General features: G+C 42.4%; 1 long non-coding RNA gene across 1 annotated transcript; it reads left to right on the forward strand.

Moving 5' to 3' along the window:
* The first annotated feature begins 9483 nt into the window (after positions 1-9483).
* On the forward strand, positions 9484-37609 carry LOC147701356 (uncharacterized). Its single transcript, XR_015297174.1, has 4 exons — positions 9484-9737; positions 29593-29649; positions 33097-33132; positions 37158-37609. It is a non-coding gene; the product is annotated as an uncharacterized LOC147701356 (long non-coding RNA).
* The last annotated feature ends 34480 nt before the right edge of the window (positions 37610-72089 follow it).

Below are 72089 nucleotides of genomic sequence, written 5' to 3' on the forward strand. Positions count from 1 at the left end.
TCACATATGGCCTGCAATTAAGCCTGACTGCTTTGTGCCAAAGGTTTAGCACAGGTTCAGTTGGGGTTATCTTGTGACCTCATCCTGACAGAGATTATGGCTGCTGCTTGATTAGGGTTTCATAACTGTTAGACCAAGAATCCTTGGTGTGGTTTTCCCACTTACATTTTGCCTTCAGACCTCCTGTTTGCTGACTTATATTTTGCAGCAAAGTTTACATCTGCTAACCAGTGAAGTGCCTTAAAACATGGTGGAATTAACTGGTACCCAACTGGCATATTTAATTTACTTGCACGTCCATTGTAAAGTGGCACTACCTGTGGCCAGGACCTGTGAATTAAATGCTAATAGTGTGCTTGCAACACTGATTGTGCCACTCACTTAAGTAGCACTATAAACATGTCTCAGGTCTGTCATGGCAGCCTGTGTGTGTAGTTTTTAACTTTCAGTTCAACACGGCAAAATAAATGTATTACCAGTTCTGAACCTTCCTTTTATTACATACAGGTCACCTGCTAGATTAGGCCCTGAACAGCCCAAAAGGGCAGGATGCAATGTATTTGAAAAGCAGGGCACGTGCGTTTAAGTTTTACATGTCCTGGTAGTGTAAAATTCTTAAATTAGTTTATCACTAACGCAAGGCCTATCTCGCTCATATGATAACATTGGAGATACCTTTAGACATCCAGTAGACTGTAAAGTGCAAATGGGAACATGAAACCAGTTCACGTTTGGTGTCTGGAATTGCAATGAGAAATGATACTCTATGGTGAAGTCAGATTTTACATTTCAATTTAGAAAATAAAATTTTTAGGAAGTTGGCATTTTTGTGGCGTATTCACTTGGAGCATACAGCCTGTCTATGGGCCACATGAGCGGGTGTGGTTGGCAATTGGGCTTTACATGCTCCTCTTATGTGGGTTTTTGGGTTTATAGTTGTAAAGAGTGGAAAGTTAATTAATTTTAATGAACTAATATTCAGAGCCTGATTATGATGTCGGTCAGAGCGACACATTAGCGGAATGGAACCACCAAATTATAAGTCAGCGGTTCCATTTACAGTATTAGGATCCGACTTTTTTGGGGGTGTTGGAAACATCAATTTCTCTATTGCAGCTTGTGCAGTGGCTTCTAACGGGCTGCAGCACAAGCTTTAAAACAAAAATGGATGTTTTGAAACATCCCTGCATCATGCGGTGCCTGCCACATGGAGGAGGGATATTTAGGGGGGCACCATAAATGCCCCCTACAATCCTACAGCAGAGGGTCAGGGGAAGTGGCCCCCTAGTCACTTTCTGCCTGCCTTTTCCTGGTGGAGCTGGGGCTGGCTCCGCCGTCTATTGAGATACAGTCCCAACCGCCATCCCAACGGGCTTCATGAGCCCGTCCGAAGCAGAGATTTCCCTTGTAGCTTTACCTCTGACCGCCGGTATCATAATACTGACGGAAACCTATGATGCCGGGCTTAAAGCTTCTACTAGCTTTCAGATGGCTTTCCTCCCAACATCATAATAAGGGTCTCAGTTTTTAATTAATAATATTTGTGTTATTGATAATTTATTATCTGAATTGTGCAATTAATTTTTTTTAAAGGATTTAGATGTGGGTTGTGGGTTGTGTATGGATATGGTTTGGAGAGTGAATTAATTGTAACAATAAATAATCTTTGAATTAATATTAATTATTACATAGATCATTAATTATGTCAATTGTGTAAATAATTTTATGTTAGATTTTATGAGTGTGTTGTTTTAAAATTCCGTTTTAGGTGCAGGTTGTGCGTTTTGTGGGGTTATAGGGTGGGAAGTAACTAAATTAAATGTGTGTAATAAATATGTTTTGTTGATTAATAATTTCTAAATAGAAACATTTATTTTTTCTGATAGTTATTTTTGTATTGTATTTATAATATTATTTGTAGTTATTTGTGATATGTATTTAACATTGTATCATGTTTCTATATATTTTTCTTTAAATATATATTTTTTAGTTTTTTGTACATATTTATATTTTTTCTTCATTCACTTTGTTTTTGAGATTTTTTTGTTTAAGATATTTTGTTTCTTTTTAATGTTGCACTGACTGGAGTGGAAACAGTAATCTTGAACCCCCCACACAATCCAACACTTTCCCTACTATTGTACTGACTGGAGTGGGAATAGTACATTTTAGCTCTCTTCATTCCAGCACCTTCCCTACTGTTGCATTTATTGGAGTGGGAATAGTACATTTTACCATTCCGCTATCCAACACTTGCCCTACTGTTGTAAGGACTGGAGTTGGAATGGTAAATTTTAGCCCTCTGCAATCCACCACTTCCCCTATTGTTGCACTTATTGGAGGGGAATAGTAAATGTTACTTCCCCGCAATCCAACACTTTCCCTACTGTTGTACTGACTAAAGTGGGAATCGTACATTTTACCCCTCAGCTATCCAAAACTTTCCCCACTGTTGTACTGACTGGGATGGGAATATTACATTTTACCTCTCCAGAATCCAACACTCTCCTTACTATTGTACTGATTGGAGTGGGAATAGTACGTTAGCCCACCACAATCCAACATTTTCCCTACAGTTGCACTGCCTGGAGTGGGAATAGTACATTTTACTCCTCCGCAATCTAATACTTTCCCTACTGTTGTACTAATTGGAGTGGGATTAATACATTTTACCCCTGTGCACTCCAACAATTTCCCTACTGTTGTAATGGCTGGAGGAAAATGTGTACATTTTACCCAGTTTAATAATTTTTGCATTGCATGAAGTGGGAGTACACATTTTTTATATATGTAGAGTAATAGCTTGCGTAGTTTTGTAAAAGATTGTTGTGGGACACCCTCTTTGATAACCCCTTCTAACCCCCTGGTAGATTGGCATGAGCAGCACGGCTTATCTTCAAGGCAATGTGTAAAGTATTTGCAACCACACACAGTGATAACTCCACAAATGGACACCACAATGATGTATGAAAATAGAGGTATCTTTATCAAGAAGAAAAATACGGTGAGACCAAATTATATAAATCCAACATATGCATATTCGTAATCTTTCACTTGGACGGTTATTAGGCCAACAAACACAGGTTCTTGCGGTATTAATGAGCAGTGCAGGATGTTCAAATGCAGTCCTAATGCAATGCTATGCAGTTCGTATTCTCAGACCAATGCAGTTTGTAATAATGTAAGAATAATGCTACACTCAATGGAAGTAATCAGGAAGTTCGTAAAGGAAGAATAATGCAATCCTCAATGTACGTAATCAGGCAGTTTGTAATGCAAGTGTAACGCACTCCTTAATGTAAGTAATGATCAGTTTGTAATGCGAGAATAATTCAATTCTCTATGCACAAAATCAGGCAGTTCATAGTGCAAGTATAATGCACTCCTCAATACAAGTAATAAGGCAGTCCATAATGAAGATATAACGCACTCCTCAATGCAAGTAATAAGGCAGTTCATAATGCGAGAATAATTCAATCCTCAATGCACATAATCAGGCAGTTCGTAATGCGAGAATAACTCAATCCTCAATGCACATAATCAGGCAGTTTGTAATGCAAGTATAACGCACTCCTCAATGCAAGTAATAATGCAGTTGGTAATGCAGGTTTTCTGCCAGGAATGCGATGTGCCCGCTCTATGGTGCAAAAAGAGAGAAAAGGAGGAGGACGAAAGAATATCCTTGAGCTACCGTTCCAAGAAGACCACTGCATCCTGAATCTCTGCCCCCTCCAGTAGTCCAATCAGGCACACATTATTTCATCTAGGGTGACCCTACTCCACTCTATCTTGAAGGTATCTGATTCGGGTGTCAGACACATTCTGCTGCTTCTCCAGGAAATCAGTTGCCAGTTTTAATTCTGTAACATCCTGCTCCACTGCGGTAACTTGGTCTCCTAACTTCCAATGATCCGCATGCAGAAGCGTAAGATCCAACACAACCTTGTCCACTTTGGATTCAATAGACTCCCTGGTTCGTTCTATGGCATGCAAGATGACATCCAAACGGTCATGCGTGGGGTCCTGTTTTGCAAATGGTTGCGTCAAATCCATATCTGTTGAGCCAGCAACTTCAAGGAGGTCCATGACCCAGTACCTTTAGTATGGGCCATTGTTCCAGCCAATTTCTTTAGTGCACAACAGAAGGTGCGACACTCCCAGCAGATCAAAGCAGTATAGTTGGAAAGATTTCCCTATTCACTGTGCAGTACTTAATGAAAGAACCAGCAGGAGAAGCCCCTACAGTCCCTCCACTCACATGGCCAGCTGTTGTGGTTTGGTTGTACCCCTCGAATGCAATACCGTCCATATTCCATCTTCAGCACCCGCATCCCCAACCTCCTGCAACAACGCAACTCTTTCCAAATGGTCCATCCGGCGATCTCTGTCCCAAGCAACAGTGTCATCAATACTATCAGGCCTCAGCCCGACTGCTCCCGAGGTCACAATCAGGTCCTGAAGTGGCTGTGCCGCCCACTTCTTCCCATACCAAGCAGAGCTGCAAACAATGTCTACCACAGCACGCATGAAGGCCGTTGCAAGCATTACTCCTCCAAGTATTTTAAGCAGGCCACACACTGCTCCCACAGCCATGGTCAGACCGCATTGTCACCCTTCTCTTGACCTCACCAATCAGCGCTGCTGGCAGCGACACTTTCCTTCCTTCACGCAGAGGTGCGATATGGGGCCCATCGGCAACCACTGTTTGCACTTCCCAATGCATGTCGCATCAACAGCAAGAGCAGGCCCAGATCGGGCCACTCGCAGAGGTAAGGTCAGTAGCAGTGTCTCCCATCACTTCTCTCACTTGGGCTGCACCACCACTAGTCTTTACTGCTGGGCAGGTGCCCCTATCCACATTGCCTGGTCCTTGTGACAGATCAGGCCCCAACGCCGGGCACTCCCAAGGCCTCAGGATGCAATGCTACTCACCCTGTCTCACATTGGGTGGTCTCCTCGTAGCATCATCCACAGGTTTTCATCTCCACTCTGAGTGGTGCAATGTGCACTTCCTCTGTTGCCGGTGACTGCTCAAGCAGCGGCCACAACTGTCTCACAGGTGGGTCAGCAGGCTCCACCTGGGACGCACATCTCCAGCTGTGGTCTGATATCTGGTTATAAATGAGAATTACCATAAAAAAATTACAACTTCCAAAACTAAAAGGCGGTATAGGTTTACCCAACTTCAGAAATTACCAAGCCGCCTTTCTCTGCTAGCAGGGTGCTTCCTGGTTTGCTGAAGACCCTAAATATACGCCTCTATGGATTGATATTGAGAAATCCATTATAGGCAAGGCCCCGCTTTCTGCAGTACTTACAATGGACCTCTCACACCTTACGCACTCTAAATACATCATGCTCAATACCAAGAGAGCACTTTTGCGATTAGATCAGCTCCACAAGACTGGTCTGCAATTCCACAAATCAACCTCTGCATCCTTATGGCGCAACCCATTGATTAAGATTAACGGCTCGCCCCCCCATATGGGACCACTGGTCTGATAACGGTATTAACGTAGTCTCAGATCTCTATGAGAATAATATGCCATTGCCCTTCTCGACCCTACAAGCTAGACACTCCCTATTACCGATTGACTTCTACGCTTTCCTGAAGATAAAATCGGCTCTGTCCACACGAACTTTCAAGCCAGCAACACCGTGGCTAACGTCTATGCTTCCGCACTTCCAATCCTCCGGAAATTTCGTCTAAAAAATATATAAACTACTTGCACCTTCACCTAACAAATCAATGAGGCGTAATGAGTTCAAATGGGAAGCAGAAGCAAACAACACTGGTATAGACATAGACTGGACCAGGATACATGCATCGGCACTCACACAAAAGGTTTCACCGATACTGTGGCAAACTAAGTACATGATACTCAACAGGACATTCTGGACCCCACAGAGACTACATAAGGCTGGCCTAAGAGATACACCGACATGCTGGAACTGCTCTTTGGATGTTGGTGATCTCCCACACATGTTATTTAATTGCCCCATGCTTCACACATATTGGACCAAGATCTTTGATTATATTAGACACATACTTGACATACATCCCACAAGAGAATTCACTTATATTATCCTGGGAGCCATAGACCCGAGATTAAAGGGAGACCATGACCGCCAGCTTCTAGACCTTTTACTAACACTGGCATGCAAGGTGATCCTATGCAACTGGAAATCAGCGACAGAGGTCTCTTTCAATGCCTGGAGGGAATGGCTGTCCTGCATCAGGGGCACTGACAACGCTACTCTACACACATCACCATGGTAGGTCAGCAACAACAAGTTGTGGTCCTCCTTAGACCAGGCTTCCTCCTCCTTCACCTTCGACCCACCATAAGGTACTGTCCGACACACTTAATGTTTAGTTACTCCATGGGGTAACTTCTGCACAGAATGAGCATAATAACCAGAGACGTAATGTGCAGGGATGACGAGGTACTGCATGACATTTCATGCCTGGCTATAGATGGAAGGCTTCTACGGAATTGTATGCAATAGTAATAATGCAATGCTGATTGTTTATTGTTTTCTAAATTGTTATCACTTCTTTTTTAGAACGGTACAGTGTTTATTGTCTTATTTGGTACAATATTATACTTTATTCTTTATTCTTTATTCATATATCATTTTATATGTTTTGACCCATGACCGATTTCGGCACCACTCCAATATGTTTGTATGAACAACGATGCTTTATTGCTGCTCTAAATTTTGTTATTGCTTAATAAAAAAGATTTGAACACAAAAAAATAAATGTTTAGGCAATTGCCACCCTACAGGTATCTTCGCACAAATCGGTTTCTGGGGGCTTGCACATTGATCCACCGTGGCTCCACACTGTGGATCTTATGTCTGTGCCAAAGAAATTTATCCCAGGGTGGTGTGGAGTGCAAAAAAACGATGGATTTGGGCCCAGATCTTTGGACTGGGGTGAATGTGTGACATTGATCCACATTCTGTCCATCATCTGTTCTGTTTGCAATTACCGCCATAAGTGCGCTGGGGATGCTCAGACGTGGGTCCCAGGCACTCCACACCACTGGAGTCAAGCTAGCCGGGCTGATGAGAGGTGTTACCTCGAAACCGGTCCGGTCCTCGGATGCTTGATTCCGTTCTGGGAAGGACATGGCTTTTGTAGTTCGGACTGGACTGTTCCCATGGGGCACAGGGTCAGAGCTGATTTGCATATCGCCATTGTCTAACCCAGGGTGGTGTGGAGTGCAAAAAAACGATGGATTTGGGCCCAGATCTTTGGACTGGGGTGAATGTGTGACATTGATCCACATTCTGTCCATCACCTGTTTTGTTTGCAAAGAAATTTATCGAATGAAGGGGATGAGTGGCAGAGCGAGCTCAGAACACTTCCACCATGTTGCCCCTGCAAGCCACAAACCTGGTCCATCATACATCCTTACTGAAGAGATGAGTCTGAGAGTCCAATATTCATACTTCATGCCAGCATTGAATTAGGAGAAGGTCCTAGAGATGTTAGCTCCTAGACCTCAGGGTCGTTTGGAATTCCTCCCCCCACCCCCCTGCTCTGGCCCCAGCTTGTCTGGTGGCACAACAGACTGGTGCATACAACCTTTGTGAAGGTGCAGCAGCAGAGCCTTTGTGATGTGTAAGTGTGATAGATGACAGCCCCTCCCACAATCGACTCGGAGATGTCCCATCCTGCCAACACCTATTCCTCCTTTATCTCAGTGTCTGGGAGAAATAGACAAATACCAACTGCCAGCTACACTTAGTCATGTGACCCAGGATACAGGCTGCAGGCAACAAATGTCTGGGACAAGAAAATGCCAACTTTCTAAAGGTTTTGGAGGTTTCGGAATTGTAACTGAAAATCCAACTTTTAAATTGCAACTTATTAGACACCAAACTGATCATTTCTACTTGCTCCAAATTGAAAGATATGAACTTATTCCAAGTAAAGAGTAACCCATTGTTATCCTAAGGGAGAATTTGGCCTTCAGTATTGAAAAACAAATTAAGATTTTTTTCACTACCAAGACATGTCAAAGTTAAAATACTTGCCCAACGGTTTAAATGCACTGCACCCTGCATTATATGTTGCTTAGGACCTACCCTAGGGATATTAAAAGGATGGTCTAACCTAGTAAAGGTTTACATTACCAGATCGAAATGGCAGTTAAACTGCACACACAGACTGCAATGATAGTCTAGAGACATATTTGAATGGGTGGTACAATTAATGCTGAAGCCCCACTAGTAACATTTAATTTTCAGACCCTGAGTAAACGAAGTGCAAATTTACTAGTGACAAATAAGACAAATAAATCTGCCAATTGGGTGTGAGCCAATGTTACAATGTTTTATGGAGTGAGCACACACATTTTGGCGCTTTTTAGCAGTGGTAAAGTGCACAGAGCCCTATGGCCAACAAAAATATGATTAGCAAATTGGAGGAGTGAGGCAAATGTTTTGGGGGAAGACCACCGAAAGGCTGACAGGTAAACAGTATTTCAATCTATTTTATTAAGGGTGAGGTAATTATAGTGAAAAGGAGTGTGCATCCTATTCACAATTGGATTTGTACTTTATCAATAGCATTCCAGTACATAATCCTATGAGACAATTCAATATGTGAAATGTTAAGATAAGTTAATACATTTTTCCTACTTAGCATCTGTTTCAAAAAGGATTTATATTTTTGTGCTACGTTCAAAAAAAGTTTTAATCTAGAAAGCAAAAAAGGAAACCCGTCATGACTGCACATGTCACATCTTCATGTAATTGCAAAACGTTCTGTCCATATTAGTGGCAAGAATGACATACCAGCCCCTATGTGCCGTAATAGATTATACTCCCCACATGCTACTTTTACCAGATGATGAATCTGGTTACCAAAAATGCACTAATTATTTCCCAATAAAAAATCACCCGCTCTGTATGACGTAGAAAAAAAATTATATTCTAACGTATGTGATGCCGTGAGGTATCAAGAAAATGTCGCCCCTACAGTATCTGAGGATGTCCAAGAGTTTTTGAAAATGAGGAGGAATCCATTTTCATGTTTGTGCAGAAATCGAATTTTTTTAGATGAGGGTTGATCAGAAGCTTTCGAGGATACTATTTGCCAGTGTGCTGTTTTCGGGCACAACCTTATTAAAACAATTCACACCACACGTTTGCAAAAAAACAAACACACCATGGTTTCATACAATTACCAGTGTTAACTTGAAATGTTGTAGGACGTCACCCTTGTTGTTGCAGAAACGCGAGAACGCATCACAGTTAAAAGTACATAACATGGTGAGAATACGCAACATAAGAGAACGCCCTTGAACTATTATAATAGCAGGGAAATTTGTCTTTGTGAAATATTAAATTGAACTTCCCTAAATTATGCGAAAGACAAAAATAGTTCCGAATAGGTCATCAGGAATAGCTGCAAGCAGGTATTCATTTCAACGCTCAGTAGGTGTAACACTACCTGTGCTTTTAGGAAAGGTACATTTTAGTGACCCTGCACGTGATTCACACCGTTTATTTCCAGGGAGTATGTGACTTGCAGGAACATTCATGAGTCGGCCGCACCCAAACCTGGAGCGTCTTGTTTATTCACAGACAGAGTTGTGCAAATGTGCCCCAGTGATGCCTCGGTGAATTATGTCAGGATATATAAGCCGCAGTGCTTTGGACGTGCCCACTTGCAGCCAGACTCTGACAGGAAACTTTGACCGCAGCTGAATTGAAAGCAGGTATGTGTCAACATCTATTCTTTGTTTTGTATTTTGGGTTACTTATGAAAGATGCAGGTACTTCGAACTATAATTTGTAGACCTAGCCATTTACTGTGCTGTGCCCAATACATTGTTTAAATTACTATATACAAATATTGATATAGGTTCTGGGTACCCAGGGGCAGCAGACACTGCTCCTGTTACCAATACATTCAGACATCAAGCTAGTCCGGAAGATACAGATATCTTGAAGACTCGTATTTACTCTCTGTACACTTCACTTCAAGTTCTCCTAACAATGCTGGGACAAAAAGGGGGACTTCGAGGGTGCAATGGTGAGACAAGGAGACAATCTTGTATTCATTGGAGATACCGTTTGCATGGTCTCACATCTGCTACTCCCCTACAATTGGTTATTAAATGTCCATGATCTCTTGTTCATAAGACTCTTCTAGGCGCTTAACAACCAATCTGACTAGGCCATTCACAATGTCGACATCTCACAATTCTTTCCATTCTGAGCCTTTTTCCTTTCTACCTAAAAGGGGACAAGTGAAACTCCATGTCCCAAAATGTAAAGTGGTGTTAACTATGGTCTGGGCAGGCGGGACAATTCATACATAAGACAGCCATCGTTTCACCATGACAAGTGATGCAGATGTTCCCTTTCGTATCAGCTTTTCTTAAGATCGTTGAAAGTTAAGGCATTTCATCATATTTTCTTTAGTTATTTTGCCCACCTCTCTTTACTTCTGCATACGGCCTCCTGTGTACTGTACCTTTCTTTAAGAATAACTCTGGACTGCCATGTACAGATGTGCTCATCAGTGACTGCATTGTTAGGTTGAATCTCCCTCTAAAGGAGAAGCGAGTGAGAGACGGGCTCCTGCAATGATTAGAATGTAAATTAAGGGGGACCTTTAATTACCACATTTCATGACGAAGAAAAGATATCTAAAGCACAAAACAGAAGAAATCGTTTTGATTATACTGAAGGAAGTTCTCGAGACTAAAATTGTTACCAGTAATATAAAGCGAGAAAAACCCTTGGAACATGTAGTTATTATGACCATGGACCCATCAAAGTGATAAACGGCCTAACGTTCGTGCAATGGATTGGGTAAAAGCGGTCACAATTTGTTCACCTACATTTTACTAAGTGCTTTGTTGTTTTGCAAACTAACATATGTTGAAACATATTGGTTCACAAAATTCTGATTCGTAAGTTGTCATAATTTGACCTTCTTCATTAATATGCATCAGGTAGGTTGTAACTTGCAACCCACTTCAAATCGCTGCCATTGCATGGATCGTGGACTGCCAGGATCAGCAAATCACTGTCTCTGATTGCTTTCAATTTAAGAAATCATTTTTTTTAAACGTCCGGTCTACCTTTAACTGAAATGTACAGAGAGCAAAAAGGAAGAAAAGGTAGATACACTGATTGACTGTAACACCTTTCAAGGATACTTTCTTGAAAAAGTAGCGACTATCCTGTCAGACATCCAGAAAGACAGCTCTACTATACACACCACGTCATCGCCCCCTCAAAACCCCTCGACCCCTATTATTACTAGATTTCCTAATATTGACTCCACTACCCTCAGACAACTAGCAACATCAACCAAGTCAGGTTCCCCTGCTGACCCCTGCCCTCCCGAAATATTTCGGCTAGCAATTCCTATTTTGGAGGACCAGATCCTAGACCTCCTAAATAACTCATTAGCTACAGGATCATTACCAACTACCTTTAAAGAGGCACGCGTTAGACCCCTGATAAAAAAAACCTGGGGCGGATCCAACTAGCCTGAAGAACTACAGGCCAATCTCCCAGCTGCCGTTTCTGTCAAAAATTCTAGAACAGCATGTGTTAAAATCATTGTCACCCCTCCTGGAATCACATCACCTACTCCAGGAGCGGCAAGCTGGTTTTCGTGCCCACCATAGCACGGAACTAGTAATGCTGTCGGTGCTGGACGAGCTCAGATGCATGGCTGACAGTAAAAAACCAAGCGCCCTGATACTATTAGACCTTTCAGCGGCGTTTGATACTGTCAGCCATGCACTGCTCCTGGACAGACTAGCCATGTCCGGGATAAAAGAACAAGCTCTCCAATGGCTAACGGCCTTTCTGCTAGGGAGGACGCAGAGGATCCAGCTAGCAGATCAGGTATCTGACGTTGGCGCCTTGGTATGTGGAGTCCCGCAAGGGTCCGCACTCTCACCACTTTTATTTAATTTATACCTGCAGCCACTGATAGACTCCTTGGCAAACATGGGCTGTAAAGTTTTTAACTACGCCGATGATACTCAGCTTCTGCTGAGTATCAAAAACACAACATCGGCTCAGTCGGATGCTTGATTCCGTTCTGGGAAGGACATGGCTTTTGTAGTTCGGACTGGACTGTTCCCATGGGGCACAGGGTCAGAGCTGATTTGCATATCGCCATTGTCTAACCCAGGGTGGTGTGGAGTGCAAAAAAACGATGGATTAGGACCCAGATCTTTTGACTGGGTTGAATGTGTGACATTGATCCTCATTCGGTCCATCACCTGTTGTTTTTGCAAACTCGCTATAAGTGTACTGGGGATGCCCAGACGTGGGTCCCAGGCACTCCACACCACTGGAGTCAAGCTAGCCGGGCTGATGAGAGGTGTTACCTCGAAACCGGTCCGGTCCTCGGATGCTTGATTCCGTTCTGGGAAGGACATGGCTTTTGTAGTTCGGACTGGACTGTTCCCCTGGGGCACAGGGTCAGAGCTGATTTGCATATCGCCATTGTCTAACCCAGGGTGGTGTGGAGTGCAAAAAAACGATGGATTAGGACCCAGATCTTTTGACTGGGTTGAATGTGTGACATTGATCCTCATTCGGTCCATCACCTGTTGTTTTTGCAAACTCGAGTATCGAAAACACAACATCGGCTCAGTCCATGGCCCAAAAGATACTACGGTTAACAGTAAATTGGATGACGTCCAATCTATTAAAAATGAATCCAGACAAAACGGAGGTCCTTGTAGTGTCAACCTCTGCCTCCCCCTGGAACGATCTGTTCTGGCCCCAAGAACTTGGACCTACCCCAAAGCCGTGTCCTAGTGTAAAGAGTCTCGGTATGAAAATCGATCAGGAACTCTCGATGACCAACCAAGTATCCGCTGTGGTTGGTTCATGTACCAACCTGATTAGGCAGTTGTGAAAGCTTGTCCCTTTGCTCTCAACGAATATGCTCCGAACCATTGTTTCAGCCATAATAGTTTCCAGAATCGATTACGGGAACGCACTATACCTAGGTCTTCCAAAAAATTCTATCAATCGTCTACAAGTCATCTTGAACGACGCAGCACGGCTAATCTTCGGATTACCCAGACGGACCCATGCCTCTCCTCTACTTTATAGGTTACACTGGCTCCCTATAAAGCAAAGGTTTGAATTCAAGAGCCTGTGCATTTGCCATAAAGCAATCTATGGACAGGCGCCGGCCTATATAAAAGAGAGGCTTGAAGTGTATGAACCCAAGCAAGTTCTGCGATCCTCCAATTCCTTTCTGCTATCCTGCCCACGCTTTACAATGGCAACCAAAGGTGACAGATCCTTTTCAGTCCAAGCCCCCACCATTTGGAATAAGCTACCAGAGGTGCTTTGTAGAGAATCCAATCTTCTCCGCTTTAGGAAATCCCTGAAGACTGTGCTCTTCAGGGACGCGTTTACATCCCCGTAAGATAGGCCGGCATTTCCGCATCCCTTTTACCCTTCTTCTTGTTGCTGTACTTGGTCAGAAGCGCTTTGAGACCTTTTGGTGAGTTGGCGCGATATAAAACCCAGATACAAATACAAATACAAATGTGGGACTTGGAGACATCTTTATTTTCCTGCCTAAGTTGATGCCTGGATTTACTGGCAGCAAGAGCAGTGTCGGGGTATCATCTGCTGCCGCTGGGTACCCTGAACTGATATACATATTTGCTATATTAATTTAAACAATGTTTTTGGGAACAGTTAATGATAAGGTCTACAAATCCTTAAAGGAAAACAGGGTGCACTTAAAAAACTGAAAAAGAACTAAAGCCTTTTACAGGTGAGCAGCAGACCCAGGAACCACTGCCTACTCCCAAAAAATGCTTATTATAACATTGACAAAGAGGAACGTGCATTTAGGGGACCCCTTCCTGTTTGCTAGTGTGATTCCACCTTCTGTGAGGTATCAGTAACCTATAAATGATTTGCAACCACAATTGCTGTTGTAAACCATAGGTAAGTACCTTAATAAATCACAAATTTGAAGGGACGCCCTAAACATGCCCTTTTCAATTTGTGATTTGGTATGTAGTTGGAGTTTTGAACATACCCAAATGCTATTTTGAGGTCACAAAGGTTCCGATTTAGGCCGGTCAGAGTCTTTTTTACCACCCAAATAGGTTTGATCATAAGGCCCAAAATCACAAACACCTACTATTTATTACTTAATATCAAATTCTTCTATGCCAATGTAATCGATCAATACAGAACAAACTGTAAAGTGACTGCATGATCACTAACCTAATGGGTGTAATCACTGAAGGAAAATGACACTTGCAAAAGGAAATGATGAAACAGAAGCCATATGGCTGATTTGAGCAAAAAAGCAGCGTCACAGGTATAGTAAAGGAAATTAGCAACAGAACCAACCATAAAATGCCTTCACATTACATAAAGATTGCACAACTCACTAAATCAATCTATTCATGAAACATCCCTATAAGGACTCTAAAAGACATAGATCACTCTTTCAAATTATCAGATATTTTCCCAACCCTGTGTCATCTAGGAGCAAAGGATCATAGTGATCATCGACCTCAAAAAATTACAATGAGTGTGCAAGGTGCAAATCCAAACCGGCCAATGGAGCATCCTAACTCCATACATACTGTAAATAACAAAAGGATCAAATGCAAAATCTCCTGACCAGAAGGAGTGTTGGCTTGCTGAAGGCTCTTTTAAATGACAGGCCCAAAAGCAACAATCAGCTAGGAAAACTTCACTAAACTATTAGGAGAATCTCACACAGCAAATGAAGGGCCACAATCAATGACAAGAGAGAAGCCTTGACATGAGGATCCCCCCACAACTCAAATCATGCTAGCCAATCACCTCTCCACCTTACAAAGTAGGCAAATTCAATGCCTTAACCCCTTCACTGCGGCGGCTATTCCGCCGCAGTGCTAAGGGGGCGGGACGGAAATGCGGCGGGCGCATGCTGGTGACGGAACCTCTCCGTCACCAGCTTCGGTTGCGCTGTGCTTATGATGGAGCTGTTCCGTCATAGCCCCGCCCGCTCAATAGAATGCTCAGCGCAGGCGCGGAATTCGCGCCGCGCAGAAGCGTCGGGCGGGCCATGACGGAACCGCTCCGTCATCAGCACAGCGCCATGCAGCTGATGACGGAGCGGTTCCGTCATCAGCAGGGGAGGGGTTAAGAAAGCAATAAATAGATCACTGCCTATCTGACCCTGAGAATAATGCCCTAAAGGAGTTCAGACAAATAAAAGTGATCAAGAAAAACCTAATCTGTCAATCAAACAGGAAATCAGTGTAGACGCTCCTTGGCAAATTACTCCATGATATCAAAAGAAACAACAGAACAAGATTCTGGCACACTGGAAACAGATTACAGAATCCCACAGTTCACAGAGTTAGCTCTCACTTGACAAAAAAAGCCTGGGTAAGTTTTCTGTGTCAATATTTTAATACAGAATACTCCAGCAGTACAAACAAAGAGAAGATAACAGGTTATACAAACACAGAAACACAGGAGAAACTCATGGTCATGGTGGGAAAAAATGCTCAGACAACATTAACAAATGCAATTACGGCCACACAGATTGCAAACAGGAAGCCCAAAGAAAGGAGGGAAGGAGCACCAGGTCCAAATTGGATCCCCCCCCCAGTTCTGTTTAAACTAGACCCAGATTACTGGGCAGAAGCATTAAAACCAGAAGAACTAACAGATTGGGCATCACAAAACACATACATCCCCCTTAATCAAACAGGTTTTTATAGCAATCACACGGGGACAACCACACACATATTAACTCTTTCCGAGTTGATAGACGCTATATAAGATGACAACCTACCATTATACTCCTGCTTCAGTGATTAATCCTCAGCCTTTGATCACACGGACATAGAGAAGCTGTGGGACAAACTCACTAAAAGAAATATTCCGTCCAGTCTTTTGAATCAGCTGATTCTTTTAAACATTGATTCTTGGGTCCAAGCGAAGCTTGCAGGCGGCGACCATCTATCAATAAAGATTTCAACCCAAAGGGGCTGAAACAAGGCAGCGTACTAGTCCTGACTTTGTTCATTCTCTTTTTGCCAGATGTATCAAACAAATGGGACAAGTGTAATTCCCATGCTCTAAAGATGGTCGGTCTTTCCCTTTTGAAGCTGTTATACCCTGATGACCTTGTGGCCATCAGCTTCCAAATCTTACTGGACACCACCAAAAGTTATTCTGATGAAAATTGGCTGAAAATAAACATAGACAAATCTAAAAGCATGGAATTGAACCAAAAAAATAATCTTAAAATGTCACTGGCATCTGACAGACAACAGTTAGGAAAAGTCAATAAACATAAATATGTGGGGTTCTTAAAAGATAGCAAAGGTGATTTTACGGCTCAAAAAGAGGCATTAAAAAGAAGAGGAATTACAATGGCAGTAGCAAAGAAATCTCAAGAACAAAATTGTCGGTCCAAAATTTACTCCCCTGATCCAGGTGGTACAGGCAAAAGTCATTCCAACTACCACCTATGGGAGCGAGTGTATGAGGGGTCAGGATGCTATCATGCAGGATGATATCGTAACGTGAGCATTTGGAATGATTTTTAACGGTAGGGTGTTAAAATATCGATTACAAAAATATAGCTGACATAAATATTGTTGTAAAAATATCGTTTACAAAAATATCGACTTAAACAGGTAAGTACATAAATATCGACTCCAAAATATCGTTGTAATTAATATAGATGTAAAAAATATCGAATTTTTAAAATAATTAAAATTACATTAAATAATAAATAAATATAAGTACTATTAACAAAATACATTACATTACTTTTATTTTTTAACTATTTCAAAAAAATGTACTACACTTTTTAATTATAAACTTAATAAATGTGGACATATAAATTGATTTTACACATTACTTTATATAACAACAATAATACATACATATAATTAAAATACCCCTTTACCCAAAAACCCAAAACTGACCCTGAACCCTAAAAATACCCCTTTACCCAAAACTGAAAACTGACCTGAACCCTAAAAATACCCCTTTACCCAAAAACATTTTCACTAAAAAAACTCCTGTACACACACCAAAAATTAATAAAAAAATTAACATAATTAATTACATAATTATTATTATATTAACTAATTGAAATTAATTAACTATTATTTATTACACTATTTATATTCATTTAAAACATTAATTAATCTATTATTTCATTATATTTAAATACCCCTTTACCCAAAAACTGAAAACTGACCCTGAACCCAAAAAATACCCCTTTACCCAAGAACTGAAAACTGACCCTGTACCCTAAAAATACCCCTTTACTCAAAAACTGAAAACTGACCCTGAACCCTAAAAATACCCCTTTACCCAAAAACTGAAACCTGACCCTGAACCCTAAAAATACCCCTTCACCCAAAAACTGAAAACTGACCCTGAACCCTAAAAATACCCCTTTACCCAAAAACTGAAAACTGACCCTGAACCCTAAAAATACCCCTTTACCTAAAAACTGAAAACTGACCCTGAACCCTAAAAATACCCCTTTACCCAAAAACTGAAAACTGACCCTGAACCCTAAAAATACCCATTTACCCAAAAACATTTTCACTAAAAAAATCCTGTACACACACCTAAAATTAATTAAAAAATTAACATAATTAATTACATAATTATTATTCAATTAACTAATTGAAATCAATTAACTATTATTTATTACACTATTTATATTCATTTAAAACATTAATTAATGTATTATTTCATTATATTTAAATTACTTCCCACCCTACTCCCCTATAAACTCACAACCCACTACAGAACTATTAATACTAAATTCAACTGAAAATACATTATTAAATAATAATATACTACTAAAAATACTACTTTGACTACAAATATTCATTAAAAACACCACATTACTTATAATTATTTAAAAAACGATATTATTGTAAACTATGTTTTTGTAAACGATATTTATTACAACTATATTAATGTTAACGATATTACTTACCTGTCTGTCAATATTCTGGTCAGACGATATTTTTGTCATCGATATTTCTTCCTGTAGATATTTTTGCAGCGATATTTAGGTTAGTCGATATTTTTACGACAATATTCCTGCTCTGTACCATTTTTAACTTACCAAAATACACATCACCTGCTCAAATTAGACTGGAATTCTATTTGCAGTTGTAACAATGAGCACGCAGAGCCGCTTATGTCAAAAGTTGGTATAAGATCAAGAGAGCTAAGCATGGCTTACTAAATTCTCATTTATGAATCAATTGCTGTCTAAATATACCAGTGCAGTGAAATCCTATTTGCAAGAGTTAATAGAACAACTAGTCTTATATGGTCTTTTGGAGGAATAAGGAGCATTCAACAGCTTCAAACAGCCTGTCACAGCAAGTGTCAAAAGGGTTTCCTTGGCAAAGGATGAAACTCTGCTGTCTGGGAGAGTGCACAAATAGTTTACTCTGCACAGCTACCCCAAGGGATTTCCACAACCTTACTTAGGTGCAGGGTTCAACACAAGAACTAAAGACAAAAAATCTATGGCACCGGCTTGGCGTCCTTCCATCTCTGCTCCACTTACCACCATAGAAACACCATCAGACAACATTTAGTTGCAGTTTGTGTGGGGCAGCCACAGAGGATATGATTCAGTTGCTATGCATACGTGGAGAACTTATACATGAATACAGATTTCCCTTTAATGCCAAGGGATTAAAAACTTGAAGTCAAGCAGTGAAAGCACGCTTTGTTGGCAGATATGTTCCATTAAACTGCTGCGTTGTATTGTTCCTGAGCATTGCTGAAAAAAACTCAACACCAGTAGCAATAGATTGACAACCAATAAATAATTATGTATATTTCTCTTGGCCAGAATACTGACTCAACAAGAAGGAAAAAACCTTGGAAAGTAGAATTATTTAAGACTATGGGGCATGTTGACAAGGAGCTATTGCTGAAATAACTGCACTTTATCGCAGCCAAAGTCATGATAAATTTACCCCACCATTCACCAGCAGGTCCTAACAGCCCACAGCACCACTTTTCCCACGATAGCAGCCGCAAAAAACATCGCCACAGAGGACCCCCACAACTATCGTTAATGAGATGCAGAGTGGGCATTCTCATGCAAAAAGCCACAACAACACCACACCTCAACATACATAACGACCAGCCAGCTCGGCGATAAGATCACAAAACACATGATAAGGCGCGTTAGCAGCAGGAATTTTACACCTGCTCTGACCTTGTGTAAAGTTGGAGGGCAGCCTGCTCCACAATAGGGAGCCCTGTCCAGGGCATCATCGGAAGAGCAACAGATGACATGGAGCAACTGAACATGCATTACGGACACCCAAGAGGGCTACAACACCCACCCAACACTCCCCCTGGACCACCACAGGGGCAGCACAGACAATTACAGTGCCCCATCATAATTCCCGTCTCTACACCCACGCATAGGACCCCGATGCGCAGGACACATTCCTGTGCTGTTTTGTGATGCACAATCTGTTAGTTCTTCTAAAATGAGCCCAACACAATTGCCTAAGATCCAGTGCGCCTGACATACCCCGGCCCGCTGGACCACGACCCCGTCAGGCCCGACCCTATGCAGCCAGGCCACACTGATCAGCATCCGACACTGGCATGTGTCATGGAGGGCCCACCATGTGTCAGTGTAAGCTCCAAGCCCGAGACTCCCTTCGATCAGTGAAGCTTCGTGCCATATGCGCCTCTTGTGACAGATACTGCCACAAATCCTGTCCAAAGCCATCGGGCGAGCCCTGCTGCCACAAACCCTCTCCAACGCCATCCGGCGAGCCGTGCTGCCACAAATCCTGTCCAACGCCATCCAGCGAACTGTGGATGAGGACCCAGGACAACCCTGCAGACCAGTAAGTTTCACATCCAGCACCTAGTTGTGAATAACGATTGGCAGAGTGCACACCAGTGACCTCATGAAGGGGAATAAGAGGAAGATGCGGCTCAGTCTGGACAAAAGCCGGGTCACAGTCACAGAGGTGACCGGGCACATGGTGCCACTTAACCTGAACTACACAGGCCAGTGGGAACACCAACCTATGCCGGCGACTCTCTGTGAATGGCCCGTGCTATCCGTTGCCTACACTGCTCTTGGCTTAGGCTGTGCTCGAGTAGGCCACAGATTTGGAACAGAACTTTGAGTATGCAAAGGCTGATTATACATCATTGCATGCAAGGGGAGGCCTAAGAGGATGTCGCCTTGCAACTTGACAGAAAGAAAGGATCATTGTTACGGAGGTGTTTGTACACTACCGACAACTGCCCGGGTGTTACTAGCGCAGTGCATCACTAGCCAAAGACATGTGGCTGTGAGCCACTGCTGACCACTCACTGATGCCTAAACTGCGGTCCAGGAGGTCACAGAGTCATGATTCAGCAATGGCGGAGTCCATATTAGTGTATCGGCCTCAACGCAGTCTGCACCCCTACTCAGCCCCGGTGCCACTAAGTCTCTTCCCCGACATTCACAGATACTTTCTGGTCAAACAATGGTGGCATCTGAGCGTATGGACTATGGGGCAGTTTTCACCCCCATGTAGCTGATACGGAATTGTGCTGACAACATGCTGTCGCATTCCATTCCCCCATTTGTTGCTTTCAGATAAATTCAAACCTTTTGGCGTCTAGCCCTGGAGGACACCTTCCACTGTCCCCCGAAACACTCAACAACATAGACCTCCGACATTGATGGTGAGCCGCTCAGGTCGCATGGCCCCTTCTTTGGAAACATAGGCTGGCCCCTGAGGCGTAGGCCTTGGGGTCATCAACGCTATGACTCAGTGGGCTTGTGCTGTATGCAGTCTCGGGGCCCAAATGTGTCCCACCAGGGCTCACATGATTACAGACCAACCCAGACAACACATTACCACAGGAGGCACATGCCACCACTGCAAGGACCACCTCCAAACCCCATCTGCCAGAGTTGCAGCGGTGGTCCTGACAGCCCTCTGGGTTGCTCAGGCCTGTTTTGGATGCCATTAAGAAAATGGGGTAACCCACAAGGTATGGACCTTAGTATATTGCGATATGAATAGACAATGGTCCTATACCTATTGATTGCATAAGTTGACTCAATCAATTATTATTTCTGAATTTGTAACAGTACAGAGCACCAGAATTAAATCTGCTCTAATTTAATCAATAATCTTAGTACAAAGTGATAAACAGCCACTACGACCAGAGGCAAAGATACAATGTATTTAATTAATTGTTTCATCTTTTCAAATTAATTTTTTATATAAACACTGTGTTATTTCAAATAAGTAAAACAAGCGGTTGCCCAATTAGAGCGTGCAAGGAAAGGAGTGATCAGAGTGTTGAGTGAATAAGAAGGAAAATAAATTCACAGTAGTAATCATAGCAAATTCACATAATTTTTTAAGCAATAACGGTGATATAATTCTTGCCGTATTGAGTACCTGGCCAAACATAAAATTCTTTTTAAGCATTATAGTCAAAGTTGTTACACAAGGACATATATGCCCATAATTTTCACTTTATGAGATCAAAATTAATGGTCCAAGGTAAGAGAGGTAGCGTCGACGTTTCGACTCGTCTTAAGGCCAACCAGTTATTTGAACCTGGGGCAAGAATTATATAACTCCAACGGAGAATTTGGAATCCAAGATTCATATGTAACATTATTAGGAGCCTATTCCTCAAATCCTATACAACACTGTGCATTAAATATGACACTTATAAATCACAGTATAATGAAAATCACAGTTTAATAATACATATTTCACTTATTAGTTAAATCCAGAGAGATCAATGCCATCCTAACGAAATGTAACTTTGATACTGGAGAAACTCCAAAAATTGGTCTAGCATACCTTTCTATGAAGACTAACTCAAATATATGTCTGCATACAAAATCTCTTATTTACATTCTCCCCTTCCCCCCCCAAAAAAAACCTGAATACATGCCATTGCTGTTTCTAGTCAAATGCTGTACTCTAACTGTTGGACTTTGGCCTTTTTGGCAGGTTCACCCCTTAATTTTTTGCCTTTAGCCTCTGGCATGGTGGTATTGATTTTAGGCCTCTGCACACACTAGCACTGTGGTCCAGTGTGAAGTGCGTGTGCACTCTGAGTGCATGTGCTGAGAGTGGACTGTCTCCCATAGGAATGCACAGGGGATATGTATGTCCAGGGTAGTTCCTGATATGTGGGGAGTGCAGGGTCGAGTTTGGTATGTGCGAACTCGTGAGAATAAGTGCTGCGCAATGGTGTGCGCAGATGTGTTGTGTCTAGTTGAGAAGTGCCACTTTTAGAAGTTGGCATTTCTGTGAGATGTGAATTGCCTGTCTTGCTTGTGAGTGACAGGGGCTGGCTGGTGTGGTTGTCTCCAGGAGCCAGGATGAGTCTACCCGGTGGTAAATAGGGAGATCTGCATGTAGATTTGAGTGAGGAGTTGCCCCTGGGACCTGAATTGGGCTGTGCCTTCCCTCCACAATGCTGGCTCCACTTCCTGGGGTGTGTCTGATGTCCCTGGCCTGTCCTGTGAATAGAGAAGGGATCTGAGCAAAACAAAGGGCTCCAGAACCAGTTGTATCTGGTTCTCCCCTTGCCTGCATATTTGAGAAGAAAGGATTTAGCTGCATAAAAGGAGGGGCTTTGACCCAATGAAAATGTTCTTGTTTGCGACTTGAATCTACCAGGGGTGTGCTGCTGCTGGGGCTCAGGGGAAGGCTTGCCTCCCTGGGCTTTGCCCTGCCCCTGGGTGCCTGGAGGACTTCTTTTCCCTGGGCCCTGCCTTCCCCCTTTTCATCTTTAAGGACATTTTGTTGCTGGGACTTATTTCTATTCTCTACAGGACCTTTCTGCATCTTTTTGCGCCCTGGGAGCGCTTTATTATGATTTTCCCCTTTGGGAGGGAACCCCCACCTTGGGGATTTCCCACGTGATGCCGGCCTTGCGGTTACCCACCCCGCTTATTTTTATATTTACAGTGGGTGCCCACGACACATGGCCGCTATTTTTATATTTGAAATAGCAGGAGCCCACCCTGCTTTATAGTCCAATTTAGAGGGAGCCTACCCCTCATTGCGCTTTTGTTAAACTTATAACTAAAGTGGGTGCCCACCCAGAGTTTCACCGCCATAGACCTAGCCGCGTTCGAAACCTTCATCTGAGCGAAGAGAGTTGCTGCCGGGCTGCTGCCTAGTGCAACCCAGAATCTGTCTGCCTGGTTGGGGGGGCGGGCCTGCACCCGGCCGGAAGAGGAGACAGCAGCTACGAGATGGGGGACTGGGTGAAGCAAGGCATCTGGTGAGGCAGGGCTCCCGTTAATGGGGAGAGCCCCGCAAGTGCCGCAGCCGGTTCCCGTGGAGGGGGCACGAGGCACATTGCCGGTGCCTGCCCCCACCACATCCACGGAAAGGAGTCCCCTGCAAGCAGCCTGGTAAGTAAGAAAGGGCTGGGGGCTCTGTGGAGATTATCGATGATGCATGATAAAGGCATAGTACCCAGTTAACGCTTTCCAAGCAGCCTCAATGTGCAGCGGGCAGCTCCAACGTTTGGGGGCATATTTAAGTCCAGAGCCTAGATGGCTCTAACATTTGACCATATTTACTTAAAGGGCCCAGTGGGGTCCTTAGGGGTTTGTGCTACCCCAGTTTGCGCATAGTTATTTTAGGAGCATGAGTGCTCCAAGGGACATACTTTATTTTCAGAGCCAGATGGCTCCAACATTAAACACATTTGTCCTGAGGGCCAGTGAGAGCCCTTGCCCCACTTTTACTTTCCAGCTGCCCAGCAAGTAGTGGGTAGCTGCACCGTTTAGGTCTGTTTTTTTAATCCAGGAGTGAGAAACACTCCTTCGCCCCATCTTTGCCTGCATAGCATATACAGTTACTGATATAGTTAGTTGTACTAACTATAACTCGCGCGCCAGCAATCCACTGCTGATGATGTCACATATTACATCATTCATGACATGGTCAGTGACATCACTGATGACATCTCAAATGACATCACTGATGACATCATCCAGTGAATGTGGTTTGCTTCTATATTTAAATAAGTATTATATATATATAATGCAATCTGCCTTGAAGACTGAGTGCATGCATAAGTGTCTGAATGGAGGATTTAGTAGCAATGTGATTGACTGTGTAAGTGACGAATTTAAAGTGTCTCACTAAATATATGGGATAGTGATTACACTTTGTGAATACCTGTATCACTCTATCTCTTGTTGTGTAAACTACTACATAGGTTAGTTATTAGCTATGTGAAAGTCTATATTAGTTATTAATTAGTTAAGTGAGTATCTGTATGGGATAGTGAATGAATGTGTGTGTGGTTGGGTGGGAGGTGTTTGACTATCCAAAGATGTGTAAATAGTAGATTTAGTAGGTATATAAGGTTAAGACTATATGTGGTAACAGTTGTTTGGGTGAGTGAATCTCTGTATGGGTGTGGTGATGAGTAAATATATTTCTCAATGATACATGTCCTCGAAACTAGAAATATAAAAAGCAGTGTATGTGACAGTTGTTTTATATAAATAACTATACATAAGACTCAGTGATTGTATGAGTGACGTATGGATAACTGTATATTTGTAATAGTGATTTTATAACATACTAAGTATGAGTTACTATCTATATCAATAAATAAAGTGGTGTTTGTGTAAGTGTGTGCTGGTGTGTAATGTTGATGTAGGTGTATAAGTATATTTAATAGTGTTCTATTGATCTATATTAGCATGTATGAGTGAAACTATAGGTAAGTGTTTAGATGTGTGTGTAGATGTAGGAATCACTGAGTGGGTTTTTAGAAACTTGTATGGGTGTGTCAGTAGTTTCAAATATGGTACTCCATATTTTATAAAGAGTGTTGAAAGGTTATACTAGTGTATGATAAGATGTATCAGATTGTCACGTGGATGATGTCAACGGTGATGTCATCAGTGATGTCATTTGGGAAGTCATCAGTGATGTTATCAGTGGATTGCGGGCGCGCAAGTTACAGTTAGTTATAGCTAGAACAACTAACTATAACCGGGGAATTTCAATGGTTTTATACAAGTGAAATGTCCAACTAACTATAACACCCCTAAAACCTATGTTTTTTTCAGTGAATTTCTAATGTTTTTTAAATGCTAATTCCTAACTATAACATGTCTGAAACCTATGATTTGTTCAGTGAATTTTAAAGGTTTTTTAATGCTAATTCCTGACTATAACATGTATGAAACCTATGGTTTTTTTCGTGAATTTAAAGGATTGGTAAATGACAATTTTTAAATGTATTAATTCTTATATATGTTTTTTATGCTGATTTACTACATTTTTTTAACTATTTATTTTTAGATATTTTAGTTTTTTAAATTACATTATAGTTATTATACATTTCATTACAAAATATACTTTCTCAGAATGAATTACTTTAGTTTAAATACTTTGCAAATAGGCAATAGACGTTTAAGTACAGTAGTTTCAGTTGTTGTAAAGCGCAAAACAATTTCAGACACAATGAAAAATTGAGCTAAATGTGAATTTCTAGTTAAATGCAATGAGTTACTTTTTGGATTACTTTTCTAACCACAAGACTAGATCCTAAATTCAGTCCTGGGATATCTCCTGTAAACAGTTGAGTAAAAACGTTATGGTTACAGTAGTGATTTTTAAGGAATATTATTGTATTTTAAAAGTTGACACTTAGAAACTTTTTCACATAGAACCACCAATTTTATCCTATGGGAGGAAATTCACTTATCAGGTAAGTAATGTTAAAGTTACTTTTTCTTACTCAGTGGTGTATCCTGGATCCAGCATGGGTGCATCTCCTGTAAACAGTTGAAAGAATGTGTTTAAGTCATACAGGCAATATTTTTAGTTTGTGAAAATAGACAGAAACTTTTCTGGTGAAAATCACACAATGGATTCCTATGGAAAGAAATACAAGTTACTGGTAAGTACGCTTAGAATTACTTTTCAGGGTCAGTGCTGGGCTAAAAATGCAGCACTGAGTTCTCTCCTGATAACAGGTGAGTAAATCGGAAATCGTAGTTCGTCTGATTTTAGAGAAATATTTCTACAGTGGTGAAAGAAGGGGGCGGGGCCTGCAGTGACATGTATGCAAACACGCCCTGTGGCACGTTTTAAGTTGGGGAATTAATTCCTCTTCAATGTTGCGCTCCCCTGGGGACCAACTAGCCCACCAGGTACCTCCAGTATGCGCCAAGGAGCTGCACTGCAGAGAGGTATTCAGAGGCCATGCCCGCTCTAAGTTGGGGAATTAATTCTTCTTCAATCTAGAGGCCCCTGGGTGCCAAGTAGCCCACCAGTTACCTCCACTAAGCACCAAGGAGCTTTGTTGCAGAGTGTTGTAAAAAGTTGCGTGACCTCTGAACACATCTCTGCAACGCAGCTCTCTGGCGCATACTGGAGGGACCTGGTGGGCTAGTTGGCCCCCAGGGGACCTCTGGATTGAAGAGGAATTAATTCCCCAACTTAAATCATGCCACAGGGCGTGTTTGCACACATATCACCGCAGGCCCGCCCCCTACCTTCACTAATGTGCAAATGCATCCCTTGGCGCATTTTAAGTTGGGGGATTAATTCCCCTTAAATCCTGAGGTCCCCTGGTGGCCAATTAGCCCACCAGGTACCTCCAGTAAGCGCCAAAGAGCTGTGTTGCAGAGAGGTGTAAAAAGGGCCGTGGTCTCAGAACACCTATCTGCAACACAGCCCCCTGGTGCATGTTGGAGGTTCCTGGTGGGCTAGCTGACCCCCAGGGACCCCCAGTATTCTAGGGGAGGTAATTCCTCCTCTGCAAACGCATCAGGGTGCGTGTTTGCAGAGTGGTACAATGAGGGGGCGGGCCTAGGGACGCTCATGTCTTTTTAAAAATAGAAAATTGCCGGCCCTAAGCAGGCTTAGGGGGTCAGGGTATGTCTACCCTGCCTTGTGTTCACAAGTTGCACACATATTTCAATGACTTCCTCAGCCTCGCTTCTACCAAGGCACAAAATGGCTGCCAACAGTTCCTGGTTTTGAATGTTTACAACCGCCTGACATCCAATTAAAATTGAGCATGTGATCGGGACGGTGCGCTTATCCTACGAGGCCTATCCTCACTCAATCCACGGATCCCCCGCGCCCATAGATATATAAATGACTTTAACCGTAATTTTCAAAGAAACTACTGAACAGATTAACACCAGATATGTCAAAGGCACAAGTCGGAACTGAGGGCTACCTCTCTGCCAAATTTGGTGTAATTCCGTTCAGCTGTTCGAGCTGTAGCCGTGGCTAAAGGTCCTATGGGAAATTGCATGGGGAAAACAGGTTTTGGGACCCCCCTTTTTTCTCGGCCCCTGTTTCACTAATCACCCCTAACCATTCAGGGAAGGAGCAGAACTGAGCTCGCCACAAGTTTGGAAAATTTCAAGAAGATTTTTCAATTGAAGCAAACGTTTTTGCAAATAGAATGTTGCGGATTTCCTATGGATAATAGGTCCTAACACTTACTATCTACTGGCAACCGCCAGTAGATAATATATCTATATCTATCTATCTCTCTATATATATTTATACATATATATATATATATCCACCACGACTTTCTCTGCTTAGGGAAGCCTCACCTCAGCAGGGCGACCTCGACATTCGGTGACGGAGCACCCCATGAACATTCCAACAAAAACTCCTTTGTTTATACATAAAGAAGAATGATGCACACCAGGACCTTTCAAGGAATCAGCCACTTTATTTATAAAATGGAATGGCAACTCATTTTAGATCTTTCAGTCTTGACACATTTAGCTTGGTTCAAATTATTTTTCAGAGGTGAACCATCATATCCTGTTGCAGCATTGCATTTTGGTTTTTATAAACTCGCCGACTAATAGGTTTCAATGTAGTCCTTCAATACTGCTGTTCCCATAATGCACCTTGGAAGAAATATCACTGTATTACTAATTGCAACTTTGCAATTCGATTTCCCCTCATACTACATTATTACAGGTACACTTTCATTGCATTTTACTGTCAAAGTGCTATTGTTTCCGCTCATCAATATGCAAAGTCGTTAAGCATAGGATTAGCAGAGTGCCATCCACCCTGAGATAGAAAGGGAAAAAGCCATTTGGCATTTCTACAGAAAATGTTTTAAGCATAGGACCAGCACAGTGCCATCCATGCCCCGGCTGTAAAATGACAAAAAACACTTACCACTCCAGGGACAGTATTACAGTTTTTAATTGTTAAAATACCAACCAAGCTAAACTGAAAGGAGTAAAAGCAACCCCTGACACAGTAATTTGCTCTCATTAGAGCTATTCAGAGAGGCATAGCTTTCTCCAGACACAAGGGAGCACCCAGTTTAAAGGGTATTGTTTGAACTTAAACTGGATGCTCCCTTGTGTCTAGACAAAGCTATACCTCTCTGACGAGCTCTAATGAGAGCGAAATAAATGGCTTTTGTCATTTTACAGCAGAGCAGAGACAGCATTATGCTAGTCATACGCTTAAATGTCTTTGCTATAGAAATGGCAAAAGAATGGCAGAGTTCTGTGTATGTTCTTTTGACCAATGTCTTGCTACAGGGTAATTCACATCACAATTCTTCATCACCCTGAAATGCTTCAATATTCTCTTCTTTACTGGAAACATGGTACTGCACACATTTTAGTAGCCACATGGGTATACCAAGACATACACACGCAAGTCATTGCTGTATGGAATAAAATTCTTGATGTTGACTGTCTTACCAGTGGGTAACTAGTATGTTTTCATGCTTTTACTACCCTTGCAAGCGTTGCAATTTCCACATTTGTAGGAACCCTGTTCCTCTCCTTCCTGCCTTGTGTGCCTGTGTAGCTTTGCCCCAAAATGTCTCCAATGGATTTCGAGTTGCAATAAGTTGCAGGGGGATGGAGGGACTCTTTGCCTACTATCACTGGGTCTGACATTCCCAAATGTCAGTGTCTTGTGATCATGGATTTGGTTTTCTTTGACTCACTGCTGTAAGTGGTGATGAGTCTTACTTTATTAGGATCTTCTTTGTGTCTCCTCTTCTTAGTAAGGAGACTGTCCCTGGTCAGACTGCTGGCTTTCTCCCTTACAGTTTTAGGGACCTTGTAAGGGTAGCCCCTGTCCCTGAATCTGTTGGTCCATTTTTTCTGTATAGTATATTATGGATTAGGTAATGGGGTTTCGGAGGGTAGAGGACGGTGAGGGTGTTTTTAGTGTTAGGTCAAAGCAAGCTCAGCCCTGAATTATTGTTTTGCAAGAAATAATTATGTACTTCTCTCTTCAGATCCCATTTCCAAAACACTTCCAAAATATACAAACCAGTACATTTGCCATTCTGAGCCTATAATCAAATGCATCTCCGGTTATATTTGTTTGTACAGCGCTCTGGCTTTTGCTGACATAGCTAAGTCCGTGCTGTGCAAATGCAACACATATTGAAATAAATTACAAAATCAATACTTAACTTTTGAAAACATATGTGTTGCCATTCAGTTCAATGTCATCAAAATATACCTTTTGTATCACTCTTCACTCTTGTATCTTCCTTTTTCAGGGCCTTTGATTACCAAAATGTTTAAAAGCATGAATCTACTTACAATGATGGCAGTAGGTGAGTACCACAAGCAAAGCATTGATAAAACTGAGATATTCCTGTCTATTTCACACCAAGCTAATAGTATTAGATTATGAACGTCTCAAATGCCTGACAAATCAAACTCATCACCCAGGTACATGTTTAGATTAATGTGTTTGCATAAAGTAGGGGTAACCTAGAATCTATGAAAAATAAGTGATAGTAGATCCTTCCTGATAACTCAAATTATATTGATACATTCCTAAAGGAAAGTACTTTTGGATTTGATGTAAATTAGCTGGTTTCTTCTTCACACGTTTAGTATTTTGATTGTCCATCTTCTGCATTTAAGGGATTAGAATCTACTTATGCATTTGGTTAAATGTATGTAGAGTTAAGAGTATAGATGAGTGCAATGCCAATCCGCGCACTAAATGGACCACAACTAACTTAGGTCCACTTACGTCATCATTTTTGGTAGGCCAGAATCAAAGCAGTTCTCATTTAAGTTGTGGGTGAGTTTTTGTGCAAAGGTGTTTGTGCATGCATACTAAATATTCAGCAACAAATGATAGAAGAAATATCTAATGATCGGACAAAATAACTAAATGTGAAATGTAGACTAAAGGTGAAAAAATTAGAGGGAACGTGACAATTGAAACAAAAGAATGAATAAACTGAAGCACCAATGTCAACACTGAAGATTCATTTAAAACATAGATCTCAAATATGAATACATTTTTTTCATTAAGAAAACTCCAAATCCAAGTTCACTTCACAAGTAACAGCAACTGGAGGAATGTTTCCAAAGACTTATATCTTTAAACGTGATACAATGTCTTCTGATGTTTCTTAAAGGATGATTACTTTCTAGGGAAATCTGTCATTGACATACTAGACTGGAATCATGTGCCCCACCTTTGGCACAAACACCATAAAAGAACTGCAGGTATTTTCCAGGACATGGATCTTTTAGCTCATTGTGACTTGAACCTGGGCTGAACCTCACTGCCAAGGCTCAAAAATGTTAAAACCAGTTAGGTAATACATGTCTTCCCATGCAGTTTGATCTGGACTATTCTTCTTGGAGCAGAAACCTGTCTGATGTGTATGTCATTGGTCTCTGTCTGTAGTGGCATGATGAGCAAAAAGACAATGGACTGGAATGTAACCCAAATAATTAAAAAGTCATCAGATTAATACAAATATTCTATCCACATTTTAGTTTTTCTAAGTGAAAACCCCTAAGTATTTGGGTTACAACTCACGTTTGAGAGCCATCATAAGAACTTGGAGTATTAGTTGTGGGAAGTAAGAACCCACTTCAAATAATAATAACAAGTCTGGTCTGGGTGAGCCAAAAGTCCCTCAATAAACCTGTACTTAACCCCAAGGCAGCTTGAAACAAAAACAGTTAGGTTTAACTTAAAGAAACAGTGTAAAACATTAATGCAGCACTCAAACAGTAATAAAGTGAAAACGCAACACAAGTGAAAATGTAAAGCAATATAGTAAAATAGAGAAAATGTAATAAATGAAATGCCACCAAAACAGCAACGATACAATCGGAAGAATCAGAGATATGATTTTTTACATTTTGAATTGAAAAATAGTGCCAAAAAGAACAAAGGGCCTACCGGGTTATCTGGCTGTGCATGACCAGTCAAAGTCAAGAGCTAAGGCTAACTGTGAAGGAGCTTGGGTCAGATAGAAGGTCCAAGTTGGATCCTGTCTCAGAGTTACCTTCAAATGTAGAAGAAATTCTAAGAAGGCAAACACTTCTGTGGGGCAAGGCATTGACTGGATCCAAAGACACTGTCAACGGTGATTAGGAGCCGCTGGACAATTTCTTAGTGAAGCCATTGAAGGGAAAAAAGCTCAGTGAGAGAAAAGTCAAGATTTAACGCTGAGGAGGCTATCTTCGATGGGGTACAGCGTGATGGTGGGCCTGGTGGAAATTTCTACCTTGAAAATTAGATGTTTTTCTGGATCTCAGACTTCCTCAGGCAAGGGAACAATGCAGGTTGTAGATTACAAGGGCTCCACAAGGCTGCATACTGTGTTCAGGAGGTTCGGCTAAACAGGAATTGCTACTGTGCATAACACCACAACAGCATTTGCATTGATGTCAATCCCACCGCGATGCACCCTCAGTGAGTGGCTTGCTATTAGACCTCAGTCCCACTACAGTTCTCAGAGAAGAAGTTTGCAGAAAACGTTTTAAAGCCCCAAGAGGTTAGACAGGAGGAGTACACTCTAACACTAATCCAAGGGTCCAAGACCAGAGGGGCACCACATGGGTTTCAGGACTCACTCTAGCAGAGGCCATCAGTAGAGTACATGGGACGTCCAGTTGGGATGGTCAGTTGGGCAGTTGCAAGAAGACACCTTTGAATGCTTCTTGTATCTCCATAGCTCAGACACATGACCATGTGGAGGCACTTCTGGGGTCCTGAATTTCCTTCAACTAGAGTGGGATCTTCCTGTGGCATTTGACATTGTGTCACGTACATTGCACCTTTAGTAGTTGCATTTCTTCGGGGTGCGAGGACTAGTGCTAGATTGAATTACACTCCTCATCTGATTAAAAATGTGTTTTGGTGGGAAAACCTGAGGGTTCTTCTTCGAGTCCAACTCTTTATAATGTCTAATGTGCTCCCGTTGCAACTTTGGTGGAACGCTGTGGTGCCTATGTGATCTTGTACACTGAACAACTCAGCTTATTTTTCCCAGGCGGGGTTGATATGGACTGCAGCCACTTAATTCTTGTATTTCTGCTGTCTTCAGATAGCTGCACTTGAATACCCTTATGTGCAACATGGACAATATGGAGGTCCTCTTATTCGAGACATTTCATTCAGGATGGTGGTCTAGCTGTTGAGTAAATAGAGCTTCTTCTCCATCTTCTCCATCTGTGGTAATTAAAAACCATGGGGTAATATATGATAATCAATAATATTTTCAAACAAAGGTGTCCACAGTGGTTGGAAACTGTTTTGGTCTGCCATGCTCTTTGAATACATTTTGAATTCAAGTAACGAGGGACATACAGTCCCTCATTACTTCTAGGCTGGACCCTGCCAAAACTCTTTTCCTGGGTCTCCCTGATTTCTTCATTGAAGGACTCCGGATCTGCGCTGCTAAAGACTTCTCATTTTCTTTATGAACTTTTTCAAACCAGCAGCATCCCTGTTTTACTGATGGTGAAACAGAAAAACAAAGTACACAAACAAATCTGTGCTGCAAATTGGTGGATTGGGTTTGAGATTATTAAACAGATGTTGTTTTTTGTGTGTAAATTATGTGCCAGGTTTACCTGTTCTACATGTATTATTCCTTTTAAAGATGTTCATTAACTATGAAACATTTAATGTGCTTGCATACAATGTAGTGAGAGAGAATCTGTAAATTATGCCATCAAAGCAACTGCACAAGAGTGTTAACACTGATTATGCTCATATTTCAATATTTTTTTCTTCTCAGTGTTGGCTGCAGCGCTTTCAATTGGACACTGTGATGGTAAGAAGATAAGCATTTAATGTGTTTCTAAATTGATAAATCTATGTATTTCATATAAATGTGTGCTTCTATTCTGCAAGCCAACCCCTGCCCTGCTAGGTGTGTTTTAAGTATTTGTCTACTACAACCAAGGATTCCCCTACTGTACTCATGTTTCGCAGTGGTCCTACTGGAGCCACTATCCTCTAGAGAACCCACAGAACATCTGGGTGAGACTTGTAATTAATTGCGCAGATAAGACAGACAGACATCAAGACTTATAGCTTGATCGTCATGTCGCCGCCCTGCTCCCGCACCACCAAACCTGTGTGCGCACCGCCTGCCACATTACAACTATTTTTGTCACTGGCAGGTGGCTCTTTGGAGGTCCCACTGCAGTGACTATGTAATAGGCATTGCAATAGGAATGTCAAAGTCAGGACCTGCACAGCATGGACTGGGGCAGTCCATGCTGTGCATGTACTGGGGGTGTTTACACACAGAGGGGCACATCACGTGTCTCCCTGAATGCCCCCCCATGGCCATGCAACAACATAAGGCCCTATTGGGCCCCCCTTTGTTTCCTCTACACCACGTTTTCATGGAGTAGGAACCGCCATGAAAACAGTGGCAGAGAGAAATCGCATATTATGTGTGGCGGGACGCAGCAGTTCCGCCAAGCATATTGCCGCCTCAAGACTGCCACGCCACCATTTGGGATCTCTTATCCATGGCGGCTGTAGTTGTACAATTGCGGCCTGACCGCTCTAGTTGGAATAGAGTGGCTGGAAGATTGCCACCGTGAGTCTGGCAGTCCATGAACCGCCAGGCACATAATCAGGCCCATAAACGTTTTCATGTAGCATAGCATAAACCACAGCTTAGAGGTCTCCAAGCTCGTCAGTGCTTAATTTGTGCCGGTGCTTGCCGGTGCTTAGCACCAGCACTTAATTTTTAGGGCCGGGTCTACATTACAGTGAAGTCACGCAAGCACCGCATGTGCCAGTAATTGATAATTGGAAAACAAGAATAGGGTTGGCTCTGATCAGTAAGGCTGAGCCTATATATCAAATAACAAAAAGAGTGCCAATACTGATAACAGGTATTCAATGAAATAACTTGTCATCCACATCAAGAAAAATAATTCAAGATAGGGTATTGCTACTTAGTCGCAATTTTATTTTATAGAAATTTCAACAATTATTACAACATTTATCTGTTCATAAAGAAGAAGCATTAGGAAAATTAGAACAATTAAGGACACATCAAACTACATTCAATAGAAACTTCATACATCCCGAAACCTCAATCATGTCACAGTCAAAAAGCATTCACCACATTCATACCGAGATCAAACATACCACATACTGCTGCTACAATAAAAGGAAATACAAACTGGGTCTGCACAAATTATATGAACATTTTTTGTACAATTCTTTGAGACTAATACATTCCAATAGATTTATGAATTTTACACCATTCATTGAGGCCCTATGGGCCTTGAGGCCCATAGGAATCAATGGCAATTACCGAATCGGTAAATACCGATTCGGTAATTTTACCGATTTGTCAAGGGAGACAGGGTGTCACTTTGACACCCTGTTGCACCCCTGATTTTGGCTTGTGTGCAATGTGACACACATACATGCCCTTAGGGCATGTATGTGTGTCACATGGCACAGGTGTGCATGCACAGATGTGCATGTACACAGAAATTCGTTATTTACCATGCCATTGTATTTCATGGTAAATAACGAATTTCTAAGGGCCTGTGGCACTGTTTCCAGTGCCACCTACATCCCAAATTACCGATTCTGTACATTTACCGAATCGGTACTTTACCGATTCGGTAAAATTACCGATTCGGTAAATATACAGAATCGGTAATTTTCAGGCCCCCTACATCTGGAATTACGAATACCAGTCGGTAACGGCCGAAATCGGCCGTTACCGACCGGTATTTGGCCACCTACATATGGCCCAGAGTGTTTAAATGTGTTTATTGCTTGCACTACCATACATTACCACCAAGAGTATGAAATGGCGCAAGTCACAAATGCTTAGTGATCCTCACAGTGTTTTAGTTTAGTGCTCCAAGTGCTTATTTTGCATTATTTGGCCCCTGTTCTTTTCTGGTTTTTTCCTTGGCATTTTTGTGCTCTGTAAAATAAAGATAACGTCCGGTGGTGAATAGTCCTTGACATACAACTGAGTATTGTTTTTTTCTTCACAGGCATTGCTTTGCGATTCCTTATTTATAGTCGCAATTCTAGGTAATGGCTCTTTTTGTGATTACCAAAAATTGGGACTAGAAATCCTTTAATACTTCTCGAAAGGCAATTTTGCATTCTCAAGTGGACGAAATGAATGATTCGCACCATATGCGAATGCAAAATTGTTTGATGGATGTGGGCCCTGGGTTATTACTCTCGTGGGAGCTAACCGGCTGAGTTTCAACTAGAGTCAGATATATGTCCTTAGTGTATTCTCCGAAGATGGCATAGCTGTACATGAACTAATAAAAGAGATATTCAAGGCGAAGCTATGATATACTCACCCCAACTGGATGGAGGTCAGCAGACCCACTGCCAGGGTATGGAACTCTGAGACAATCTAAGATAACAATCTATTAACAAAATGACATTCTGTGCTCAATCTTACACACTGACTGTAATCGACACATTTAAGATATCACAATAACCATAAGACATATGTATCTAAGAGGCTGCTGGGTTTCTTAGTGCAGATTTCAAAGTCATTTCAAGGGCTGGTAGTAACCATGTTTGCTCTGCATTATAGCTTCCAATCTGCTTTCTTTTTGTTCCCCGATAGGACTGTATCCACATGATCAGATAATCTACATCAAAAGTAACATCAGATACAATAGAAGGCTCATCAATATCTGTGAGCACTTACGCCCATTGCAAGATCATATTAAATTGACCACGAAGACTATTTGTCAGGCCACCTATTGCATATAAACTCAATCTGTTTTGAAATGTATCCCTGCCCCAGTTTATCAAATGCAGCATGCTCAGATCAAGGTAAGGTACGTCATGGAGGGCTGTCAGGATAGGGGGGATGGCAAAGTAAAGACTGTGGGCCGTATTATCAAGAACGTCGGTAACAATATTGTGGCTTTAGGGGCAGGAAACTGCCGCTAAAGCAGCGATATGGAGCTTGATAATATGGCCTTGTGAATTTTCATAGAAGCCCAGGTTCTGGTGTGAAGGACATCAAACCTGGGCTTCTATGGGAATTCACAAGGGCATATTATCAAGTGCCTTATCGCCACTTTAGCGGCAGTTTCCTGCTGCCAAAGCAGCGATAATGTTATTGCCGTTCTTGATAATATCGCCCCGTATTTACTTACACACGTGATGTGGTAATATATGCAAACACTGGAATGTACACATATTGTTTGCATGCATTACCACATTAAAGCCCAACTTATTGGCCTTGCCCGCATTTCATTTTTGTAGCATCCGTATGCAGGTATGCGGGTAGATTTCTCTGTGCTTCCTCCGAAGTTCATAAAGAAGGCTTGGAAGCCAATGGCACCTGGTATACATGTCTGTCCTACTGGCTTTAGGAAGGGGGGCTGTTTTTCAAATTCTGAAGCTAGGATATAAACCAGAACGCTACATTCTAAAGAACCCTTAGGCCAAAGGGAGTGCAGGGGCAGAAGTTATTTCGTACCCAACAATGCAGCACTGTAGCTGTGCTAATGTTTCTGGCAGGTATTGTCTTCTTGTTGGATACTTTCATTTCACATGCCCAGGCCTGCACAAAACATCTTTGTGATTCCCTGCATGTCTGCTTCAGATAATGTAAGATTGGGCTGCAGATACCTCACAGTACATACATGAAAATGTGTGGTATTTTTAAAAGTTAGAGGTTTAAATGTTAGACTGCTGAGTCGCATTTTGTATATGGTCAAAGTGTGTAGTATTTTTAAAGATACTGGTTCCAATGTTAGGCTGCTGTGTCGCATTTCATATATGGTCAATAATAATCCTGTAACTCTCCGCATACTGTCATTGCAGAAAAGTGCACAGAAAACATGGAGTACAAAACCTGCGGCGGGTGTCAGAAATCCTGCAAGGACGTGGCCAACAAGGGGAGTGCCATGATGTGCCTAGCAGTGTGTGTTGAAGGATGCTTCTGCAAAGAAGGATATGTCCAGAATTCTGGTCAATGTGTACCTGAGAGTACATGTCCTTGAGCCACCAATGCTCACTATTCTAAATGTGTCTCTCAATGTCCGCTCACCTGTGAGAATTATAAAGCTGCAGTAGCATGCACAACACAATGTGTTGCAGCAGGATGCACATGCAACAAAGGCTATGTTAGGTCTGGAGAATCTGGTAAATGTGTGCTTCCTAAAGACTGCCCTCTTTCAGCCTAAGCCTAGACTTGGAGCTCAATGGATCCTTCCAATCTGGTGTGAAAAGTGTATTTTAGTGCAATTGCAATAAATCGTTGTTATTACAAAATGAAACTGTTTCTGTTATATGTACTAATTAAAATCTAGTGTGATATTCCTCTGTATTAAAGAAGTTCGTAATAAGAAAAATATTAAATCCGGTTAGTATGCATAGACGTACAATGAAGAAACTCAAAGTAGTGCTACTAGTTGGAATGATAAGCCACCTTCCTCTTTGTCCCTGGCAAGGCCAGCAGATCTAAGTAGACTGACATACAGCATATTCTGGCCCAGGCCACCTACTTATGATTCCTTCTTAGGAACCAATGTATCCAAAAGATGAACAGTGGCTTAAGTAGATGTCCTAATCCCACAGATGAGAAGTTTGGGAACTAGACGTTTTTAACATGAGTAAGGTTTAGGAACTGACGTTCTATCGTCCATATTCGATTATGTTGTTAGATCACAGCCATTATTAATCAATTTCCCTTTCCTGTTTTTTAAACTCAGTATAACCTTTTTAATAGGTGCTCTCAGCCACATGCATCAAAGGAAATTGCATTCGCAAACGGTGCGAATCGCAAAATTCGTCCGTTTGCGAATGTAATTCCTATTTTTGGGATGCATTAACATTTTAGCACTTGTCGCAATTTAAGAAATCGCAAAATTGCAATTTCTTAAATTACGATTGCATTTAAGGAATCTCAAATTGAGATTCCTTAAATGAAATGCATCAAACTTCAAAAATTTGCGAATTCGCAAATAAGGGGAGCAAATTACCATGAAGTTGACCTTCATGGTTATTTGCGAAAACTTTGAAAAATGCACTAAACTGCATTTTTCAAAGTTCCTTTTTACACACACACATGCCCTTGGGGCATGTGAATGTGCAAAATGTACCCCTAAGCAGATTTCAGGGGTGCAACAGGGTGTCCTTTGGACACCCCTGCACCCTTGAAATTGCATTCTTAATTTGCAAATTTTTAATGGTGAATTGCAAATTAAGAATGTCTTTCAATTCATTCCTATGGACCTCTAGGCCCATATGAATGGATGGGGAAGTATTCCTTAATTGTGATTCTCATTTAGAGAATCACAATTACGGAATTTTAAGAAATCGCTATTTTTATAGCGAATTCTTGATGCATTGCAGTTTGCAGTTCCTAAATTGCGATTCCTTATTTTTCGCAATTAAGGAATCGCAAAATACAATATTGATGCATGAGCCTGTAAATGCTCTTTTTAGGTCTCGCCTTCGCAGCGCGCATGCGCTGCGAAGACAAAAAGACCTTTTCCGATCGGTTTGGCTTTTCAGCCAAGCACATGCATGCGTTCCATTGCCTTCAATGGCAACGCGTGCACATCAGGAGATTCACATGCGGGAGCGCTCCCCACAAGATGGTAGTAATTAACGCTCCCGCAAGTGAATCGCGGAGTCTATCACCCCCCCCTCCTGCCGCGCGAGCGCTTGTACCAAGGATATGGTCACCTGAGAACTGGCACAGTATACACAGTTTGTTTTCTATGGCTGTAAATACATTTTCACTATTTCGTGAAAGTCCGGACGCACCAATAGCCTCATCTCATCAAAGACTGATTTCCATGTCAGAATGGTGTGCGCGTTCGAGCCGCAGCAATCAGAACCCACACTTTGGTCAATAACGAGAAGAAAGGCTGCCTATGTGTTGCGCACAATAAGTAATACAAATCTTATCTATATATTTCATTGGAAATTCTAACCCAAGATGGATGGTGCCACTAAGCTTATACTAATATTGTCTGGAATATGAATTTTGCCCGCGCAATACCCAACTGAGGTCATAAGCTAAAAGGAAAGCTGATGTTTCAAGATGTGTTTAGTGTAATCAGTGAACGCCTGCAAGCGACTTGGTAGCTGGGTTTCCCGCACATGTGTAGAGAGAGTTAGCCCCCATTGGGTGTTGAAGCTACAGCTGGGAGACACTGCTTGTCTGTCATGGCTGGCCAGGGGTGCTCGGGCCCCAGTATCCTGGAATACTTTAGGGGAGAGGATGGCTACCGTCGTTGATACTGGCCGAAGCGAGACCGGGAATATGTCTAAACTGCAGCCTTCAGGTAAACTGAATAATCCTTAAATATGGTAACTGAGCAAATGGAATTTTGGTCGCATTAGCGCGCAGGCAAGAAGCATCTAAATTCACGCTCTGAATAAAAGGCGTTTAAAATGTGGCAAAAAATTCAAGTTTAACGCCTGCCGTGGCTTGGTCGATTATCGTTGCATGACACACACGCCCTCTCTGTCCCGGCGAGATGGTTTGAATGGAGTGCTCTTGCACCATACACCCTCAGCCAGGCAGGGCCTCACCTTCCTGGGACAGACAGCGTTGCCCGACCGGGACAGGTGGCTCGAGCGACAAATCAGCGGAGTGTGCGAGAGGTGCAGGAAGTCGCAGCGCCGCTTCCATTGGCGGACCAGTTTTGTTTCTGGGCGTGGCACATGACTTGCTCGGCTGGCTCCCGGGTGATTGCGGATGTCCCCGGTGCGTTGAATTCTGCAGCGGGCTGTCCAGCTGCCTCCCTAGAACGCCAGCTCACGCCGTGGCTTCTGCGCCCCTCTCAGCACGTCCACACTGCGGCACTGCCCGGGAGCTCGCACAGGTGGGTGATGTGGATGATGGGACCAGATGCGTAACTTGGTCCCCACCTGGACCAAATTTGGAGCGTTGGACTCTCATTTAATGCTTCTGGTACATGTGGGTGCTTTGGCACATCATTAGTGATGTAATGTCACGGTACCCCTAACGTAAAGTTCTGCATTTGAGTACCTTGTGTGTAAGTTATAACTAAGCATGGGCGAAATTTGCAAAAAAATCCACAAATTCACGAATTTTCCAGTGAAACTGTGGATTGTTTTGCGATTTGCCCTGGAGTACTTTCTACTGGCTAATCCAGTAAGTGCTCCCTCATTGGATAAATGTATAGTGCCTTTACTACACTGCAGCTGCGTTAAGGGCCAGAAGATGGGTCTCCAATGACCATGTGTGCCTGTAACACAGGCACAGGCACACATGGTCACTGGAGACACATCTTCTGGCCCTTTACGCAGCTACAGTGTAGTAAAAGCATTATGGGGCAGATTTACAAACCGCTTGCGCCTCTTTTGCGCCGCAGTTGCGTCACTTTTGTGACACAGCGGCAGCACAAAAGATGCGTCATGGTGCTGGGTATTAACAACGTAACGCATCTGAGAGATGGTTCACGTTGTAAAGCCCTGCGCCATCAGGAGGCATTCCGGCGCTGGGGAGGGCGTTCCTGCGCATGAACGCCTCCTAAAAGCTGCTGAGTGAAATCTACAAGATTTCACTCAGTCACTTTTAGGCCAAAGCTGTGTCAAAACCCTGTGCCTGCTTGAAGCAGGCGCAAGGCTTGACGCAGCATTGGGGAGATAGGGCCCCCCAGAGGATTAGCTCCAGCAATGCGCTGCTTTTACGGCACAGATGCATGACGCATCAGTGCCGTATTTTCCACATGGTGCGCCGCATTGTAAATGCGGTACAAAAAGGGGGTGGTGATGGACGGTGGCAGAGTGGGCTAAAGAACGGTGATGGATTAAACCCAGATCTTTTGACTGGGGGTGAGTGTTTGATTGATTCAGATGCTCCGTCCCTCACCAACCTCTTTTGTACCGCTTTTGGCAGCCATAAGTGTGGCAGGGTATGGTCAGACGTGAGTCCCTTGCTCACTTTGCCACTGGATTCAAGCAAGCCGGGCTGAAGACGGCTGGAATGCCAGAAACCGGTCCTCGGAAGCTTGTTTCCGGTCCAGTAAAGACATGGCTTGGCAGTTCGGGCTGGACTGTTCCCATGAGGCACAGGGTCAGACTGATTTGCATATAGCCATGTCTGAAATGGGGTGGCAGAGTGGGCTAAAGAACGGTGATGGATTAAACCCAGATCTTTTGACTGGGGGGTGAGTGTTTGATTGATTCAGATGCTCCGTCCACACCACCCCCCTTTTGTACCGCATTGTAAATGCGGCGCACCATGGGTGGCGGAGCTGTGGCGCACAATAACTGGCACATCCCTGGGGATGCGCAAGTTATTGTAAATCTGCCCCTTCACATTTAGCCAACGAGGGAGCACTTACTGATTAGACAGTAGAAAGTACTCCCGTTGAGTAGAGGTATTACTCAAAAAGGTGGCATCTTCATAGACAAAACACGCAGGGCGGGATTCATTCTGCCCCCTGTTAAACTCGTTTTTTGTGCCCTTTTGCCCTCTGTTATTCCCTTGTTTTTGTGCCCTTCTGCCCTCTGTTAGGATCGTTTTTTGTGCCCTTCTGCCCTCTGTTAGACTCGTTTTTCCCTTGTTTTTCTCCCCTTCTGTCCTCTGTTAGACTGTTTTTGTGCCCTTCTGCCCTCTGTTAGTCTCGTTTTTCCCTTGTTCTTCTGCCCTTCTGCCCTTTGTTTGACTGCTTGTTGTGCCTTTCTGCTCTCTGCATCACCACATCATCACTCAGAGCTATCCCAGCGTCACTCAGCACCACCACATTATCATTCAGCACCACCACATTATCACTCAGCACCACAACAGCACCACTCAGCACCACCACAGCATCACTCAGCACCACCTCAGCATCACTCAGCACCACCACAGCACCACTCAGCACCACCACAGCACCACTCAGTGCCACTACAGCATCACTCAGCACCACCACAGCATCACTCAGCACCACCACAGCACCACTCAGCACCAACGCAGCATCACTCAGCACCAACACAGCACCACCGCAGCACCACTCAGCGCCACCACAACACCACTCAGTGCCACCACAGCATCACTCAGCGCCACTACATTATCACTCATCACCACCAAAGCACCACTCAGCAGCACCACAGCATCACTCAGCACCACCACAGCACCACCACAGCACCACTCAGCGCCACCACAGCATCACTCAGCGCCACCACAGCATCACTCAGCGCCACCACATTATGACTTAGCACCACCACAGCACCACTCAGCACCACCACAGCATCATTCAGCACCACCACAGCAACACTCAGCACCACCACAGCACCAATAAGCACCACCACAGCACCACTCAGCACCACCACAGTATCACTCAGCACCACCACAGCATCACTCAGCACCACCACATTATCACTCAGCACCACCACAGCACCACTCAGCACCACCATAGCATCACTCAGCACCACCACAGCATCACTCAACACCACCACAGCACCACTCAGCACCACCCCAGCATCACTCAGCACCATCCCAGTATTACTCCGCACCACTCAGCATCATCATAGCACCACTCAGCACCACCACAGCACCACTCAGCGCCACACCAGCATCAATCTGCGCGAACATACAACAACAACTGGTTCAAATATGTTCTCTCAATGTTTCAAGCTTTATTACAAATGTCACAAAAAAGATATTATTATTTCACTTCTGTTCTTGGATTTTCGTCACAATAAAATACAATGAACATAATCTTCACAAAAGTTATTTACAAAAGTTTAAGCTATTGCCGTTATAAATTAAAATCACTTTAATTTAAGTATTAATTATTAAAAAAATTAAAAGCCATTGTAATTTGTAATATGAATACATCTAAGTCACGTAAATACAAAACATGTTGCATTACAAATGCTATAGGTGTCACATTTGCAAAAGTTATAACTATTGGCATTGTAAATGACAAAGCTATTAATTTAGCTATTTTCAAAACCAACACATAAATAAAAAAGAATTGTCATTTACAAGACCAATAGCTCAAACTTTCCTAATGCGAGACCTTTTGCATTTGAAATGCTTGTTTTTATATCTGTCAGTGCTTCCTATTGAGGTTTAATTTTCATGACAGGCGCCTCATTGCCTACGTGTAACTATTCTCTGACCCTGCTTCAAGGGTCAGAGCAGGGTGCGCAAATAGTTGCAAGTAGGCACCGAGGCGCCAGGAAGCACTTACAGGCTTACAGCAGCAGGTGCCCAAGTTGAAGTTAATTTCTTTGTATCCCTTTTATAAAAGGTTACAAAAAATTAGCTTCAACTTTTGCACCTGTTGCTGTAACCCTGTAAGTGCTTGGCTGAAAGTTCGTCCCCACAGATTTGCGGATTTTACCGCGATTTCGCAAGATTTGTGGATCGCAAAATCGCGGAAAATCCGCAAATTCCGCGAGCGGAACAAATTTTCAGCCCATGCTTACTTATAACTACTTGGCTACGATATTCGTGTCAAGGCTGATATACTTTTGTGAACATTAGCACAACGCTGGTGTTTCCATTCCACTCTTTGTAATATAATCATTAAAATAGCAAACACTGTAGGATAGCGCTGCAAATGGGTTTTACAGTGGCACAAAAATTCCCCTAAATGTGTGAAAGAAGGCAGAGGTAGAATGATCGTTATGTTAAACAATATATAGGATTTAATTTCACCAGTTCTTAGCCTTTCCAGGATCCAAATCATTTAGAAATTTCATGTGTTTTTAGGACTCGCCTTCGTATGCTCTGTAAAGGCAAAAAAAATATTTGTAACCTTTCCACACATCTGATGAATCTGTGTGCTGTTAAAACTGTGGCGATAACATAGAGGTTTATTAAAATCCTGTTATTTTAAACCAAGAATTACAAGTGCTTGAAATTCTTTCAATTTAAATTTGGTGGTAGAAGTAAAATTCTTAGAGATGTTAAGACCGCCTTAATGATGTACCCTAGGTTATCATATTCAGTACATTCTCTCCAACTCCTAAGGGCAGTGGATTCCCAAAGATTGATTCCCATGTAAATAAGAATTAATGGCTTGCTTGTCCAGAGTGCGATGGAATTCATTTTACGTTCTCGTGCCCAGTGAAATCCATAACCTGCCACTTGGGCAAATAGCTGTGCTGACAGTCTGTTAGTAAAACGATTGTTCAGCCATTAGTCTGAGGTGTCATGACTTCCTCTGTTGAAGTTTGTAGTTGCACTGCTAGTGAACAATAGATGTAGAACCCTAGCATCCTTAGGGTTATACACCCACTGCTGCCCATTCATGCTACAGTTCAGTTACAGATTTGTGCTGTCCTAGATTGTTCGCTATTTCAGATGGGCACTGTACAGGTACAGATTTGTGCTTCCAGTGGTGTGCAACTAACCTGTGCTTCTGTCATTGTGCCGATTCTATCCCCGCTTGTGTTTGTGAGCAGCTTCTATCCCTGCTTGTGTTTGTGAGCAGCTTCTATCCCTGTTTGTGTTTGTTAGCAGCTTCTATCCCTGCTTGCGTTTGTGAGCAGTTTAGACCTTCGATGTGTGGGCCCGGCACATGCGAAGCTCCTGCACGTGACCACAGTCTAGACCTTCAATGTGTGGGCCTACCACATGTAAAGCTCCTACGCATGACTCTACCCTAGACCTTCGACGTGTGGGCCTCTCACATGCGAGGTTCCTACACATGACCGCAGTCTAAATCTTCGATGTGTGAGCCTGGCACATGCAAAGCTTTGGCACATAACTGCATGATGTGTGGGCCTTGTATATGCGGAGCTTCTACACAAGACCGCAGTCTTAATCTTCAATGTGTGGACCCGGAACATGCAAAGGTCTTACGTATGACTGCGGTCTAGACTATCGATGTGTGGCCTGGCATACATGAAGCTACTACATATGACCACAGTCTAGACCATGGATGTGTGGCCTGGCACGTGTGGAGCTTCATGAAAATGATAGAATGCACTCCTTTCTCAAATCTAAACAATTGCTTTAATGTGCACTCTTTTGGCAAGTTTTTACGTGCAGACTAGCTCATGCTATGCCACAGCAGCATGTTTCAAATCATCCCTTTACATATGGAGCGTTCATTACGTTCCAGACACGCCGCACAGCAAGGAAAGTAGGGCCCGATTCACAGAACTAACTTAAGACAAAATCCTAAACTTAATACCATTTTGGAATTCACAGAAGGCACTTACTCATTTTTGTATTCACAGAAGGCACTTACTCATTTCGGTATTCACAGAAGTTAGGAGTCCTAACTTTAGGACTCCTAAATGCCGTCTGTGAATCCCAAAGTCTTAAAATAGGGTTTTTTCTCAGTTCAGTAGTAATAAAGATAGGACTCCTAACTTTGGGACTCCTAAATGCCTTCTCTGAATACCGAAACTCTTAAAATTAGGATTTTTCTCAATTAAAGTTTAATAAAGTTAGGACTTCTAACTTTAGGACTCCTAAATGCCTTCGGTGAATACCGAAAGTCTTAAAATTAGGATGTTTCTCAGTTTAGGAGTAGTAAAGTTAGGACTCCTAACTGCAGACAGAGTGTGGCTTTTATTACATAAAATAACAGGAAGACTTTGATAAAAGTGTCACTAAAACAGTGAGTATTAATTTTCACAAATGTGCTTTTTAGGTCATAGAATGCGATCTGCTGCCTGCCGCTTGGTTTTAGTAACTCAGACTCTCTGGCATCGGACATGACATCAAGGAAGGAAAATGTCTATTGTAATTTCTTAAATAATGTGTGAGGCACTAGCAGTGGCAATTGCTGCCATCTAGAACAAGAAAGCATCTGCCCATTTGTGAGGATGCGAGGAGGCCAAGACGCAGTGACTAGACTTCGTTCTGCCAGTAGTCTGACTCCTCTTCCTCTGGCCAGAGACCCTCTGCCTGAAGCATCTCACAAGCTACATTGACTCAGGCCAGTAAGCTGCGTACTGGATGGATGAGGGATTTCTGGAGACTTAGAACAGTCCTGAGCTCCAAGACAGTGAGAGACTGCCCTTGAGAGTGCCCCTGCCTAGGGCACGGCAGATGCCTAAGCAGCAGAGTAAACCACTGGTAAGTAGGATTGCCAACTTTAATAAAGAAATACCCAGTATGTGTTCACCTCATTCAAGGGTCAAACAAGATATACAATGCTACAAAAAATGTTGTTTATAAATATGTATTTTTATAGATCGTCTATTTACTTTAATTAGCAGCCATTAATAATTATGTTGGCAGCTCCAGAACACTGTAAAGTGCTTTCTTTTTCTTGTTTTTTCTGTTTAAGATATGTACTACTTAGGGAAAAATACAGGCTTTAGGTGCTTTTCAAAACTATCAAAAGCAAGAAAACATTCCTTATGCCAACAAAAAGACAACCAAGTATAACTCTACTGGTAAGTGGCTAGTTCAGGAGGACATACATGTGATCCACAGAGGCCAGTCCAGCCCTGGTCAGGCACAGGTGCTTATTACTGGGAGGAGTGTCAATGTTCAGACTGAGGAGAATTTACTGCCTGGTTGTCACTTCTTATTAAGGCCTTAAGCTTGTGTCAGAAGGTGGCTTTAAGGGTCTCATGGTACAGGAGTTTGTGCCTGTTCGTGCTGGGGTTTCTCAGCACGGTTTGATCAGTTCATGCAGAGGGAGGATGAGGCATGTGGTTCTATCCTGTTTCTGTGGGCAGTGAGGTGGATGGGGCCTTATGGAACATGAGGCTCATTTGCAGGGAGTATAACCTCTAACATCCTGTTTGGTACAGTCGGGTCCAAGAGTGCCCTTCATTTCATGTGCTTTAAAGCAGTTTTAAGATCTTCTTAGAGTTTCTCGCTGCTAAACTGGGTTTAAATTCTGATGTTTAAGTATTTCCCTCATCTTCATTGCTTGATTTTGCTCACGAGAAAGTGTAAGCATGCACACAGTACATTGCCACTGAGGCCCCAAGTAGACTATGTGACACCAATCCCACACTCTCTGTGTGCCTGCAGCCAGCACCACAATAAGAAAAACAATGTTTAATTTGCCCACCACTTAGTTCATAGTTGTAGCTCAGTTCTTACTATGATTCGCAATATTAAGTAATTCTGTCAAGTGCAGATGTACTAGGCTAAACATTAACATTTGGTGCTAGAATACACACCAGGTAATTCACCAACTCGTAGTCTAAAGTTTACAGCGGCGATAGCAAGTCGGGCGTACTACCGTGTCCTGTGTATGGCTTACAGCTTTGACATTCCTCAATAGCCAGCCCGGACCTTCCTAAGAAAGAATATTACATGCTTTCCTGAAAATAAATCAATTTGATTGTGACTGGTATACTGTATATACTGTGGTATACGGTGGTATACTGTGACTGACAGTAGCTGGTGGTTATAATGAATGTGTTTGTTCTGCATGACTGTCCACTGGTGATGACTTGCCCCTCACTGCTGTCTCATGACTGCATAATGCAGCAGTGGACTCGAGTTGGCCATTCCGAGCTGCTTAAAAATAATTTGCCGGCGTGGCCAATAATAAGCTCCTGTGCCCCCTGACAGATCGGGTGGCCTGGACAGGTTTGAGCGCCATGACGCTTTACACATCGTGTCTTTGGACTTTCGGCATTTCTTAGGTAACACTTAAGTTAGAAATATCTGCTTAACCTAGTGTGCTGACCGGCTAGCATTTTGCGGCTTCTTTCTGTCTCTGCATCACGATATATAATGCAACAAGTAACTTTACACCAACAGCAGTAAAATCATATGATGGTACCACCATTTGAGTCTTGTGCTTTTCTAAATCCAAAGTGTACTTGCCTGTGTAATCAATTCATGTCATGGCGTGTGTATCCAAATTGCAAACCTGCCTTAAGGCCCTTAACATGGTGCTGTATGTGTGGAAATGCACCATCTTTTCACTTTTTTAAGCAAAAGTTTGGAGGGCACAGAGACCATACACTGGCGCACACATAGGAAAGAAATTATAGGGAACATTACTGACAAATACAAAACCATGTCGTCCATCCCCATCCCTTTCGTGACTTTTCATACTAATGAATGTTTTCACATTTTTTTGATTTTGATACTAATGAATATATGATCTTTTGGGCATCTTAATTACCCATAAGTTCACAGGACCAATTCTCAGCTAGTACTCTCAAACTCTATTGACACATCCTAAATCCCCTCACTCTACACCCCTACAAATCTGCTGGTCAGCATCCTACAGTGAACAAGCCTGTTCACCATGCACTCAATTGGGAATTTGTGCAAGTGAAGTGGCAGAGTGAGGCGTTAGCCATCATGGCTTAACGCCTCACTCCGCCACTTCTGAAACACAAGGCTGCACCATATTTATTGGACATTGTGCAGCCTTGCGTTTCCACTGGCGCTGGCGCTACACTTAGCAGCGTAGCATCAATGCCAGCACCCTTGTACCATCCTGCAAGGGTGTCTGCGTACAGAGGAGGATTGTTTATGTATAGGGAGGTCCCCCTTGCTGCACATAAACAGTCCTAAAATGCAATTGTGTCAGTTTTATGTGTGCTGCTTCATGCAGCACACATGAAACTCACAACTTGGCACTCTATTTACAAATTGTTCATGTTCAGGAAGGCTTACCTTCCTGTACATAAACAATCCATGGCATTTTTCTTTTTCCAAGTGTGATGCACCAGGCAGCCCTTACAGAAAAAGCAAAAACAAGGAGAAATAATCAATTTCTACTAATATAGCCAAGTTAAGATTCCATTTCCTGCCCGCCTCGGTCCGACTCGGTAATTCATTACCGTTGTGCGGAGGGCGGACAGGTGAGGGCCAGGCACTTCCGGGAGCGGTCAGCGCTCTAGCTGTCAACAGGGGGCTATTTAGGCGGAGCCTCCTACAGGGCAGCTGCGGTAGAAGACGGTGGCAGTGTCTTCACACCGCTAGCTTGCTGAACGGGAAGAAAATCTTTTGAGTAACTGGCAGAGCATTTCCCAACATTGCCGCTTTTTAGACATCTGTAAGTTTTAAAACGACTTGTGCACGATTTTAGCGAGCAGCGCAGCACTAATTGTTTAATTCTTATTTTAAATCTTACCGGAGTGCTGGTCTCGATTCCATTTCCTGCCCGCCTCGGTCCGACTCGGTAATTTATTACCGTTGTGCGGAGGGCAGACAGGTGAGGGCCAGGCACTTCCGGGAGCGGTCAGCGCTCTAGCTGTCAACAGGGGGCTATTTAGCCATCGCCTCACAGGAAGCGCGCAGCGATTGCGCGCAGCCTCATTTCAGCCGAAGACCAGCCAAAGAGCTGCCCGTCTGCGCCCGTCCGCGACAGGACGCGTCGACGAGGCGGCGGTTCAGCACTATGCCGCCCATTTGCGCTGCCAAACACATCAGGTATGAGGCTTCTTCTATATTACAATTAAGGCAGCCCATCTCCCCTTGTTACATGGAAGATAAGAGGCCCTGTTTTGAAGGACCCTTTTCATGCCAAAAATGCCATTATTCCTCCATGAAATTCACTGATTCACACAAACCAAGTATGTCACCTGATGATATGCATTGTATCCTCATTAATGTGCGATCTATGCCTAAACACCAAATAGAGATCTGGGATTTGATACACTCCCTGACTCCAGACATCTGTTTCATTACTGAAACTTGGTTAAAGCCCCACACGATATCTGCCATTACCCTGGGAGTACCAATGGGATACAAACTCCACCATTCAGATCGCCCTGAAAAAACAGGTGGCGGCATTGCCATAATCTACAAAGACTACCTCAAACTGGATATTCTAGATAAACAATGCTGCAAAGAAATGGAAATAATGGTTTATAGAATTACCTTCCCTAACAGAAAGACCAGCAAGGGAGCACTTATATACAGACCACCACTTACATGCCCCAGCTTTTCCATATCTCTTTTAGAGATATTAGGCCCACACATACGGGCCAATGAGGACTTCCTTCTCCTTGGAGATTTTAATATACATACCGACCAACCTGAATCCATGGGGACCAAAAGTTTGTCTGCTGATTTGACAACCATTGTTCTCACACAAAAGAACCAGGGTCCCACACATGAAGGTGGACATTGTATCGACCTGATATATACCAACTTTGACAATATATCTTGTTACGAACCTACCCAATTAGATTGGTCTGATCACTTTTTATTACAATTCACTATTTTTAAAGTTAACAAAGGCTCCTATAAGAAATCCTCACCCCCTACTATGCGCAGACAGTGGCACAAACTCACACTGGAGGCAATACAAAAGGTATGGGAAAAACCCGATATTAAAGTTACTGAGGAAGTAGAACATAGCCTAACTATGTTTCAGCAATCACTCACTGTAGCCATTGACAAAATTGCCCCTCTAAAAACATTTAAACAATTCCCTGTGGCCAAACAGGAAAAATGGTACACCGAGGCTCTCAGAAAAGAGAAGCAAGAATGTAGGAGGATAGAGAAGAGATGGAGAAAATCACACTCAGAGGATAACAAGAAGGCACACCGTGCAGCCCAAACAAACTACTACAAACATATTAAAGCTGCCCGCAAAAACAACATTGCCCAACAGCTCGTGGAAGCTGGTAATTCTCCTAAGGAACTTTATAGGATTCTTGAAACATTTGTCAAGCCTACGGCTTGTGTAAGTCCAGATGACTTCTCACAAAGTTTATGCGAAGAAGTCTCCCTATACTTCGAAAATAAAATAGAATCCATTTATGACAAAATTCTAGCATCTCAAACAGACAATGACACTCTGACTATCCTCCCCCCCACTGAAAACACCAACCTCACGCTGACTACATTCCCTCCTATTAACAATGAAGAGCTGTTCACATTAATGACCCATGTAAAATCTGGGTCCCCGGATGACCTCATCCCTGTTAAAACCCTAACCTCCCTCAGCACCTTGTTAGGTCCCCACATCCAAGATGTAATTAATCAGTCTTTGAAGAAGGGATATGTACCAACTGAATGGAAAAGAGCGGTGGTGAACCACATCCGTAAGAACGTGGCTCTCCCCTGGACGGAGCTTTCCAACCTCCGGCCCATCTCCCTCCTACCGTATTTCAGCAAGCTGGCCGAGAAACATGTCAACGCACACCTGTATAATTACATCGAGGTAGCGGGCGGCCTAGACCACTCACAATCGGGTTTTAGGCCCAACCATAGCACCGAATCAGCCCTCTTGTCAGTGACAGATAACATCAGAATGTCACTTGACAGGGGGAGCTCAGTGATTCTGGTGCTATTGGATTTGTCCGCTGCCTTCGACACGGTGTCGCACAAAATCCTTCTCGACCGCTTGAAGGGAGTGGGAGTAAAAGGGACCGCCCTTGTGTGGCTTGAAAGCTTTCTTGCAGACAGACAACAAGGTGTCAAACTAGGCTCCCATAAATCTATCTGTAGGAAGATTACCAAGGGTGTGCCACAGGGCTCATGCCTGAGCCCCACGTTATTCAACGTATATGTGGCCCCCTTGGCGAAGATTATAAGATCTTACGGGTTCTCTCCAATCTCCTACGCTGATGACACCCAGCTGTTGTTTCCCTTCCAAACTATCACACCTGCAGTCATGCAATCCTTCCAAAATGGCATGAGAGCTGTGGCAGGTTGGATGGCCCAGAACTTCCTCCAATGCAATGTGACTAAAACCGAAGTCATGTTGTTTGGAGGGGCCACCCTGCTCTGGTCTCCGGATTGGTGGCCACTTGAGCTAGGACCTGTTCCTGCGCCCAAACAGACCATCAAAAACCTGGGAGTACGCCTGGACCAAACACTGATTCTAAAAGATCATGTCAGTCAAGTCACGGGAACGTGCTTCCGAATAATTGGTCTTCTACGGCGCATTTTTCCTTCCTGCCGGACATCCACAGGAAAACGCTGGTACAGGCACTAGTTCTTGGGCGGGTAGACTACTGCAATGGTCTACTCATCTCTGCCAATCATGAACAACTATGCAGACTGCAGGTGGTGCAGAACACCGCAGCAAGACTCATCTTGAATGCCCCCCCCCGTACCCCGTCACGCCCTCTCCTTTCCCACCTTCACTGGCTCCCAGTGCGACAACGGGTCAACTTCAAACTTTGCTGCATAATGCATAAGTGCATTTATGGGTCCGGTCCCAAATACTTAAAAGACATTTTTGTCCCCTACTCTCCAGGACGTGCTTTGCGCTCCAGCAACACCATGTTGATGCATGTACCCAAAGTCACCAGAGCGAGACAGGGTGGCCGAGCACCCTCTCTCAAAGGCCCCTTGCTATGGAACTCCCTCCCACCACAGTTGAGACAAGTCTCTAATCTTTTTTCTTTTAGGAAAAAACTAAAAACATACCTATTCACCCAAGACTAATTTTCTTCTGCTCCCTACACTGTCATCCCCTCAATAAGTTCTTTCGACTCATACAGAAGCTACGCGCGGAGATACCCCTTCGGGGCTGATTCAGGCGCGTTATAAGAATATAAATAAATAAATAAAAATAAGACCAGGTTTTTCCTGGTCTTTATTTTGGTCCTGCCTCCTATGTACGATGTCCTTGTACATAGGGGGCAGCATCAAAATCAATGGGTGTTGCAATGGAACACCCACCACAACACCGACTGACCACCCCTTTTGCACTAAGCATAGCGTGCAACGGGGTCTTATTTACTAGGCATTGTTAAGCCACGTTAAGTGGCTAATGCTGCCTTGTAAATAAAGCATAGCCCCTATTGCCACCACGCCATTTAAAGTGATGTTGTGGTGGTGATAGGAGCTTGTACATATACCCCACAATCTCTTCTTTGGACAATATGATCACTTCATTTTGCTTTTCTGTCATCTCTAATCAGATGCGATCCAAGTCTTCCTCCTTCCTGTCTCCTCTCATCCTCTCCCTGATATCAAAATACTTTCTTGCTAACTGCCCCCGGATGGTGGTTCAGTCACTGATTTTGAAACCATTAGTAATACAAATAATTGAATTTCTGGCCCATCTACACTCCCTTGTCTACTATACACCTTACCCTTAGACAGGCTAGCCATAGTATCCTCAGAGTAGGCGTACATTTAAACCATTCAAATAAAATGATTATATTCATAACAAACATAACAAGAGAAAGCCACATTTCATTTATTTAATAATGGAAATACAATAGGATGTTTTCATTTACGTAGCAAAGGAACTCATTTCCTCACCTGTCCATAGAAAAATTGACTAGTGTAACTCTGTAGTAGTTGGTATCCATTTACCCGGCAAAGTAACGCTCTAAATTTCATTAAGAACACTCACTTTAGTCTCTTCAAGCACACCTTACTAGTGACTAAGTTGACTGGTGACAACTAACAGAGGGCTCAGTTCAAGCTAATGATCTTGGACTGCTGTTCTATTCAGCAGTATTATCCATCTAGCACCAATCCACCATATTTATATTAATGGATGTGATAGGTTTCAGACACTGCATGATGCCAGCATAAACCAGTGGCACAGGCGTTATCTCTCCATCCTGAAACCTGCTACAAGGAGCTGAAGGATGCCTGACTGTGAGATCGCCTACCTGACCTTTGAGGACTAGTCCCGGCATAAGCCTTGACTGGAGAATGTCCTGGTGTTCAGAAGCATGTCCTGAGGACTAAATAGGAGCAGTGCTCACTTAAAACATTTCCATCAGTTGTAGGAAAGTGTGACTTATCCAATATACTGCATTACCCTAAGGAGAGCATACTCTGAGCGGGCAAGAAAAACAGGTTAATCCCTGTGAGGTGGTTGGTTCTTGGGTAAGAAGTTCTGTGCAGGTTGCATGTGAGCACTTTTTGACACACATGAGCAAAACATACGGACTACTGTCTAACTCAGCCAAGTAACTGCAACTAGGCCTAAGAAGTCTGTGGCAGATGGGACCCTAATTGATTATGACTTGTGTGGCCTTTATAAATAGATTGACCATTCAAAAATAAATATTTCCATTTCTTTTTGGTTATATTGTAAATACACGGTGCTTTGCTGACAAGTCTGCATCAGGAACAATTTTGCATTGGCTGGGCCTAAAGAGGAGCTTGACACATGTTTCACTAGTTCTACAATGGTGTAAGTCAAGCACTATTTTACTCATAACTGCTTTGAGAAAGTGGATCATTATCCGAAATGGATGGCATTCCTCATCAACTGAGTATGGCACTGTTCCACTAACCTAGTTAGATATCTTGCAACTTAAAACTGAGCTCAAGCTTTGGTAGTTGTAACACAAAATAGACAGTCTTAATTTAGGAGAATGTCAAATTCACTCATCAACAAAAACAGTTACAAAGTAGAAAACCCAATACAATAAAAATCTTATTCAAATTGATAGAAAGAGAGAACATTTTGTTGAGAAAATAAACAACAAAACAAGAAAATATGATGCAAGGACCAGAGATATGATTTTTCAAAGTTTCTTGTGCCAAAAAATACAAAGACGGGTATCTGGCTGTGCTGGACCATGTCAAAAACAATAGTTAAACTCAAACGCTATGAAGCAGGGTCAGATTCAGCAACAAGGTTGAGTGCGGTGAAAAGTTTGCCTTCTGACTTTTGGGGAGAAAAGAACTTATTGATGGTGGCCGACTGCACTGCAGGACCTCGATGGGAACCTCTACACTTGTGGGAGGTTCGAGGTTCTCGACATCAAAGCAGACAAACCCAAATAAGGTGAAGTTTGAGGATCAAGCCAAGGAAGGTGGCAGCAGCGGCAGGTTGGCCAGGTTTAAGTTTAGATTTAAAAACCTTTCTAGAAGTTACACTTTTTCAGCAGGACAAATCTGCAATTTCGAACTAGACTGGAGATGAGACATCGGAGTTTGTGGCTCTGCAAATTTCAGGTGGTAGCCTCTGTTTTTCTTTTAGCACAAATCCCTGAAACATTTTCTAAGTCCTTGCAATTATGGTAAGGCAGGGGGAGTGCACTCTGACACCGTTCCAAAAGCTCCACAACTATAGGGACACTCCTTCAGGGTCAGCACTCATACCATGGGAAGCCACCAGCCGGGATCCAGGGCAAGGCTAGTTGGAACTGGTCAGCTAGGCCATGGAGGAAGGTTGGTTACTTGTAGCTTGTGTGTCCTTGTAGGGAAACAGAAGGCTAGCCAACTAGCCCTTGGAGTCCACTCTTTTTCCCTGGTTTCAAATGGGAGCAGATCTAGCCCTTGGAGTTTTTCTCCACAGATTTTCTGAAGTCCAAAGTGTTCAGCAAGTGCAGCACTTTTTCAGTCATCCTTAGGTCCAGCAGTGTTCTGAAGAGGGTAATAAGGGTACCACTTTTAGGCCCTGTACCTGCTCATGGGTGGTGGAAATTCCTGAGCCCTCCTCAACTAATGGGGCACATTTTTCCCTTCACATTTTTGCAATACTTCCTTTGTGTCCTTCGGTAAACTATATGGTATCCGGTAAAATCAGTATGACACAACAGTTCTTCCCTTATGCAGAGCTATAGGTACAGCCCTGGTGTGTGCATGAAAAATTGTGAACTCCCTATGCCAACCAATTCTGTGACAGGTTTTACCCCCTATGAGATTGATGCCACTTTGGCTACTTGGACAGAGGCAGGCCTTTGTGTGAATTACATCTGCCTGTGACTGAATTTTCCCATGGAAACTTGCGCATTTCGTGGTCACATTACCAGTCCATCCTGTAAGGAGGTTGTCACATCTGTTCCCAGCGAAGGACGTTTTATTCCCCTGGGAGGCTGCCAGGTGACAATTGAACATTAACTCTAAAACCGCTACTAGAGACATTAGGCAGGAAAATGCTAACTTTCTACTAGGAGCATTTCCAATATAGTACTTTAAATTCTGACTTGATCATTAGATTGGTTTCTAAATTCCTAATAATTTGCTTTCCTGATTCGTGCATAAAGCTATCTCCAAACTGATGCTATGCATTATAATGTGTTATAATTTAACTCAGTGCTTATCTGTGGGAGAGCTAGCCTTGCCACAGAGAAAAATTACTTTGGAGATTTTTTACTGAGAGAACATGTAAAACTTACCCTACATTTTAAAAACCATGCTTCATGTCCTATGGATATTTTGGGTCTACTTTATGGAGTACTTAGATGTACTATAGAGGACAGGTTAGGCTAGGCAAATAGGTGGAGGGAAGAATCTGCAAAATGTAAATACATTTATAACAGTCTGTTAATCTGGGCATGCCCTACTCCAGAGAAATTGGTGGGGGGGGGGCTGCCATACCTCAGGCATCACTCACAGTACATGCTCACCTTTGAAGCTTTTGAAAGAAAGAAGCAGGCTGCAAGTGTCACTTAGCTGAGCTTAAATATTTCATAGAGCTCCAACCAGTGGCCACTTACATTTAACACGTTCCGTGTAGATGTTTAGGGACAGTGTTGGTGGGATGATGTGTTTCCTTTGGATTAAGCAGCTGTGTCATCTATTTGGAAATGTTCACCTTCACTTAGAGAAACCTGCAAAAGCAAAAGGCTGGGAGAGAAAATGCATTTTGCAGGACCCATGGAAGGCTGGACTGCATGTGGATCGACCCCAGTCTGGAGTGATTGAGCATAGCTAGATAGAGCCTGCCACCAGCAAAACAAACCCAGAATCATCAAAAAACAAGCCAGAATGGCTTGGGAACACAGTGTTTGTTGTCTCCCTTTGTGGGATAATTGACCTGTGTGGCCCCTGAGCCTCTGGGCTTGTGGATAACTGCAGGAAATGCCACATGAGACTCCCATGCCTTTTGTGATGTATCAAAATGAGTTCCCCCTTTGTCACTAGTTCCCAGGGAAGATAAGCATTATGAGGAGAGACAGTAAGGTGAACACCACTGTGTGACTTTGCCCTTTTTGCAGGGTTATCCACAAACATTTTGCTTCTTCCTCTGATTTGTTCCTGCCCTGAGGTTGGCTTTAGGACTCTGGGTACTTTTAACACTGCTAATCAGTGCTAAATGACTTATGCTCTCTGTGTAAATTGTGTAAATTGTTATCATGATTGTTTCTCCCTGATTGGCATTTTTGATTTACTGGTAAGTCCCTTGTAAATTGCACTGCATGTGCCAAGGCACTACTGGTGGGCCTGCTGCAATGATTGGGCCATCCACCCAAGAAGCCCTGTAAATTTGTTTCAGGCCAACCACTGTGGCGTTGACGCGCGCAGATTGTAACTCCCATGTTGACCTGCCAAGTACACCTGCTTGCCAGGCCCTAATCTTCCCTTTTCTTACATGTAAGACACCCATCAGGTAGGTCCAAGGTACACTAGGGGTGGGAGGACATCTCCGTTCCACCCACGGATTGTGCAGAGATTTGCACTTCCGCCCTTGTGCAAAGAAGGCGGAGATTTGAGGCAAATCTCTGCACATTCGGGGGCAGAACGGAAGTTGGCCGCCCGCCTGCCGCCAGCCCCCCACCTGCCTCCCGCCCGCCGTATTAAATTATATTTCAAAGCCTAAAATTAAATTTAAATAAAACGTACCTTATTGCGGGCGCATCCTTCCCCATCGCAGCTACATCTGGAAATTGCGCATGCGCGGGAGCCTGCACATGTGCAGTCCTGGCCAGGAATGCGCATTTGCAAGCTCCCGCGCAGGCGCAGTTTCCAGATAAAACTGCGATGGGCAGGATGCAACTGCAATAAGCTAAGTTTTATTTAAGTTTAATTTTTGGCTTTTAAATATAATTTAATAAGGCGGGCGAGAGGCGGGCGGGAGGCGGGCGGCTGGCGGCGCATAAAGGAAATATGCAGAGAGGCATGGAGATTGATTCATACAGGGTAGCACTTATTACTTTCATGTTGTATATCTCCAAAGCAGGTGTAATTGGCTTTGTTGGAGAAGATTTGTGTTTGGACGATAGGGCACCTGCAAGCGGGTGGAATTTTAAAATGGCTACATCTGTGTTTGATTTCCAACCCATATTGCTCTGGAGTAGAATACCTAGGTAGGTGAAAGCCTCCACCTGCTCAAGATTCTACCTTTAAAGGGTTTGTGCTGATTCAGGGACATGAACTTGGTTTTTGTGGTTTTTATATCAAGTCCACGCTGTTGGCAAAATTTCCCAAAGGTGTTGACAGCCTTCTGCAGCCCACTCGGCGTCCGTGAGAGTATCGTCCGCAAACATGAGGACAGGTACGTGGCTATAACAGGGGCATCAGTGGGGGAACTAAGAAGATGGTCAACAATTCCGTTGATATATAAGGAAAACAGGGAGGGGGCCAAGACACAACCCTGCCGAACACCATCCTCGGCAAGGAATGAATCGGTAACCTCACCCTGTGACCCCCATCTGATTCTAGCAAAATTGCTCTCATGTAAGAGGACGAGGAAAGTCAATAGCTCAGGGGCCATTCCCAATTCAGCAAGAACTTTCCAGAGTTTGCAGTGGGGAACTAAATCGAAAGCCGATTTCGAGTCAACAAAGACTGCATAAAGTGACCCTTTAGTCAAGACCACGTTCCTCCAATAGAGTGTAATAAAATAGAAGACTTGATCTATTGAACTAGTGCAGGGACGGAACCCGGCTTGAAATGGAGATAAAATATTGCGTTCCTCTACCCATGTCTGTACTTTATTTTGTACTAGTCGACCAATATGTTTTTGTGCTGAGTCTATAAGATTAATAGGCCTATAGTTGCATGGGAGGGATTTATCGCCCTTTTTAAAAACAGGGATTATTTCAGCTTCCTTCCACGAAAATGGAATCGGAGCCCCCCTGGCCACTGAGTTCGCTAACAGCGCAAAATACTGGCACCAGGATGGTCTGTCACTTAAAAAAACGTCGGCAGGGATGCCGTCCATGCCTGGGGCTCTGCCACCGATCACACAATCTAATGCTATGCTAACATCTTTATGGTAAAAAGCTGACATTGATAAAAAAAAGTAGGAGGTAGAGGACACTCCTCTTCAAGGCTGTGAGCGTATTGGGGCTTAAAAAATTCTAACCATTGGGACTGGGCAACTTTATTTTGAGGAGGTTCTGCTAGGCCTCCCCTGTCCCATTTGATTATGTTCAAAAAATTGCTTGGAGTTTTTAGCTTCACAATCATATTTTAAGTCCCGCCACCTATCCTCATCCCACTGTTTTTTAGCCACCCTCTGGGCAGGTCTATAAAAAACCCTTTCCTCTCTCGCTCTAGTGGGATTCTTTGTCCTTAATTCCATGCTCAATTTTAGGCGGGCTGATTTACATGCCTCATTATACCACCTAGCCGTGGGCAACTTTGTGGCTCTGTTTTCCAGGCTCAAAGCCTTCGTAAAAAAGAGTTTAAGCCTAGAAAAAAGTTGGGCACGTGCCTCTTGATTTTTTTGTTGCGGGGACCCAAAGATTAAGAAATCCCACATGAAAGACTGGAGTTACTGACCAAGACTCCTGGAAAAGGTTAATGTTGTGCTGATCTATGAAACTACACCATTCCGGAGACAATACCTTATTGCCAATTCCCGCCAGATTCCATGAAAGGAGGGACAAGCCTTCGATTTTTTGCTGGGTTATACTCGTGTTTGAGAGACTAAAATGTCCCCCTCCCTCTCTGATGTTTGCTCGACAATGATAGGCATTAAAGTGTATGTATTTTGAAGACTACGTATGTGCAGGACTGTATGGTTGAATAGTGTGTATATGTGTATGTTAGTGAGAAAATGACTGTCTCACTAGTGTTTTAAACAGTAACTACATATGTTTTAATCTAGAATATGTGAATATTGATGCATATAAGTGAGTATATGTGAGAGTAAGAGATTGTAAGAGTTCCTGTTTAAATAAGTATGTGTTTCGAAAAGTGATTGTTTAAGAGAATAAATATGTGTAATTTTCAATAGAAGTAAGGTGGTAGTGTGTGTATTGATCTAGATACAAATAAATGGATGTTTATTAGTTTATTTGCATATGTGAGTATATGTGTGAGTAACTTTTTGATGACTGTCGGTGTGTAACAGGATGAATAGGTGTATCACTACATATGATAAGTGAGTATATGTATGAGTGACTATATGGAACTGTTGATGAATGTGTAAATGTGTATATAGATGGTGGAATTATTGAATTGGTTGTTGTAACTGGTATGGGTATCTCCATTTTTTTAAATGTTTTAATTTATATTTTTCAATATGTTTTTCATGGGTTACATTACAGTGAAAGGAGGTCTGTCACTCTGTCACAAGGATGATGTCATCAGTGATGTCATGAGTGATGTCACTGACCATGTCATGAGTGATGTAATATGTGACGTCATCAGCAGTGCATTACACGCGCAAGTTATAGTGAGTCCAACTAACTATAACGTGGAATTTCAATGGTTTTATGACAGTAAAATTTCCAGCTAACTATAACTGATGTGAAACCTACGGTTTTTTCAGTGAATTTCAAAGGTTTTGTAAATGCTAATTCCTAAATTTAACTGGTGTGAAACCTATGGTTTTTTCAGTGAATTTTATAGGTTTTTTTAATACTAATTCCTAACTATAAGTCTCACTTTATAAGTAAGACTGTTAGCGCTCTAGTTGTTTAGAACACTCTGGTACATTCTGTCATTGGGCTACAGTTTGGCTACATCTGGCTGATATTTGGGATATATTTTTTTTTGTCTCTGGTGGCCATCTTTGGGCTACATTGGGCTGCATTGGGCTACATTTGGGCTACATTTTGGCTCTAACATATATTAAGCCCAATGTAGCACAATACATATTTTTCAAAAGTAAATTTTTTTTAAAACCACTTCAGAATAGGGCTACCTGTCCCTACAATTATCCCATTTTTTTTTATTTTTTATTTTTGGAGCGCTCCCTGAGCGCGCCCCGGGGAGCGCCTCGGAGAGCGTACTTCTATAAAGCGCCCCGGGGCGCGCTCAGGGGAGCGTCCCGTGAGCGCCAATATCGCAAACAAAAACATGATCATGACGTATCTCGTAGCCGCGTCCGCGTGATACGCACGGCGTAAGCGCACCTGGAAGTACTCGAGCGAATACGATCGCGCAACGTAAACATCCGACACGCTCACGCTACGCGACCCGGAGCGCGCCCCTGGGCGCGCCCCGGGGCGCGTAGCGTAAGCGCTTCGGTCATGTGACCTGAAAATAACACTTTTCATTGGTTCATAACACTTTTGGTTTCATACTGATGAAGCCCCTGGTCTTGTGACCTGAAAATAACACTTCTCATTGGTTCAGGACAGTTTTTTTTCCAAATGATGAAAGACCCCACCTTTTTTCCCTATTCTGACTTTGTCCTTTGACTGAGGAAGACCTGTTTGTACATCTCTGTACCTTTTTGATCTTAATAATGGCTTCAGTAGCAGCAGCAGCTGGTGCATCTGCCCCACCACCACCACCACCACCACCAACAGGACCAGCTCCAGATTATATTGGTGGTCAAGAAGAGGAGGAGGAGGAAGAGGAAGAGGAGGAGGGGAGGAGAAGATGGCTTCCTGAAGAAAATACCCCATACAAGCCCAAGCCACACATTGTATGGGAGTTTTTTTCAATCCCAGAGGGCAAGAAAAAAGTGAATGCGGCCAAGGTAACTTGCCTAATCTGCAATGAAGAACTTTCAAGGGGCAACCCAAACAAAAAATATTCATTTGGTAACTATACCATGATTCGTCATATGACCAGAAACCACCCTAACAACTATTCTCGTGCAGAGCTCAGGGAACTGGCCAGTAACCTTCCCCATTCTTCAAGGACCACCTCCCAAAGAAACGAACCCTCTTCATCAGGACCAGAAACATCAGAGATGATGCCTTGTATTCAGCCAAGATTTTCTGATTTTAAAATCACTTGTACTGCATGTGGCAAGCTTATCGCCTATGGTGAACAGAGCATAAAGCTAATCGTCCTTGCAGGTGACAATCACAAGTGCCCCAAAAAGAACTAATTTTTTGTGTTTTTTGTTTTTTTGCTCCAGTTGAGCCAGTTTCAATTCCCTTTTTTTTGTTTCTCCCCCTAAAAAAATACAAAAAAAAAAATAAAACTGTTTTGAAAAGACAAAAAAAGTACAAAATGTTCAAAAAACACAAAAAAATATAAAACAACAAAAAGAAGAAAAAAAAAAGTTCTTTTTAGAACTACCTCCAATTTCTAAAAAAAGGCTTTCTTTTTTAAAAACTCTGTCATTCTTTTTTCCTCATAGTGCGCTCCCTGGTACGCGCACCGGGGAGCACACCGAGCGCTCCCCCGCGCAAAACGAAAAAAATATATATATTTTAAATGCCCCGCTGGTCCCTTTTATTGCCCCCACATCAAACCTAGGGGGTGAGAGGGGGTCTATCCCTGACGCCTTATGGTCATTTCCCCCTTTGTTTTAGCCACCTCTTGTGTCTCGATTTTACCGAGACACAAGATGGCGGCCGCTCCGGACTGTTTCGAATGTTTACAGACACCCGAGAACCAATCAGCTTTCCGTGCGCACCTCACGTGGCGCGCCCGGAGCGCTCCCTGGGGCACGTACCGGGGCGCGCCTATAGATATATATATTTTTTTGAACCTAAATTACTCAAAATCTACAGGAGCACATATCTCGAGACATAGCAAAGGCACATCGGGCTACCAGTCCCTACAATTTTGCCAAATTTGGTGAAAATCCATTCAGCCATTCGGGCTAAAAGTGTAATCGACCGCCCTATGGAAATTAACATGGAGAAAACGCGTTTTGGGACCCCCCTTTTATCTCGGCCCCGCTTGACGAATCCCCCCCAAACTTTCAGGGAAGGACCGGGGCGCTGTGAGGCCATTTTGAGGAAATTTTCAGGCAGATTCGTCAACTGAAGCCAAAGTTATTCCAAATAGAATTTTGAGATTTAACATTGAAAAAAATCCTAACTATAACTACCTACTGGCGACCGCCAGTAGGTAATATATATATATATATATATATATATATATATATATATATATATATATATATATATATATATATATATATATATATATATATATATATATATATATATATATATATATATATATATATATATATATATATATATATATATATATATATATATATATATATTCACTGAAAAAACCATAGGTTATAGACCATATATAGTTAGGAATTAGCATTTACAAAACCTTGAAAATTCACTGAAAAAACCATAGGTTATAGACCATATATAGTTAGGGATTAGCATTTACAAAACCTTATTTTACTCACACAAAACCATTGAAATTCGCATATATAGTTAGTTGCACTAACTATATATCACGCACCCGCAATCCACTGCTGATGATGTCACATATTACATCATTCATGACATGGTCAGTGACATCACTGATGACATCACTGAAGACATCTCAAATGACATCACATATGACATCACTGATGACATCTCATTTGACATTATTGATCACATCACTGATGATATCATTTATGTGATAATAGAAAGAACCTCTTCAGACTCTAATATAACCTTAGATACAATCAGTTAAAACAGACACTCACAGACTGTCACTCATCCATGGAGTTACTCACACACCTAGTCAGTCATGTAAAGAATCAATCACACCTCCATTTCCTCAACTATACGGTTATACACACCTTACTTATTCAAACATATACTAACACATATTTACTCTCTTATACAATCCCTGATACAAGTTTACAATGATCCATACAGCCACTCACATATTCACTGGCTCTTATGCACAGTTATTTATATATGTCAACTCTCACATGTACTGTGTTTTACATATGTACTTACTTTGACATGTAGCACTGAGATATCCATTCACTCACCAATACACTGATGCACACAGTCAACCGCCCATACAGCTGATTCCACATGCACTTTTGAACCCATACATCTAGTGAATAAACTGCTCACACATCTATGCACAGAGTCACACACCTCCCAGCCATCCACACACACACACACTCACTCTCCCATACAAATACTTGGGCAACCAATCAATAATCCATATAGTTACTCATATAGCTACTAATTAGCACATGCAGCAGTTTACAGAACAACAGACATAATGATGCACAAATTAAGACAGTTTAGTTGCTAAGCCATGCACTCAGTGAGACACATTTAATCACTCACTCATACAGTCAGTCATGCACCTACTAAATCCCTTATCCAGACACTTATACATCCACTCATTCTTCAATATGTAAGACATATTTTGACTTTACAGAAACATACAGTCACTGGATGTTGTCATCAGTGATGTCATCAGTGATGTCATTTGAGATGTCTTCAGTGATGTCATCAGTGATGTCACTGACCATGTCATGAATGATGTAATATGTGACATCATCAGCAGTGGATTGCGAGTGCGCGAAATATAGTTAGTGCAACTAATTATATATGCGAATTTCAATGGTTTTGTGTGAGTAAAATAAGGTTTTGTAAATGCTAATCCCTAACTATATATGGTCTATAACCTATGGTTTTTTCAGTGAATTTTCAAGGTTTTGTAAATGCTAATTCCTAACTATATATGGTCTATAACCTATGGTTTTTTCAGTGAATTTCAATGGTTTTTTAATAGCAAATATCAAAAGCTGTAAAATGTGCTTTAATTTGTTCCGCGACCCGGTCCGCCAACCGGTAAACGTTCCGTTAGCGCAAGTACCGCGTTAGAAAGCAACATCGTGACGCGTCGCATAAGCGCGACGTATCACATTACTGTGTAATGCGTCTTATGACGCGCCGCGTTAGCGCACCTGGAAGCGCTCCGGAACGCGAACCGAGGCGCGAAGCGCAGCGCACTGGAAGTGATCCGGGGCGCGGCGTGGAGCACGTAACGTAAGCATAACAAGTCATGTGACTTGTTTATAAAACTTTTTATTGGTTCATTTTACTTTTGGTTTCCTAATGATGGAAGGCTTGGTCATATGACCTTAAAATAACACTTTTCATTGGTTTAGAACATTTTTTTCCCCAAATGATGAAAGCCCCACCTTTTTTCCTCACTCTGACATTTTTATGAGAGAAAGACCTACATTGACTACCTTACAAATGGCTTCAATGATTGCTGCAGCTACTGGACCCCCACCACCACCACAACCTCCTAGGAAGAGAGGACCACCTCCTCAGGTCATCCTCCAACAAGAGGAGGAAGAAGAGGAAAAGAGGAAGAGGAGCAAGGGACAAGGAGGTTTTTACCAGAACAGCCAAGGAGGTCCCATATAAAAGAAAATTATATTTGGCAATTTTTTTCATTACCCGAAGGACAAAAAAAGGTGAATGCCGGGTATGTTACCTGCCTGATTTGTAAAAATGAACTTTCCAGAGGAACAGAAAAAAATACAGTTATGGTAATTATACCATGCATCGCCATATGGAGAGGTGCCACCCGATAAATTACAGTGGTGCACAAATACGTGATCTTGTGGATAACCCCCGACCTGTGGCCAATACATCCACCAATGAAGAGGCAGTGACGGGACCAGAGGCAAGGGAGACAGTCCCAAATATACAGATGAACTTTGGCCAAATGAAATTTACCTGTATAATTTGCGGAAAATTAATTTCCTATGGAGAGAGGAGTGTACCTCCAATCAATAGAGCTTTTGAACATCATCAATGTACAAAACGCCCCAGAAAATAAAGTTATTTTCAGAACTACCTCCCCTTTATAAGAAATTGCTAGAATGTTTAGCACTCTGGCAACCTCTATTTCTTTTGATTCGCTTCCCGGTTCGAGCGCCGGTACGCGAACCGAAAGCGAACTAAAAAAAAAAATTTTTTTTTAAAAAAAGAAGAGTAAGTAAACAGAGAGTAATGTTAACAGAAAGACAACTAGAGGGAGTAACACACAGATACTGTTGAAAGAGGGACTGAGAAAAGGAGTGGAAAGAGTAGTATAAATAAGTAAAAGAAAAAGAAATGAGGGAAGTAGCAAAGGCAGGAAACTGAGGGTTAAAGAAATGAAGCAGTGGAACTAATAAAAGTTAAATTTGATAGAGATGTAACGTAAAGAGTACTAAACATTGACCTTATTATTGCCGTTAACTTAGTCACTTGTTATTTTTATACTTTTAATCTGTGTAAGAAAGAACAAAAATTTTTAAATTAATAGAAGGTAGTAAAAGATGAGTGAGCATGAGACAAGATGAATAAATATTAAAAATCACAATTCAAAGTACAAAATTAATTATACATATTTAATGGTTTATTTTTGCTGTTCTCAGAATATATCAAATTTCACTGAAAACAGTGAGTTGAAGGTATTCATCATATAACAGCGGGGAAAAAAAAACACAATCAAAATGATTGTGTTTAAAAAACTCATAAAATATAACCAATCAGAAATCAGAACTCCTCAAAGTAACTTACTTTCTATGACGTCAAAGGATGTCCTATGAACAGCTTATACTCTGTTGTGCTGTTACTATTTTCTGCCTGCCACTTTCTGAAAGATAAACTCCATCGTTTAAAGAAAAATGAGACATACAAAGCAATTTAAAACACCACACTAAATTACAGCAACACCTAGAATCATTATAATCCAGTTACCTACCCAAAATTCTCACTCCTGAAAACAAGTCAAAGGCAACATTGCTTCATACTAAAATGGTAATCATTGCCGAAAGACTAGCCTTTTTTATATTTCAGATAAGCTGTGTAATATCCTGATGTTGTCAAAGGACCATCATAATATATAATAGCTGCAGTTACAAATGTTCTTCCTGAAATCCATGACTGTGCAGCCAAAACATTTTTAATTAGACTTGACAACTTACTTTCATCCAGTTTATGTAGTTGAGATTGTAAAATGACATTTCACCCATAAGTTTCCATAAATAACGTGAACAGCATTGCAGACTTACATTTCCTCTACTCCTTTTTTTGATCTGCTGCTTGAATTAGCTTATAAACACAAACAGTTTTCGCTCTGTACTACAATTATCCACAAGGCCATATAGAGTAGGAGCCATTATAACCTCTTGAAATTCCTCAGAACAAATCCCAAGATTCCTTCCCTAAAATTTTGGTTGTAAGAACACCAGGTAAGAATTTTGAAGGTGGAAAGGCAATTTTTTTTTTAAAATTAAAACAGAATCATTGCAGAATGACCAGCCGTTTCTAGACTTTAAATAAGCTGTGTACTGTCCTGATGTTGTTGAAGGACCGTCATGATATATAATTGCTGCAGTTACAAAAGTCCTTCCTGATATTGACAACTGCTAAGCCACAACATTTTTAATTAAAGTTGTCAATTTTGTTCCATCAGGCCTACATCGTTGGAACATTAAAATGACATACAGGCCATATGTTCGTATAAATAATGTGGACAGCATTGCTGACTTACATTGGCTACACTCCATTGTTGTGATCGGCTGATTTTACTAGCTTATTAAAGGACACTGATTTACTGTCTGGCAAAGTTAAATAAATAAATCTTTCTGAGTCTACACTACTAGTACTTGATAGCCTACAGTTCTCGCAGTCATGTGCCATTGATAAGAAAGGCCAAACAGGTGATCTACATCTACACCTTCATCTTGTAACACATCAAGCATATACATTAAAAACTCTTGACAATCTTGCTGAATATTTTGAAAGAATTGCGTTTGACATGAACATATGTCTAACAAATTTCGAATTTCAGACACACTTTTGATTTTTGTTCTATCAGTGCTACATTTCTCTAACACAGAATTCAGCAAGCAGCAAAAACTTTGATCCGAATTGATCACAATCTGTTCTTTTAAAGTTTCTAGAGAAAAGAAAACATTAACCACTACATTAGCATAGCAGTTGACACCAGAACTGTTTTCAAATGGAAAACCAACAACATCTTCAACAGAATCCTTTTTCTTTCTGCTTATAATTTCTGGTTCATCGACTTTTTGTCTTTTTGCTACAACCTCCCGACTATTGGTCACATTTCTTCCTTTCCGGCCTACCACACGTTTCTCAAACAAAGGATATTGAGGCAAATGTGGCGCATACTCTTTTCTTAACCTATTGTATTCCTTAACACAATCTAGATCCGCACAAATGTTTGTGACATCACACTCAATCAAGTACAAACCCGATAAAGTTCTGACTCGTGTCAATGCCACATGGAAAGGGGCGACCAATCGGTCCCCCCGAACGTATGGTGGAGTACTCCGATCCCCCCGGGAAGCCATCTTGGGCGGGAGGCGAGTCCCGGCTGGTATGCCCGAAGCGGCGTAGCCGGGGCGCGCTTTTTCCCGCCCTAGAGTGGGTTGTCCTAGACACCGAAGCCGCCAGCCACGCCCCCGGAGGCGGGCGGAGGCGGGTTTACGCCCGCCCGAAGAGGGATAAAAGGAGCGACAAGCCAAAGTAGCATCCTCTTGTTCCTGTGCTCTGAAGCTGCACCTCCCCGCTGCCCGTGAGCTTGAGACGGAACGAAGAGCCAATTTTGACCCACCCACCAGCCCCTGGAGACAGCAAGTGGTTTGAAGTAAAGTCGTGATGTGGTAACTCAATTTTCTTACAGGTTACTTGGTTTAAAAGTTGTGATTCATTATGTAATAAAGTGGTAACTCGATTTTCTTACAGGTTGCTTTTGATTAAAAGTTGTGATTCATTGTGCAATAAAGTGGATAATTTCTTATAGTATGTTTTATCGAATAAAGTATTTGCACCAGTGTTGATCAGTGATGTTTCGACATTTCATATATTGAGCATCTTCTGTCTTTAGTGATTAGTCCTTTTAGTTTAATGTCGTATTTATTTTCGGTCGGGCGGTAAGGTCATGATCGGTGAGCAGTAATTGGAAGATCCCTATGGGGGGGCGTCACCCATTACGGATGGGAGCGCCCGGGGGGAGGTGGCCATTGGCCCCTCAACAGGGAGGCGGTCCCTTCTAAGGATGGGACGCCGAAAGGAAAGGGAAGGCGGTCAAGGCCCCTCCCTGGATAGGAGGGGCTACGGGCCCCTCCTGGGAATTTCCCGGGGCCAGGACATCTGCGACGGCAGATGTGGTAAGTTGTGTGGGGTGGGGAGGGGGGTCCACGCTACCTTCTAGACACCTCACACGAGTCCTCGGACGACCTTAAAATGGCGTCGAGTTAATGGGGGCCCCCGTCAAGACAAGGGAAATTGGTATGTGCACATGAGGTACAGTCCTCTGTGTGGCCGCGTCTCACAAGTGGGGGGGTAGTTCTGGTTTAGGGATCTGACACCGGTTACGACCTTGCCGTTGGCCCTTAACGTTAGGATGTACAATTTCAATTTAAAAATGTTTTGTAGGATGTTAGTATCGGCTAGGAGAACCTTTGTATTAGAAATATGTTAAGGTCAGCCAAAACATCGTTATATGGAAATGAAATTGTACATGATATGAAACTGTTATTTTAATGTTTTAATTGTGTTTCATATTTTAATAAATACGGCCGGGAGGGTAACTCCCTCCCGCCTTCCAAAAATTCAGAAATGTTTCCGTATTCCCATTCTTGGGGATTGTGTTGAGAGGGGGTGGCGGGTATCTCAGCCATATATGCCATACCCTCCTTGAACACAGAGCTGCCAATATTCACCAATGCACTGTCTACACTTAAACCGTGCGATTTATGGATTGCCACCGCATATGCCAAGCAAACAGGAAATTGCTTACGGCGAACATTTAAGTCTTTTACAAGCAAAAACCTAGCAGAGCAACGACCAATTAGCTGTACTTCTTCAATACCATCAAATTTAATTTTTAAAAATTCAATTCCATCTCTATTTCTGTATTTCTCAAAATCAACAACATTACCCATTGATCCATTTACCAGACCTCTTTCAACATGTAAATTCCTTCTTAAAATTATACAACAATTCAAAGCACACATTCAGAGTCTTTTCAAAACCTGCAGTTTTAGATATAGTCTTCTCTAATGAATCCAATTTAGATTTCAAATTCTCAGACAAAATAATTGATGCTCCCATATGCTCTACTCTGTCAATAGCTTCCAGTTTCACAATCTCTTGGTTTTCTAAATGCAACATTTTGTTGTTGAAGATGGCACATTCTGCAAGAGTTGGCATCAAACATATTCCAGATTTCTTCTCAGTAATTTTCTGAAAAATATTCTCAGGTACAACGTCTTCTTCTGGATACAAATTTGACAGTAATCGTGCATGTAAAGCTTCTTTCCAATGCTCGGTCACTTTTCCAATTCTAACATCTTGTAGAATATTCTTATAATCTTCATCCTTTGCTTGACGCATATTTTCACGCAGTTCAGCATAATTGAAGTTTAACCATATATTGACGTTGCCAATACTCCCTAGACACTTCCTGGTATCTTCATGTGTGAGCATTTTGAACACAGGTTGTCCTTTCACTGGTGTCAGCTGCAGAAGATCACCGAAAACAATGATGTGTTTGCCACCAAATAACACATCATACTCTGTTTTAAGAACTTCTTGCATTCTCAAATGCACAAAGGCAAGCATGACATTGGAAACCATGCTTACTTCGTCAATGATAAGAAGTTTCATTTTCCTCAAGACTCTTGAAACTTCACAACAAGCATCTCCAGATAACTTGTGGTATTGTAATTTGTTATCATGCTCCACTGGCAGCATCAGTACATGATGCAAAGTAATACCTTTAATGTTATGTGCTGCCAGTCCAGTTGGAGCGGTGACAACACAAGACAGCGATGACTCAGTCCTTTTCTGCAAATAACATGAAATTGCTTTAATGAGGAAACTTTTTCCAGTTCCCGCTGCTCCACTCACGTACAGTCGGACAGTCTTCAACGACGTACATGAGCACTCTTTCTTCTCATGACTTAATCCATGATCAATTTGGTTGGTAACTTCGTCATATATTTTCCTCTGCTCAACGTTGAGTTGTCTTTCCAAGTCTTCTAAGTTAACCGCATCCTCCTGAGCATGTGCCATGGCTCTTTCCACTTCAATTATAGCAGTGGCAGCTTCATTTTCGATAACTGGTCCTCCTAGTGGATCCTGACTCAATGAAACAGAACACTGACTGTCCTGAGAACTGTCTCTAGCAATCTCGGCTGCAATCGTTGCTTCATGCTCGATTTCCGCATTCAACATTTCTAGATATTTGGGAAAAACAGGAAATTCTATGGTCTCTTTGGCTGCATTGAAAGAGTCTTCGTAACAGAGGAAATCTCCAAGCAGTTCCTCTTCTGCACGCCAAGGCTTGAAAAGTTGCAAAAGGGCTAAATAGAAAAACTCTTTTCTTTCACGAGATTCACCACTTAATTTTCGATGATTTACCAATTGGCATTTTCTTTGCTTGACCAGACAACCCTCACTTCCAATTACAGCATACACTCCTTTATCAATATATTCTTTGATGTTCCTTTTGAATATGTAATTTTGCAGAACCTCATACAGACAAACATTCTCGAGGTGACTGCTTCTATTTGGATAATATGTATCCAACATGTTGGTCTTCAAAATATCTGTACTGTTTGGCTCCTTTTCCGCCAAATACTCAATTTCCCGTACAGGTTTCAGAACTCGATTACGCGTTGCAGCAAGACCAGGACTCGCCCAAATGATACTCCTGGATTTGGCATAAAGACTTGCTGAAGACAACCGGTCAGAACATTCGTAAGCACCGATTTCTCGATGCGACAACATCTTCAGACTGAAACTGTACAACTTCTTACTGAGGCTCTTTTCATGGGAAATGTCCTCCCACATATCCTTCAATTCTGTCTTTTCTTTTTTGGTGATGTAAGATGTCACATACCGAGCCACAGCCATACAGTTATCAGCCACAAACTGTATATCCATGTTAGCATTCCACATGGACAAAATCACTGGGTTGTAGTCATTGATATACTTGGACTCTTCGTTCCTTTTCAAATTGTATGTATTTTTGGGTGATTTTCTCGTCACATTATGTCGCAGAGAAGACATCAAATTGTTCACTCTTCCTTTAGATATCACCAATCGTGGAAATCCAAAACGACATTTTGT

The sequence above is a fragment of the Lissotriton vulgaris genome, chromosome 7 (genome assembly GCF_964263255.1).
Source record: "Lissotriton vulgaris chromosome 7, aLisVul1.2, whole genome shotgun sequence".
Classification (NCBI taxonomy): Eukaryota; Metazoa; Chordata; class Amphibia; order Caudata; family Salamandridae; genus Lissotriton; species Lissotriton vulgaris.